We start from the raw sequence: 72,089 nt of genomic DNA, 5'->3' as shown, positions 1-72,089 counted from the left end.
CATTCCTGCACTGCACCGCTTTGTGATGGCCAATGTGGAGCGAGGGCTGGAGCACGCGGTTGGTGAAAGGGTCCACGTCACCATGGACTCCTGGAGCAGCCGCTTCGGGACAGGCCGCTACCTGTCCTTCACTGTCCACTGGTTCAGCTTGGTGGAAGGGGGTGAGGATGGGAGAGCAGCAGCGGGCACAGCAGCAGCAGCAACACAGTGGGTGGTGCCACCCCGCAGGGTCAGGGGAACTGCAGCAGGTTCCTCCGATCCTCTGCCATCCTCCGGCACACCTGGCCAAACCCCCCGCCTCAGCAGCAGCGTGAAGGCCCGCCACTGCCAAGCGCTGCTGCAGTTGGTCAGCCTTGGGAAGACCAAACTGACAGCAACCCCTGTGTTGGCCAAACTCCAGGAGCAGGAGAGGATTTGGCTGACCCCCAGAGGCCTCAGAGTCGGAGAGGTGGTGGCCGACAATGGGGCCAATCTGGTTGCCGCAATTGACAGGGGAAACCTGACCCACATCCCCTGTCTTGCCCACGTGCTGAACCTGGTGGTGCAGAAGTTCTTGCGCACCTACCAGGGGATGGGCGAACTGCTGGAAACGGCAAGGAACATTGTGCGTCACTTCCGGCGCTCGGCTGCAGCCTGTGCGAGCCTGGAAGACGTCCAAAAGGAGCTGGAGCTGCCACGCCATCGGCTGATCCTTGACGTTCCAACTCGCTGGAACTCCACCCTGGCGATGTTGGAGCGTCTGGTTGAACAGAAGCACGCTGTCAACCAGTACCTTGCCCAGGCCACTGTTTCCGCCGCTCAGAGAAGGGACAAGACCAGCAACATCCCGTCCATCGTCCCCGATGATGACTGGAGGCACATGCAGCAGGTGTGCTTAGTGCTGGCTCCCTTTCTGCAGGCCACTAACATGGTGAGCAGGGACCATGCTATGGTCTGCGAGTGGGTGCCCCTGGTTTGTCTGCTGAACAGGGCCCTCGATGCTTTGCTGGAACAGGGAGCGGCAGCCTTGGACCAGCAGGAGCGGCAAGCAGCTGCACAGTCCACCTCTGAGGGGGAGGAGGAGGAGGACTTGGTGGAGGTCCCTGACCTTGCTGCTGATGAGGGGGATCAGCACAGCGCAGCTGAGTTGGTGCGGGGGTGGAGAGAGGATGAGGCGGCAGAGGAGGAGGATGAGGACAGCACTGCCGTCGATGTGCCAGCACACGTGGCCCGCTTCTTCCCAATGGCAGCGCACATGCTGACGTGCCTGCGCAAGGACCCCAGGGTGATCCAGATGAAGCAGAGGGAGGACATCTGGATCAGCATGATGTTGGACCCACGCCTCAAGGGGAAGTTGAGCCAGTTCCTGCCGCCTGCAGGAGGAGATCCAGCGCAACAAATAAGGAGCTTTCAGCAGGCCCTTGTTGAGCGCTTGGAGGAAGCCTTCCCCCAGCCTTCCACCCCCACTGTCCAGCCAGCACAGAGGCAGCAGCAGGTGCCTGCATCCAGCAGCAAGCACCCCACAGACCTGCTGTCTCTCAGCAACGAGCTCTACAGGACTGTAGAGGCTCCGGCAGCAGTGACTAGAGAGGAGGTGCATGCAGCAGCATCCTCCTCCGGTCACAGCCAGCGCCTGACCCGAATGGTGGCTGACTACATGGGGTCCTATAGCGGGCTTGACGGCGATGCCCCTGTTGATCCCATGGAGTATTGGGTCAAGCGCCTGGAGATCTGGAGCGAGCTGGCGCAGTACGCCCTGGAAGTGCTGTCCTGCCCCCCTTCCAGCGTGCTGTCCGAGCGCTGCTTCAGTGCAGCTGGTGGCGTGGTCACCGAGAAACGCTCACGTCTGTCTCACAAGTCTGTGGACAGACTGACGTTTCTCAAGATGAACCAGGCGTGGGTGGAAGGCGAGTTTCTGGCCCCTGTTGTCGGCGAGAGGGGGACATGAACTGGCTGCTGGAAGAACCATCGTTAATGTGCCTTACCACCCTTTACCACCTCCTGGCTCCTGCTCACTAAGCCAGCCTGGTTCACTTTGACTATTACGTCGCCTGCAGCCACACATTTTACATCTACAGTGGGCTGCTGTGTACTGCCCTTCTGCTGTCTGTCTGTCTGTGTTTCCCACTGCCAGGGTACACAGATTTACCTTCTGCTGCCACTCTGCCACCAGCTATTACGTCAAACAATAGCTATATCTGTGTAATTTGCTGTAAAAAAAAAAAGTAAACCATTAAAAAGAAAACATTTTTAATTTTTTTGAGGTGCTCGGGTTGAAAACTGTGTTGTCCCAGTTGTGTATTGGACACGATGTGGGCTGCACGACCGCTGTCTGGGACCTCCTGTTGTGTTTATTTACAGCCCTGGTATCAACGCTAGGTACCAGGGCTATTATGTCACGCTGCCTACCTTCCTGCTGCCACACTCACACTACTCCTCCATTCCTCCTGCTGCTGCCTGTCTGTCTGTGTTTCCCACTGCCAGGGTACACAGATTTTACCTTCTGCTGCCACTCTGACACCAGCTATTACGTCAAACAATAGCTATATCTGTGTAATTTGCTGTAAAAAAAAAAAAAAAAAGTAAACCATTAAAAAAAAAAAAAAGGTTTAATTTTTCTGAGGTGCCCGGGTTGAAAACTGTGTTGTCCCAGTTGTGTATTGGACACGATGTGGGCTGCACGACCGCTGTCTGGGACCTCCTGTTGTATTTATTTAAAGCCCTGGTATCAACGCTAGGTACCAGGGCTATTATGTCACGCTGCCTACCTACCTGCTGCCACACTCACACTACTCCTCCATTCCTCCTGCTGCTGCTGCTGCCTGTCTGTGTTTCCCACTGCCAGGGTACACAGATTTTACCTTCTGCTGCCACTCTGCCACCAGCTATTACGTCAAACAATAGCTATATCTGTGTAATTTGCTGTAAAAAAAAAAAAAAAAAGTAAACCATTAAAAAAAAAACAATTTTTAATTTTTTTGAGGTGCCCGGGTTGAAAACTGTTTTGTCCCAGTTGTGTATTGGACACGATGTGGGCTGCACGACCGCTGTCTGGGACCTCCTGTTGTATTTATTTAAAGCCCTGGTATCAACGCTACGTACCAGGGCTATTATATCACGCTGCCTACCTACCTGCTTGCACACTCACACTACTCCTCCATTCCTCCTGCTGCCTGACTGCCTGTCTGTGTTTCCCACTGCCAAGGGTACACAGATTTTACCTTCTGCTGCCACTCTGCCACCAGCTATTACGTCAAACAATAGCTATATCTGTGTAATTTGCTGTAAAAAAAAAAAAAAAAGTAAACCATTAAAAAAAAAAAAAAGGTTTAATTTTTCTGAGGTGTCCGGGTTGAAAACTGTGTTGTCCCAGTTGTGTATTGGACACGATGTGGGCTGCACGACCGCTGTCTGGGACCTCCTGTTGTGTTTATTTACAGCCCTGGTATCAACGCTAGGTACCAGGGCTATTATGTCACGCTGCCTACCTACCTGCTGCCACACTCACACTACTCCTCCATTCCTCCTGCTGCTGCCTGTCTGTGTTTCCCACTGCCAAGGGTACACAGATTTACCTTCTGCTGCCACTCTGCCACCAGCTATTACGTCCAACAATAGCTACTCTCATTACTCCTCCATTCCTCCTGCTGCTGCTGCTGTCTGTCTGTGTTTCCCACTGCCAGGGTACACAGAATTACCTTCTGCTGCCACTCTGCCACCAGCTATTACGTCAAACAATAGCTATATCTGTGTAATTTGCTGTAAAAAAAAACAAACAGTAAACCATTAAAAAAAAAAAAAAAGGTTTAATTTTTCTGAGGTGCCCGGGTTGAAAACTGTGTTGTCCCAGTTGTGTATTGGACATGATGTGGGCTGCACGACCGCTGTCTGGGACCTCCTGTTGTGTTTATTTACAGCCCCGGTATCAACGCTAGGTACCAGGGCTATTATGTCACGCTGCCTACCTACCTGCTGCCACACTCACACTACTCCTCCATTCCTCCTGCTGCTGCCTGTCTGTGTTTCCCACTGCCAAGGGTACACAGATTTACCTTCTGCTGCCACTCTGCCACCAGCTATTACGTCCAACAATAGCTACTCTCATTACTCCTCCATTTCTCCTGCTGCTGCTGCTGTCGTCTGTCTGTGTTTCCCACTGCCAGGGTACACAGAATTACCTTCTGCTGCCACTCTGCCACCAGCTATTACGTCAAACAATAGCTATATCTGTGTAATTTGCTGTAAAAAAAACAAAACAGTAAACCATTAAAAAAAAAAAGGTTTAATTTTTCTGAGGTGCCCGGGTTGAAAACTGTGTTGTCCCAGTTGTGTATTGGACACGATGTGGGCTGCACGACCGCTGTCTGGGACCTCCTGTTGTATTTATTTAAAGCCCTGGTATCAACGCTAGGTACCAGGGCTATTATGTCACGCTGCCTACCTACCTGCTGCCACACTCACACTACTCCTCCATTCCTCCTGCTGCTGCTGCTGCCTGTCTGTGTTTCCCACTGCCAAGGGTACACAGATTTTACCTTCTGCTGCCTGTCATAAGACGACGGCCTGACCGCATTCAGCAAGCGGAACGCGGAGGTTTGTCCGCGTCCGCATCAGCGGCACCATCCACCACATGGTCGCATGCGGAACGCGGAGAAACATCCGCATCGGCGTTGCGATCCACCTTTCGGTCACAGGCCTCTCGGCGTACTTTACGTCGAGGCTGCGGTCCGGTTCTTCCCTCACAGGCCTCAGGGCCTGCCACACACCAATGCTATCCTCAAACCATTGTGGACCCCGTAGGGGCTGCGAGCGTGTGCAATAAAGCCTTTTATACTCTTAGAAGGAGAGTCAGCTGGTCAGCTGACCTCAGTAAGGTCCTTGAGCTGTGCTGCAAGGTCCTTGAACTGTGTTGTGATTGGCTGATTGGCTGGGCGGGCTGGTTGAGCCCAGCACAGTATAAAAGCAGGCATTCTGTCAGTTGCAAGTTGTCTGCAGTAAGCGTTACTTTGTGATAGCCCTCAGACCTTAGCTAGATCCGAGAGAGACAGTCCTAGCTGGAGCAAGGCTCCTGTCTCTCATCAGTCAGTCTTTGTTGTTTTCCTGATTATTGTATATTTGTATGTAACCTGATCTCTGTTATAGTCAGCCAGTCAGTTGATCTAATAGTCAGCCAGATAGTGATCTGACAGTCAGTACCATCGTGGGCCAAGTGCGGCTTGCCGTAACTAGCCCACAACAGTCAGATTTGTTATTTTCCTGATCTGCGACATATATTGGTTTTGCCAATATATTCGCAAGCACTATTGTTATCTGTGCCATTTTCTGATCTCCCGTTGCCGAACCTCTGCTTGTCTATTTCACTACGAGTTCGGCTTTCTGACTTTGTACCTCCGCCTATCTGATTTCCGTTACTGACCTTGGCTAGATTTCTGACTCTGCTCTCGGTTTCACGATTCGGTACCTCGCAGCCAGTTTGTTACCGAACCGTTTCTGTCTGACTTTGCCCCCTTTAGTGGTTCTCCCACTAAAGGGTTTATTCTGCTGAATCCCTCCTTGCGGAGGTCTCAGTGGTTCCCCAGTATATCATTGCTGCTGGGGAATGCGATTCTAGCGTTACGTCATCTAGTCGCAGAATCGCACACACTGCGTTTCTCTTTTAGAGGTAGCCAGTCCTCTTAAAGATATCAGTGTGGTGGGTTTTCCACTGTCATTATACCCGGTATCCAGAGTTACAAATAAATATCCGCATTATTGGCGATTCCGCAGATCGCCACATAATCGGATATATCAGCATTATTGGTGATACTGCGGATCACCAACAATCTGAATACTCTGAGTGTGCACCAAACACCACACATTGTTACAGTACTGCAGACCACATTTATGAATATGGAAGGTCTGGTGGAACGATTGAATATGCTGTCAGCCACTATTGGAGAACTGTCCAAAACTGTGACCTTACAGCAAGCTCAGATCTCCCAGCTTACAGAGAGAATTAATGCCCTGTCTCCACCAGTGGTTCAACCTTCCCCTCACACAGTCGAGCCCAAGATGCCCCTTCCGGAAAAATTTTCTGGCTCACGGGCCGACTTTAGTAACTTTAGAAATCGCTGTTTAGCATATTTCCAGATGAAACCTGTGTCGTCTGGTTCAGAGGCACAGAGGGTTACTCTGATTAGGACCCTCTTACAGGGAGATTCCCAGACCTGGGCATTTAGCCTTCCAGAAGGTCATACTGCCTTGTCATCGGTGTCTGAATTCTTTAAAGCGATGGCCATTATCTACGATGATCCCGACATCGCCGGCACAGCCGAGCGCAAGCTCAGGGAACTTAAACAAGGTAGTCGCATGGTTGAGGAGTATGCGGCAGAGTTCAGGAAGTGGGCAGTCTCAGTGAGGTGGGATCAATTCACACTATTAGACACGTATATGAATGGGTTATCTGATTCCATCTCTGATGCCATCATAAGCCACCCTGAACCGAAAAGTTTAGATGAGGCCATAACACTGTCCATTAAAATTGATAGACGTATTCGTTATCATAAGAAGGGCAGATCTTTAGCACTCGCCAGGGTGTCCCATGCGGTTAGTCCTCCTGAGGTCTCGGAGGAGGAACCGATGTAATTGGGGCATGGCGATCTGACAGGGTCTGAGAGAGCTAGGAGAATGAAGGAGGGACTATGCCTATACTGTGGGGAGAAGGGTCACCGAGTGCAGAAGTGCAGCAAGAGGGCGGGAAACTTGTCCGCTTAGGGCTTGTTGGAGGTACCGCCCTAAGCGAGCAAACCCTACCTCCATATCACAGTAAGATCTTGCTGCCTTGTTCCCTTCAATGGGAGAATCAAGTTTGTCACACGTCTGCATTCATCGACTCGGGCTCCGCCGCCAATTTCATAGATCGTGATCTAGCTTTGAGGTTCAATATCCCCATTCTCCCCATTCAGAAGCATATCTATGTCACCGCAATCGATGACTCCCTACTGCATGACAAGTCACCTCTTTGTCAAACTCCATTTCTCACCCTCCAGATTGGGGTTCTTCACACAGAAAACATTCAGTTCTTTGTTTTAAAGATTGCCACCTCGTCAGTCATCCTGGGTCTCCCTTGGCTGAGGAAGCATTCTCCCCAGATAAATTGGAGGGAGAGACAACTGTCTGCATGGTCACACTATTGTCAGGAGAATTGTTTAGGGTCTGTATCAGTCTGTTCCTCTGAGGTTCACGTTGAAGGGGTTCCACCTCAGTATTCTGAATTCAGTGACGTGTTTTGTGCCCGGTCTGCGGACAGGTTGCCTCCCCATAGACCCTATGACTGTCCTGTTGAGCTGAGACCAGATACTATGCCCCCTCGGGGACGGTTGTACAATCTTTCTGGTCCCGAGAAGATCGTGATGAAGGATTATATCAGGGAGAACTTGGAGAAGGGCTTTATCCGTCCTTCCAAGTCCTTCCGAGGGAGCGGGGTTCTTCTTTGTTAAGAAGAAAGACGGTGGTCTTCGCCCGTGTATAGATTATAGACAACTTAACAAGATCACCATCAAAAACCGTTACCCTCTCCCACTCATTGACGATCTATTCTCACAGATTACTGATGCCTGTGTTTTTTCCAGGTTGGATCTGAGGGGGGCATATAACCTTATTCGTATCCGAGAAGGCGACGAGTGGAAGACCGCGTTTAATACCCCTGACGGTCACTATGAGTATCTCGTCATGCCCTTCGGGTTATGCAATGCCCCGGCGGTCTTTCAGGAGTTCGTCAATGATATCTTTAGAGATGTATCAGGCAGATTCTTAGTGGTTTATCTTGACGACATTTTAATTTTTTCGAAAGACTTGCAGCAGCATAGGCAACATGTTAGGTTTGTCCTCCAAAAACTACGTGAGAACCAATTATACGCCAAGTTGGAGAAATGTATTTTCGAAGTCAGGGAGGTAGCCTTTCTGGGATACATTATCTCCACATCTGGGTTGGCAATGGATCCTAGTAAGGTCGCAGCAGTCCTGGAATGGCCACAGCCTTCAGGCCTCAAGGCACTGCAGAGGTTTTTGGGATTCGCCAACTATTACAGGAGGTTCATTAAGGGGTACTCTTCGGTGGTGGCCCCTATGACTCAGTTGACAAGAAAGGGGGCTGATGCTAGTAACTGGCCATCTGAAGCAGTTAAGGCCTTTGAGTTGTTGAAAGCAGCCTTCTGTTCCGCTCCCATCTTGCGTCATCCTGACGTCACCCGCCCCTTCATTGTGGAGGTGGATGCGTCCGATGTAGGAGTCGGCGCAGTTTTATCGCAGGCTTTTGGCCCGGATGGTAAGGTCCATCCGTGTGCATACTTCTCAAGGAGGTTTGCGCCCGCGGAGAAAAATTATGATGTGGGGAATCGAGAGCTGTTGGCCATCAAACTGGCACTGGAGGAGTGGCGCCATTGGTTGGAAGGGGCAGAGTTTCCTTTTACAGTGTATACAGATCACAAAAACCTCGAATACATCGAGAAAGCTAAGAGGTTAACGCCCAGACAGGCCAGATGGGCGCTTTTCTTTTCTCGTTTTGATTTTGTGATCACGTACAGGCCAGGTGACAAGAACGTTAAGGCTGATGCCTTGTCTAGGTGCTTTGAGCCTGAGTCTGCCCCATCTGCTACTCCCACTAATATCCTCCCTGAAAAGTACTTTCTGGCAGCTACTGAGATCTCGGAGGATCTTTCCAAGGTGCTTTCGGCATGTCAGGCTAATGTTCCTAAGGGGAAACCCGAGGGTCTCCTGTATGTTCCCATCCGCTTCCGAGGGCAAGTGCTACGTATGTTTCATGAACACAAGAATGTGGGACACCCGGGCATTGCCCGTACTCAGGAACTGTTGAGTAGGGCTGTCTGGTGGCCTTCTTTCATGTCCGACTGTGAGGAGTTTGTCAAGTCCTGTTCTGTCTGTGCCAGGTGCAAATCCTCCAGGAAGGCTCCAGCCGGGTCTCTCCAACCCCTGCCTTCTCCACAGGTTCCATGGTCCCACATCTCCATGGACTTTGTGGGTGAACTGCCTGAATCTGACGGTAAGACCGTCATCTGGGTCGTAACTGACAGGTTCAGTAAGATGGCACATTTTGTTGCTCTGCCCGGGTTGCCGTCTGCTCAGGATTTGGCAGAACTATTTGTGCATAACATCTTTAAGCTTCATGGAATTCCTGTGGATGTGGTTTCAGATCGAGGGGTACAGTTTGTATCTAAATTCTGGAGGTCCTTTTGCAAAGATTTGGGCATCTCTCTGTCTCTTTCGTCTGGCTACCATCCCCAGACCAATGGGCAGACAGAGAGAATCAACCAATCCCTTGAACAATTCTTGAGATGTTACGTGGCGGAGGCGCAACATCTGTGGGTGAAATTCTTGCCATTTGCTGAATTCGCTCACAATAATCTCAGGAACACATCTTCCGGGTATTCTCCATTTCAGGTCGTTTACGGTAGATCACCCAAATTCTCGTCGCTTCCAGTCAGGGAGTCACCTCTTCCGGCTCTCCAGGAGTGGCAAGGAGCCTTCAAGAAAATTTGGGAGAATGTCAGGTACAATCTGAATAAGGCCTTTAAGATCCAGAAAAAGTATGCGGACAAGAGACGTTCCATTGAATGGAACTTTGTTCCGGGGGATTTTGTTTGGGTATCCACCAAACATATCTCTCTCAGACAGCCATCGGCAAAACTGGGTCCCCGGTTTATTGGGCCTTTCCCTGTGGAAAGAAAGATTAATGATGTGACATACAGGGTGAAACTACCTGCCAGTCTGAGATGTGGCAGGACATACCATGTCTCCCTATTGAAACCTGCTGTTAGGGTAGACTCGGCTCCCCCTTCTCCTGTGGTGGTCGATGGGGAACTGGAGTATGAGGTTCAGGATATCCTGGATTCTCGCATTGTACGCAATAAAGTTCAGTATCTGGTACACTGGAAGGGGTATGGACCAGAAGAAAGATTATGGGTTCCCCTTCGAGATCTGCATGCCAAAGAGATAAGAAAGAAGTTTCATGAGTCACATCCCGGGAAACCTGGAGAGGCATGTCCGGAGGCCACGCCTGAAAGGGGGGGTACTGTCATAAGACGGCGGCCTGACCGCATTCAGCAAGCGGAACGCGGAGGTTTGTCCGCGTCCGCATCAGCGGCACCATCCACCACATGGTCGCATGCGGAACGCGGAGAAACATCCGCATCGGCGTTGCGATCCACCGTTCGGTCACAGGCCTCTCGGCGTACTTTACGTCGAGGCTGTGGTCCGGTTCTTCCCTCACAGGCCTCAGGGCCTGCCACACACCAACTCTATCCTCAAACCAGTCTGGACCCCGTAGGGGCTGCGCGCGTGTGCAATAAAGCCTTTTATACTCTTAGAAGGAGAGTCAGCTGACCAGCTGGTCAGCTCACCTCAGTAAGGTCCTTGAGCTGTGCTGCAAGGTCCTTGAACTGTGTTGTGATTGGCTGATTGGCTGGGCGGGCTGGTTGAGCCCAGCACAGTATAAAAGCAGGCATTCTGTCAGTTGCAAGTTGTCTGCAGTAAGTGTTACTTTGTGATAGCCCTCAGACCTTAGCTAGATCCGAGAGAGACAGTCCTAGCTGGAGCAAGGCTCCTGTCTCTCATCAGTCAGTCTTTGTTGTTTTCCTGATTATTGTATATTTGTATGTAACCTGATCTCTGTTATAGTCAGCCAGTCAGTTGATCTAATAGTCAGCCAGATAGTGATCTGACAGTCAGTACCATCGTGGGCCAAGTGCGGCTTGCCGTAACTAGCCCACAACAGTCAGATTTGTTATTTTCCTGATCTGCGACATATATTGGTTTTGCCAATATATTCGCAAGCACTATTGTTATCTGTGCCATTTTCTGATCTCCCGTTGCCGAACCTCTGCTTGTCTATTTCACTACGAGTTCGGCTTTCTGACTTTGTACCTCCGCCTATCTGATTTCCGTTACTGACCTTGGCTAGATTTCTGACTCTGCTCTCTGTTTCACGATTCGGTACCTCGCAGCCAGTTTGTTACCGAACCGTTTCCGTCTGACTTTGCCCCCTTTAGTGGTTCTCCCACTAAAGGGTTTATTCTGCTGAATCCCTCCTTGCGGAGGTCTCAGTGGTTCCCCAGTATATCATTGCTGCTGGGGAATGCGATTCTAGCGTTACGTCATCTAGTCGCAGAATCGCACACACTGCATTTCTCTTTTAGAGGTAGCCAGTCCTCTTAAAGATATCAGTGTGGTGGGTTTTCCACTGTCGTTATACCCGGTATCCAGAGTTACAAATAAATATCCGCATTATTGGCGATTCCGCAGATCGCCACATAATCAGATATATCAGCATTATTGGTGATACTGCGGATCACCAACAATCTGAATACTCTGAGTGTGCACCAAACACCACACATTGTTACACTGCCACTCTGCCACCAGCTATTACATCAAACAATAGCTATATCTGTGTAATTTGCTGTAAAAAAAAAAAAAAAAGTAAACCATTAAAAAAAAAAAAAAAAAAAAAAAAAAAGGTTTAATTTTTCTGAGGTGCCCGGGTTGAAAACTGTGTTGTCCCAGTTGTGTATTGGACACGATGTGGGCTGCACGACCGCTGTCTGGGACCTCCTGTTGTGTTTATTTACAGCCCTGGTATTAACGCTAGATACCAGGGCTATTCTGTCACGCTGCCTACCTACCTGCTGCCACACTCACACTACTCCTCCATTCCTCCTGCTGCTGCTGCTGCCTGTCTGTGTTTCCCACTGCCAAGGGTACACAGATTTACCTTCTGCTGCCACTCTGCCACCAGCTATTACGTCCAACAATAGCTACTCTCATTACTCCTCCATTCCTCCTGCTGCTGCTGCTGTCTGTCTGTGTTTCCCACTGCCAGGGTACACAGAATTACCTTCTGCTGCCACTCTGCCACCAGCTATTACGTCCAACAATAGCTATATCTGTGTAATTTGCTGTAAAAAAAACAAAAAACAGTAAACCATTAAAAAAAAAAAAAGGGTTTAATTTTTCTGAGGTGCCCGGGTTGAAAACTGTGTTGTCCCAGTTGTGTATTGGACACGATGTGGGCTGCACGACCGCTGTCTGGGACCTCCTGTTGTGTTTATTTACAGCCCTGGTATCAACGCTAGGTACCAGGGCTATTATGTCACGCTGCCTACCTACCTGACTGCCTGCTGCCACACACTCATCCTCCTCCTCCTGCTGCTGAATTTACCTCCTGCTCTCTGCGTGTTTCCACTGCCAGGGAGCACATACAATGGCGCTTCCAACATGCGTGCGCCACCAGCTATTTATTACGCTCAAAAATAGCTGCATTTCTTTAAAAAAACAAAAAAAATATATATTCTTTTTATTAATACTTTGTGATATTATTTTTAGAGGTGTCTGGGTTGAAAACGGTGTTGTCCCAGTTGTGTATTGGACATGATGTGGGCTTCACGACCGCTGTCTGGAACCTCATGCTGTGTATTTAGGGCCTGGTACCACCGCTAGGTACCACACAGCCTATTATGTCTCGCTGCCTGCCTCATTGACTGCCTGCTGCCACACAATCATCCTCCTCCTCCTGCTGCTGCTGCTGAATTTACCTCATGCTGTCTGTGTGTTTCCACTGCCAGGGAGCACATACAATGGCGCTTCCAACATGCGTGCACCACCAGCTATTTATTAGGCTCAAAAATAGCTGCATTTCTTTAAAAAAAATATATATAAAAGAGAAATAAGTGAAGAAGAAGAAGACGATATAGAAGAAGAAGAAGATATAGAAAAAGAAGAAGACGAAATAGAAAAATAATAATGAGGAGGAGGAGGAGGAGGAGGAGGGAATTTTGGACACAACTTCTCTTCTCTTTCCACCTTTTTTTTTGAAGGAACATCCCCACATAATCACTTGCTGTTGTTACTTGGAAAAAAAGATGTTTCTTGCATCATTCACCCTCAAAACAAGTGTTGGAAGCTATTTAAGGCCAATTCGAATAGTCAGCTCGAATAATGAGCTCGAATACCGACTCGAATAGTGAGCTCGAAGTCCGAGGTCGAATCGAATAGTAAAAAATATTCGACTCGAATATTCGAATAATTTTCTATTCGAATTTCGACCAAACTCGAATAATAAAAAGGGGTATCCGAGCATCACTGGGCCCGACAACTGGACACTGATGAGAAATGCATGCAGGCTCATGCGGCCGTTTGAGGAGGTGACCAACCTGGTGAGCCGCAGTGAAGGCACCATCAGCGACTTGATTCCCTACGCTTACTTCTTGGAGCGTGCTGTGCGTAGAGTGGCGGATGAAGCTGCGAATGAGCGTGACCAGGAACAGTTACGGCAGGAACAGGTATGGGACCAATTTTTATCAGACCCAGCTGTTTCCTCAACACCTGCGGCAGCACAGAGGGGGGAGGAGGAGGAAGAAGAGAAGTCGTGTGCAGAAGACGAGTCAGACTCAGAGGATGATGAGCAAGGTGTTTCTTTGGGGGAGGAGGAGGAGGGGACGGCGGCAGGAGAACAACCGCAGCAGGCGTTGCAGGGGGCTTGTGCTGCTCAACCTTCCCATGGTATTGTTCGCGGCTGGGGGGAGGAGGTTGACTTACGTGACGTCACTGAGGAAGAGCAAGAGGAGATGGATGGTACATCTGGATCCGACTTTGTGCAGATGTCGTCTTTTATGCTGTCCTGCCTGTTGAGGGACCCCGGTATAAAAAACCTCAAGGGGAATGAGCTGTACTGGGTGGCCACACTACTAGACCCTCGGTACAGGCACAAAGTGGCGGACCTGTTACCAACTCACCTGAAGGTGGAAAGGATGCAGCACATGCAGAACAAGCTGTCAACTATGCTTTACAATGCCTTTAAGGGTGATGTGACAGCACAACACCAGCAAGGTTCCACTGCCACTTATCCTCCTCCCGTGTCCACGCAGTCAAAGACAGGATGCTCCAACGATCTCATGGTGATGTCGGACATGCGGACGTTCTTTAGTCCAACACCTCGCCGTAGCCCTTCCGGATCCACCCTCCACCAACGCCTGGAACGGCAGGTAGCCGACTACCTGGCCTTAAGTGTGGATGTAGACACTGCTGTGAACAGCGATGAGGAACCCTTGAACTACTGGGTGCGCAGGCTTGACCTGTGGCCAGAGCTGTCCCAATTTGCCATCCAACTTCACTCCTGCCCTGCCGCAAGCGTCCTGTCAGAAAGGACCTTCAGCGCAGCTGGAGGCATTGTCAGTGAGAAGAGAAGTCGCCTAAGTCACAAAAGTGTTAAGTACCTCACCTTTATCAAAATGAATGAGGCATGGATCCCGGAGGGCTGCTGCCCGCCCCAAGACTAAGTCAGTCCCCACACACACAGCATCTCTGCCTGCACGCCGTGTGACTGGCTGCTTGGCCTGCCCCAAGAAGACTAAGTCGCTCCCAGTCCCTCCACACAGCATGTCTGCCTGCAGGCCACTTGACTACCTTCTCCGCCACCACCAACAGGGTCCGGGACTCCAGGCGGATTGCTGAATTTTTTAGGCCGCTGCTAGCAGCGGCCGCTGTAATAATTTTTCTGGTGCGTGTACATGACTGCCTAATTTTTCTGGCTGCACTGCGGGCAGCTGCAACAACAAAAGAAAAGGCATGTACATGCGCCCATTCCCCTTCGTGATCATTACCTTGCCGTGGTGAAGGGGCTTGCGTATCACAATGAAGCAATGACCGGCGCCTAGATGAGTGTCTCGGGAGGCACACCAACGATAATAAGGTAGTTGCCTCATTGTGGTCAGACCAAATTTGATCAGCTGGACAGTCACTGTTCTGTCATTCAGCTACATCAGCCAGGCGACCATATGGGCTGTAAAGCCACCAAAACCTGCACTCTCGCCATGGTGCGCACCAGTCCAGCACGGCCGTCACTACACAAACAGCTGTTTGCGGTGCGTTACACGCAGGGCCGGCCCGCCCATGAGGCGGGGTGAAACTTTTGCCTCAGGCGGCACTTCTGGGGGGGTGGCACCCGCCCGTCCATGTGTGTGGGGGGCCGCCCGAGCTGGAGGGGATAGCGGGCAGGAAGGGGGTATTGGGCCTAGCGGCGGGGAGTGACGTCAGTGGAGCGCACGCTGGCCTGGAACGAGGAAGAGGTGAGTAATCCCCGCCCGTTGCCTCTTACGAATAGCTGCAGCCACAGCACGGACCTTTTTAAAGCTGGAGGGGAGCGGAGGACGGGGGACCCAGGCGAGGGAGGGGGGGGGTCCGACCCCCCTCCCCGCCGCTAGGCCCAATACCCCCTTCCTGTCCGCTATCCCCTCCAGCTCAGGCGGCCCCCCACAACAACGGCTTGGGGGGGGGGGGGGGGGGGGCGGCGGCGATTTCACTGAAAATTGCCTCAGGCGGCAAAAAGTCTAGAGCCGGGCCTGGTTACACGGTGAGTTTGGTGTGTCAGTGTGAAGCAGTACCTTAATTACACTACCTGATTGATGTATACACATGCAAGATGTTTTAAAGCACTTTAGGCCTGTCATTTAGCATTCAATGTGATTTCTGCCCTTAAAACGCTGCTTTGCGTCAAATCCAGATTTTTCCCGGGGACTTTTGGCATGTATCCCACTCCTCCACCTGGGGGTCCAGGTGTTAGACCCCTTGAAACATCTTTTCCATTACTTTTGTGGCCAGCATAATTTTTTTTTTTCAAAGTTCGCATCCCCATTGAAGTCTATTGCGGTTCGCGAACTTTTCCGCGAACCGAACCTTACGCGGAAGTTCACGAACCCAGTTCGCGAACCGAAAATCGGAGGTTCGGCCCCACTCTACTCGCAGCCTGACTCCTCCCGCCTTGGAGAGTTCAGGTCTTCGGAAGTAAGCCGTGCAGTACTCCCCACTGCACTGAGGCTCAGTCCTCTTAGTGTTACTGTTACACCAAACACTACACTCTACTCAAGTACAGAGGTTAGCTGGTATATCGGATTATCGGTGATACTGCAGATCACTTATAATCTGGTATACATCTGTATTCCCAGTGATACTGCAGATGAACCGGTAATCAGATCCTCTCTGTGCTCCACCGTTCGTTACAGAGTTGTTATTCTTGTTTTTTTTATTATTATTATTATTTTATTTAAGGGCAAGGTCCATGCCTCATCATTCCTGGCTGCATCCCATCAATATGAGTCCAAACAGGAAATAAAAATTCAAGTATACAGAGTGCAAATTAAATGCTAAATAAGTAAAATTATTTCATAGCACTACTATTATTATAGGTTTTTTATTTACACCTCAGTTCTAAGTTATATTATGTTTATGTTACATTTTTTTCTTTTCAAAGCCATTGTATATTCCATTATGTAAATTATGTTAAACTTAAAGGGGAACTTCAGCCTAAACAAACATACTGTCATCAAGTTACATTAGTTATGTTAATTAGAATAGATAGGTAATATAATCTCTTACCCACCCTGTTTTAAAAGAGCAGGCAAATGTTTGTGATTCATGGGGGCTGCCATCTTTGTCATGGGGGCAGCCATCTTTTTGGTTGAAAGGAGGTGACAAGGAGCAAGAGACACAGTTCCAACTGTCCTGTGTCCTGATAACCCCTCCCAGCTGCACACGCTAGGCTTCAAATGTCAAATTCAAAATGTAAAAAAAAAAATGCACCAAAACAGCAGAACGAGATCAACAACATCAGAAATCCCATCATGCTTTGCACAGCATCAGGGGAAAAAAACCTGGGCAGTTTTCTTCTGTGCAGCTAAAAATGAGGCTTGTATAAGAGAAACAAAGTTCTGATGCTGTGAAACTGTAAAAGAAACACCAAGCCTTTTCAGTGCTGCTGAGTCGATTTTTAGTCCGGAGGTTCACTTTAAAAACATGAGACCCCAATGTCTTCATCAACAGCTATAGGCTACCAATTTGCGCCCCATATACCCTACTTTCTAAATATATTGTTGACACATTTTTATGCCCTTGTATCAATGGATCAAACAGTTATGTTTCTGTCAATACTTGACACATTAATAAATAAAAAACATAGTACACAGTACTATGCGGAAATATCCAAACCTGATTGATCCGCTCTACTGCACAGGCGCGAGTCCTTTTGCGCCTGCACAGTAGAGCGGATACGATTGGACTTGGCTATTTCTGCCTAGCCCGAACGAAGAGACGCTACTGCGCCTGCGCTGGATCCCGGAGAAGTAAATAAATCCTCTCTTGTCAGGCTTGTCGGGGGAGGATTCCCGAGAGGATTCTGGGGAGCCAGCAGTGGATTGCCTGCAGCTGCAGGGGTTGTGGAAGCCTCATTGGGACCCTGAGGTTTACCCCTCCTGAGGTAAGTATCCACCAGAGTGGTTTTTTTTTTGTTAAGTACAGAGTCTCTTTAACCACTTCCCGACCGCCTAACGCACAGAGGCGGCCGGGAAGTGGACCCCACAAGGACCAGCTCATGCCCAAAGGCGGCAGTCCTTGTAGGGGCATGGGCGGAGCGATCACGTCATCCGTGACGCAATCCTCCGCCCGGGATCGATAGCCCGGCATTTTGTCTCCGCTCGCCGGTCACTTAGCAGCGCCGGCGAGCGGAGGAATCCGCAAAAGGCAGCCAATCATGTAGTATAAGGCACTTTGTTAGGTAAACAAAGTGCCTTATACGTGCTTCCTCCTCGCCTCGTGGTCTCATTGTTCCAGAGACCACAAGCGAGGAGGAAGCACTTTGTGAGTATACAGCACACATTGCTTTTTTTTGCCCAGAGTCCCTGATCTCCCACCCCAGCCTTCATACCCCCCCCTGATCACCCCAGCAGACCCCTGCCAGCACCCTTGCATCCCTATAAAACCCCCACCCCCCCACCTGCCACTAACTAGCAACGCTGTCCCTTAGTTTAGGTCCCTAACTGCCTCCTAGTCACCCCTGATCCCCCCCCCTACCTTTAGATCACCCCCAGACCCCATCCCAGACTACCCCCCTGTATACTGTATACATCTGTATACAGCTACCTTACCCCCTGATCCCCCTCTGATCACCTGTCTATCACCTGTCCATCACCCCTCAGCACCCCCACCCATCAGAGCAGACCCTAACTGCCCCGCAGGGGTAACCAATCACCTGCCCAGGCCCCTCGATTGCCCTCATACCCCCCTCCTGATTACATCCCCTGCTCTTTGTTTACATCTGTCCTCCCCAGCAATCACTAACTGATCTTCGATCAGTAACCCCCTGTGTCTGCCTCTCATCAGATCAGGACTCAGTCTGCCCCGTGCGGGCTCCTGATCAACCCCCTCAAATCGCCCTCAGACCCCCCCTAATCACCGTCCAAGTGCATTGTATTTGACTGTGCTGTGATTGTATCGATTGTGCTGCACTTGTATTTGATTGTGCTGCGATTGTATTTGATTGTCCCGTGATTGTTTGATTGCCCCATGATTGTTTGATTGCCTCTGAGACCCCACTTCCCACCAACCCCCACCCCACCCCCCATCACCTTCCGAGTGCATCAAATTTGATTGTGCGGTGATTGGATTCGATTGTGCTGTAATTGTATTTGATTGTCCCGTGATCAGCTTCGATTGTCCCGTGATTGTTTGATTGCTTCTGAGACCCCACTTCCCGCCACACCCAACCCCACCCTCCCCCCATCACCTTCCGAGTGCATCATATTTGATTGTGCTGTGATTGGATTCGATTGTGCTGTAATTGTATTTGATTGTCCCGTGATCGGCTTCGATTGACCGTGATTGTTTGATTGCCTGAGACCCCACTTCCCGCCACACCCAACCCCACCCTCCCCCCCACCACACCCAACCCCTCCCCCCCACCACCTCCAACCACCACCTTCCGAGTGCATCAGATTTGCTTGTGCTGTGATTGGAGTCGATTGTGCTGTAATTGTATTTGATTGTCCCGTGATTGTTTGATTGCCTCTGAGACCCCACTTCCCACCAACCCCAATACCTCTCAAATATTCCCTTTTGCTAGGTAGGTGCTCTTTATTTCTGGGTAGTCTCGGAGGAAAACCCCATAAATTTAGCAATCCACAATGGCAAGAAGGGGGATTTCCGATGAGGAGGTATACAGGTACATGGACCAGTCGGATGAGATCTTTTGGGAAGATTCACCCGACGAATCATCCGGGTCCGAATTTGAACCTGTGGAAAGCAGTGGTTCCCTGAACGAAAGTGATGACGAGGCTTTGGTCCCGGCTAGAGCCAGGCGTACCAGACCCCATGTCGTTAGACCGCAGGTGGCGCAGGATTCGCCTCAAGGGCAGCAGGGTGGTGCTAGCGCTGATGATAGTTTTCTTGGTGAGGCAGGCACCAGCAGTGCAGCATCTCCTGGACTTGGTACCAGTACTTCTGTAGACCCTGGTGAAGTGGTGAGCGCCAGCATGGAAGTTGAAACTGGTACGGTGGCAAGTGCAGTAGTACCTCCGTCGCAGCCACCAAGAAGAAGACGGTCCCGTAGTACCCATAGACTCCCAGAGGTGCTGGCACATCCAGATTGGCAATCCCCTGATTCCGCCGCACCCGTAGTGCCCCCTTTCACCGCCCAGTCTGGAGTCCAGGTGGCGACAGCTCATCTAGGAACGGCCCTAGACTTTTTGCAGCTGTTCATCACCCAGGTTCTCTTGGACTTAATTGTGGTTGAGACCAACCGTAAAGCCACACAATTCATCACCGAGCACCCGGAGAGCATCTATGCCCAGCCTTTCCGGTGGAAACCTGTCCAAGTTTCCGACATTAAAATCTTTTTGGCCCTTATCCTTCACTTGGGACTAATGAAACAGAATATATTGCGGTCGTATTGGTCTACGAACCCAGTACATCATGTTCCCTAGTACCCTGCTGCCATGTCCAGGACACGATTTGAGTCCATCCTGCGCTTCCTGCACTTCAACGACGACGAAACCTGTCATGAAAAGGGCCACCCTGCTTATGACCGGCTCCACAAATTTCGGCCCCTCATAGACCACCTGTCATCAACATTTGCAGATGCTTATATCCCTGAACAGAACATCTGTGTAGACGAGTCCCTCTTACGCTTTACCGGGCGCCTTGGCATCAAACAGTACATCCCAAGCAAGCGCGCCCGGTATGGGGTGAAACTGTATAAGCTCTGTGAAAGGGCCACAGGCTATACATGTCGTTTTAGGGTCTATGAGGGAAAAGACTCAAAATTGGAGCCGGTCGGATGCCCTGACTACCTGGGGAGCAGTGGAAAGGTTGTGTGGGACTTGGTGTCACCCTTGTTCCAGAAGGGGTACCATCTTTATGTGGACAACTATTACACAAGTGTGGCCCTCTATCAGCACTTAAAGTTAGAAGGAATCCGATGCTGTGGCACTGCGCGGCCTAGTCGCCAGGGCTTCCCCCAACGGCTCGTTACCACCAGACTTGAACGGGGGCAGAGGGCCGCCTTGCGTACTGAAGACCTGCTCGCGGTGAAATGGAGGGACAAGAGGGACGTTTACTTTCTGTCCACCATTCACACAGACACGACAGTCCAAATTCAACGGGCAACTGCGGTCATTGAAAAGCCCCTTGTCGTCCACGAATATAATGTCAACATGGGAGGGGTGGACTTCAATGACCAGAGGTTAGCGCCCTATTTAGTTTCCCGGAAAACAAGACGCTGGTATAAGAAAGTGTCTTTTTATCTGATTCAATTGGCAGTATACAACAGCTTTGTTCTCTACAGTAAGGCTGGGAGAACTGGACCTTTCCTTCAATTTCAGGAACAGATCATTCAGGACATCCTGTATCCAGGAGGTGCCAGGGTCCCCCCCCCCCCCCCAGATGCAACTAGCCGACTGCATGGAAGGCATTACGCCTATCAGATTCCAAGTACCCCAGGTCAACGCATCTGAAGAAAACGTTGTCGTGTCTGCAGCAGTGCTAGAAGAAGGACTGACACCGTTTTTTATTGTCCCAAATGTCCTGACCAGCCTGGCTTATGCGTAGGGGAGTGCTTTGAGAGGTACCACGAGCAGGTACACTATTAGAACCTAGGGAACTCCAGACATAGGAGTAGGCACACACTCAGTGGTCTTTCGCACATTGTCCCAGGTGGAGGAGAGGTGAGCTTGAAAACCAAAAAAAGGGTAAGCATAAAAGTTGGAAGAAGGATCGGTTTCCATGCTTGATATTGCTGATCTGTCCTGGGTTGGGATATAAGATGGCATGTTTGAATTTCCCTTGAGTGTGGACACCCCCGGTTTATATGTAATTTACTTTGGGCCTATGATGATGCTTTAATGCCACACAGAGTCATCTCTCTTGGCAGGCATATTGCTGTATCCTACAGGTATGCTGTATACTAAAGTTCTGAGGCCCAGTCACATAAGTTGGTGGCTCACCCTGAGTGCAGGGTGGCACGGGGTGTCTCTCTCCTGAGGTTATCACTGCCATTGATGTGGAGGAAGATCTGCCATTGATGTGGAGCAAGGTATGTTTGCCATTCATTTTTCCTTTCAGCCCAGAGTGCATTACCCGTATACCCAATATAAGGAGTATAGCAGAAACTCCTAATACTGGCCATACATGTAATGATTGCAGAGACCCTAAAATGCCAGGACAGACTTCACAAATGACCCCATTTTGGAAAGAGGACACCCTAAAGTATTATGTGAGGTGCACGGTGAGTTCATAAAAGATTTTAGTTTTTGTCACAAGTTAGCAGAATTTTTTTTTTTTTTTTTATTTATTTTTTAACAAAGTGTCATTTTCCGTTTACTTGTGACAAAAAATAAAATTTTCAATGACTTCACCATTACCCTCATGGAATACCTTGTTGTGTATTCTTTCCAAAATGGGGTCATTTGTGGGGTTTGTTAACTGTCCTGGCAAGTGGGCGGGGTGCTAAATTTTGAGCACCCCTGTAAAACCTAAAGGTACTCATTGGACTCTGGGCCCCTTAGCGCAGTTAGGGTGCAAAAAAGTGCCACACATGTGGTATTGCCGTACTCGGGAGAAGTAGTACAATGTGTTTTGGGATGTATTTTTACACATACCGATGCTGGGTGGGAGAAATACCTCTGTAAATGACAATCTTTTGATTTTTTTACACACAATTGTCCATTTTCCAGAGTTATTTCTCCCACCCAGCATGGGTATGTGTAAAAATACACCCCAAAACACATTGTACTACTTCTCCCGAGTACGGCGATACCACATGTGTGGCACTGTTTTGCACCCTAACTGCGCTAAGGGGCCCAAAGTCCAATGAGTACCTTTAGGATTTCACAGGTCATTTTGAGAAATTTTGTTTCAAGACTACTCTGTCCTCACGGTTTAGGGCCCCTAAAATGCCAGGGCTGTATAGGAACCACACGAATGACCCCATTTTAGAAAGAAGACACCCCAAGGTATTCCGTTAGTAGTACGGTGAGTTCATAGAAGATTTTATTTTTTGTCACAAGTTAGCGGAAATTGATTTTTATTGGTTTTTTTCACAAAGTGTCATTTTCCACTAACTTGTGACAAAAAATAAAATCTTCTATGAACTCACCATACTCCTAACGGAATACCTTGGGGTGTCTTCTTTCTAAAATGGGGTCATTTGTGGGGTTCCTATACTGCCCTGGCATTTTAGGGGCCCTAAACCGTGAGGAGTAGTCTTGAAACCAAATGTCGCAAAATGACCTGTGAAATCCTAAAGGTACTCATTGGACTTTGGGCCCCTTAGCGCAGTTAGGGTGCAAAAAAGTGCCACACATGTGGTATCGCCGTACTCAGGAGAAGTAGTATAATGTGTTTTGGGGTGTATTTTTACACATACCCATGCTGAGTGGGAGAAAGATCTCTGTAAATGGACAATTGTGTGTAAAAAAAAATAAAAAATTGTCATTTACAGAGATATTTCTCCCACCCAGCATGGGTATGTGTAAAAATACACCCCAAAAAACATTATACTACTTCTCCTGAGTACGGCAATACCACATGTGTGGCACTTTTTTTGCAGCCTAACTGCGCTAAGGGGTCCAAAGTCCAATGAGCACCTTTAGGCTTTACAGGGGTGCTTACAATTTAGCACCCCCCAAAATGTCAGGACAGTAAACACACCCCACAAATGACCCCATTTTGGAAAGTAGACACTTCAAGGTATTCAGAGAGGGGCATGGTGAGTCCGTGGCAGATTTCATTTTTTTTTTGTCGCAAGTTAGAAGAAATGGAAACTTTTTTTTTTGTTTTTTTTTGTCACAAAGTGTCATTTTCCGCTTACTTGTGACAAAAAATAATATCTTCTATGAACTCACCATGCCTCTCAGTGAATACTTTGGGATGTCTTCTTTCCAAAATGGGGTCATTTGGGGGGTATTTATACTATCCTGGAATTCTAGCCCCTCATGAAACATGACAGGGGGTCAGAAAAGTCATAGATGCTTGAAAATGGGAAAATTCACTTTTTGCACCATAGTTTGTAAACGCTATAACTTTTACCCAAACCAATAAATATAGGCTGAATGGGTTTTTTTTAATCAAAAACATGTTTGTCCAAATTTTTCGCGCTGCATGTATACAGAAATTTTACTTTATTTGAAAAATGTCAGCACAGAAAGTTAAAAAAATCATTTTTTTGCCAAAATTCATGTCTTTTTTTATGAATATAATAAAAAGTAAAAATCGCAACAGCAATCAAATAGCACCAAAAGAAAGCTTTATTAGTGACAAGAAAGGGAGCCAAAATTCATTTAGGTGGTAGGTTGTATGAGCGAGCAATAAACCGTGAAAGCTGCAGTGGTCTGAATGGAAAAAAAGTGCCTGGTCCTTAAGAAGGTTCAGGGACGCTGTGAAAAAAAAAAAATCCAAATCCACTTACCTGGGGCTTCCTCCAGCCCGTGGCAGCTCCGCAGGCTCCCGGTCTCCTCCGGTGGCGCGCCCGACCTGGCCAGGCCGGCTGCCAGGTCGGGCTCTTCTGCGCTCCAATGTGCGGCTCACTGGTGCGCGCTGACGTCATCGGACGTCCTCCGGGCTGTTCTGCGCAGGCTCAGTAGTTCTGAGCCTGCGCAGTACAGCCCGGAGGACGTCCGATGACGTCAGCGCGCACCAGTGAGCCGCACATTGGAGCGCAGAAGAGCCCGACCTGGCAGCCGGCCTGGCCAGGTCGGGCGCGCCACCGGAGGAGACCGGGAGCCTGCGGAGCCGCGACGAGGGCACCTCCTGCCTGCCACGGGCTGGAGGAAGCCCCAGGTAAGTGGATTTGGATTTTTATTTTTTTCACAGCATCCCTGAACATTCCCTTTAAAGCGAACCTTAAGTCAAGTAAAAAAAATGAGATTTACTCTCCTGGGGCTTCCCTCAGCCCCCAGCAGCCGATCGGTGCCCTCGCAGCTCCGCTCCGATGTCCCAGGACCCGCCGGCGAGCACTTCCGGTTTGGCCGTCACCGGCCGACAGGCATGGGAACGCGAGTGATTGTTCGCGTTCCCAGCCTGTATATCGCCCCCTATGCTGCTATTGCGGCCAGGAGGTCGCAATAGCAGCATAGGGGGCGATATACAGGCTGGGAACGCGAACAATCACTCGCGTTCCCATGCCTGTCGGCCGGTGACGGCGAAACCGGAAGTCGTCGCCGGCGGGTCCTGGGACATCGGAGCGGAGCTGCGAGGGCACCGATCGGCTGCTGGGGGCTGAGGGAAGCACCAGGTGAGTAAATCTCATTTTTTTTACTTGACTTAAGGTTCGCTTTAACCACTTGAGGACCCACCCTTTACCCCCCCTTAAGGACCAGCGCTGTTTTAGCTGATCTGTGCTGGGTGGGCTCTACAGCCCCCAGCACAGATCAGGGTGCAGGCAGAGCGACCAGATCGGCCCCCTTTTTTCCCCACTAGGGGGATGATGTGCTGGGGGGGTCTGATCGCTCCTGCCTGATGGGTGTTGCGGGGGGGGGGCACCTCAAAGCCCCCCTCCGCGGCGAGATTCCCCTCCTCCCTCTCCTCCCTGTCCCCCCTGGTGATCTGGGCTGCACAGGACGCTATCCGTCCTGTGCAGCCAGTGACAGGCTGTCCCCTGTCACATGGCGGCGATCCCCGGCCGCTGATTGGCCGGGGATCGCCGATCTGCCTTACGGCGCTGCTGCGCAGCAGCACCGTACAATGTAAACAAAGCGGATTATTTCCGCTTGTGTTTACATTTAGCCTGCGAGCCGCGATCGGCGGCCCGCAGGCTATTCACGGAGCCCCCCGCCGTGAATTGACAGGAAGCAGCCGCTCGCACGAGCGGCTGCTTCCTGATTAATTAGCCTGCAGCCGGCGACGCAGAACTGTGTCGCTGGTCCTGCAGCTGCCACTTTGCCGACGCGCCGTATGAGTGCGCGGTCGGCAAGTGGTTAAGGGGGTTAAAGCCCACGGTCCTCAAGTGGTTGAAGAACAACTGAAGTGAGAAGGATATGGTGGCTGCCATATTTATTTTCTTTTAAACAATACCACTTGCCTGGCAGCCCTGCTGATCTATTTGGCTGCAGTAGTGTTTGAATAACACCAGAAATAAGCATGCAGCTATTCTTGTGAGATCTGACAATAATGTCAGAAACACCTGGGCCCATATGCAATTCACTTTTTCACCTGAGTTTTCTCCTAGGAGATAATTTTTCATTTTCAATTTAAAATAACTTTCCAGCACTTTTCAACTAAAAATGTACCCAAAAGAAGTTGAAAAGGTACTATCAAAATTATTTTGAGCATTTTTTTGCTTTATGGTGGCTTAAAAGGCATTTTATTGAAAAGTTAAAAAATGTCAACTTGGAGAAAACTAAGGAGGAAAAGTGAATTGCATATGGGCCCTGATCTCCTACATGCTTATTCAGGGTCTATCTATGGCTAAAAGAATTAGGGGCAGAGGATCAGCAGGATAGCCAGACAACTGGTATTTCTTAAAAGGAAAAAAATATGGCAGCCTCCATATCCCTCGGCTCTCATGTAGGTTGTCCTTTAATAGAAGATGTTCTAGCTGAGGGCACATACAGGTTGTTAGCTGCACAATCAATGATTCCCTAACCTTGCAAGCTTCAGAATCCCCTGCAATGATATAGCCCAGGATAGGGTACCAAAACATATCCATAAATGTTTAATAAATTCTGCCCACTAATCTCCAGCCCGGTAGAACCATTATAAATCAGGTGGGGACATGTGATATGATGAGATAGACATGTGTATGTACAGTGCCAAGCACACAGATAACTAGGCTGTCTTCCTTTTTTTCTTTCTCTGCCCGAAAAAGTTAAACATCAGGTATGAAAGTGACAGTTTCTGCCTGCATCAGGAACGAGTCAGATTGGGTCAGATTATAGCATAACCCTCACTGATAAGTAATTACAGCCATAAAATACTTTCCTGTCAGTAAATGGCTTTTGAGAGCAGGAAAGAGATAAACAGGATCAATAATTCATATATTTGAGTTTTGACATAATTCAATGAAGGTATCATTAAGCAGAGACAATGAAAGAGTAAAAACTTAAAACTAGATTTGAATATAAAATAAAATTGTGGAATATCTAAAAAAAAGTCATTTTTAGGAGAATGAGGATAGATACAATTGTTTTTCTCATCAGTTTATTTTAACTTTTTTTTTTAAGTTTATTTTTAAGTATCTTTTAACAGACAGTACCACCAGACCTTGTTTTAGTATTGACTGCGATGACGTCAGAGCGTTCTGTACTGTGCCTGTGTGAGCGGCGCTGTCAATCACCGCCACGTGGGCCGGAATGGACTGCGCAGGCGCAGTAGTTCTGCGCTTGCGCAGTCTGCTCCGGCCCACGTGGTGGTGATTGACAGCACCGCTCACGCAGGCGCAGTACAGAGCGACCTCCAGGTCGCTCTGACGTCATCGAGGACCGGGACAGACCTGTGGCGAACGGCTGCGGGGAGAGCTGCGGCGAGGGACATCCTGGGAGCCTGGAGCTGGAGGAAGCCCCCGGTAAGTACCACTCTTTTTACTATCTTTTGCCTGATGACTCCTTTAACGCCGCGTTTTTGAGCGTTGCGTTTTGTAGCTCCCCGGCGCTTTATCAGGGCCGACCGCGGCGTTTCGCATTTCACTGATAGTCAATGGAAAACGCAAACTACAGCTTTTTTAAAATGTTTTTAAAACATTTCACCGCTGAAAAAAATTCTCAGAATTCAATTAAAAAAAAAACGTTTTCAGAGCTGTAAAACACTAATATGGAAAAGCTATGTATTTGCGTTGAAAAGCATAAAAATGCCTTCAAAAAGCACCAAAACGCTGACAGCAAAAGGCAGCGTTTTAGCTTTTTCTACAGCAGCCTCTAGTGTGAAAGAGCCCTTATGTACAATGTACATAACATGACTGAAGATTATTACAGAAAAGGTAGAATCTGAAATGTACAGCAGGTGGCAGTGATGAGTGCGCATGTCCTGTCTGCACAAGCAAGAAGCGTGCATCAGTAACTAGGAAGTGAGTTGTTGCTTTGCTGATGCGGCCACAGTCTTGTGATCTTGAGATTCAGTTCCTGTTTCCTGCAAGTGACCAAACAATTCAGATTTTCGGACGTAGCCGGTTGCCCTGCTTGAGGTATTGCACGGAGCTTTCTCTTGTATTGGCTTAATTTTATTATTTTAACTATGAATAATTCTAGAAATGCTTCTAGAGTATTTTACACTGTTTGTGTGCTTCAAAACGCATGTTTCTGAATGTGGTGGCAGTATCTATTGTAACACAGTGTGCTTTGCAATGCATGTTCGTGAATGTAGTACCGTATTTATTGTTATGTACACTGATAATTTGCTTCACATCAAGTGTGACTGCATGCTTTTTCCTGGGTGAATAATTTGGTGGTTGCCTTTCTGGTAGATGTAAGAGTAATACGTAGGCTGCCATAGTTGGACTTCCTGAGATGTAGGTGTGTAATTAATGGTGCCTACTTTAGGGCGTCTCCTCAATGCTTTGCTGCTAGTGAGCAGAAAAGGATTTGGCAACTTTCGGCAGCTTATCCCATCATTTGATCGTTGTGACTTGTTTTGACCCCTGCAGGGGTACACAGAAGCGATGCGCTTAGGCGATTCTGTAAGTTACATGTAGCTTCAAGGACTAAACAAGACAATGGGAAACAACAGGCTTGAGCAGTGTTTGCATGAATGACAAGGGCCCTTTTCCACTATGAAATGCGATCGCGATTGCGATCGCGATCGCAATCGCGTTTCAATTTCCACCATGCGATTGCGATTGAGCTACTATACTCATTATAGTCTAGCTCAATCGCATACAAAACGCGGCAGGACGACGATTCTGCTTTGACCAAAATCGCATCGCAATCGGATCGCACTAATGGAAATTGCTGCTGCAGTTTCCATTAGTTAGTTTAATGTACCTTGCGATTTGCGATCAGAAGCAAATCGCAGGCTAGTGGAAAAAATGATGGTGTAGTAGTTTAAAAAGCGTTTTCCATTTATTTACATGTACAGCGCTTGAGTGATGAGCGCCGCAGCTTTTGTTTAACATTGGTAAAACACCCGTATGAACCAGGGAACCTGAGGCGACGGAAATTGTGTTTTTTTGTTTTTTGTACAGTGGCGTAGCAATATGTAGTGTGGAGGTTGTGACTGCACCAGGGCCTTTGGGCTGAAGGGGCCCTCCCTTAACTGCAGTATTATTGCTTTATTGGTCCTGTGTTTTTTATAATCACTTCTATAGATGCTTTTGAGTAGTAATAATCGTTAAACTGTTCCCCATCACCTTCTTGCACCTCTGACACCGTGGTTGTCCTTGGCAGGTTTTGGTGCGCCATATCAATTATTATGTATACAGTGTTTTGGGTGCCCCAATGTAAACCTTGCACCGGGGCCCCAAGCTCCTTAGCTACACCACTGGTATTATACATACCTGGGGTTTCCTTCAGCCCCCTCTGCACAGATCGCTCCCTTGACAGCGGCCAAAGCCTCCTGGATTCTCCCGTAGTAACCCAGGTTTTTTTTTTCTGCCAAGCTGCGTACGACTGCCCCGCAGTCCTCCCGTTGCTGAGAGCATTCTGTGTCTGCACAGTACTACTGCGCAGGTGCTTCCATATTATCAACAGGTGAACTTTAAAGGGTGTCGGTAACCTTAAATACTTACCTCAGGCTTCCCTGGTCTCCCTATGCATTTCCTGCACTGGGACGCTCTGAATAATATTTGCACTTGCACAGTCTTCTTTCCCCCTTGTTCCACTGCTGGGCCCCCCATTGCAGCACCACAGGAGCAGTACGCTGCGAACAACGTGGGCTTGATTGACAGCGGCACTTCATGCAGGCGCAGTAAGGACAACCTTAAGGTCGTCCTCTGCACCGTGTGGGGACCCCGGGCCGGCAGCTGCGAATAGAGCTCTTGCCGTGGGACAGACCGCTGTGAGGGGCTGGAGAAAGTCCCAGGTAAGTAAATCAGATTTGCAATATATTTGCCTGATGATGATTCCTTTAAGCAATACCAGTTGCCTGACTATCCTGCTTATCCTCTGCCTCTAATACTTTTAGCCATAGACCCTGAACAAGCATGCAGCAGATCAGCTTTTCTGACATTGTCAGATCTGACAAGATTAGCTGCATGATTGTTTCAGGTGTTATTCGGACACTACTGCAGCCAAACAGATCAACAGGGCTGCCACGAAATTGGTATTGTTTACAAGGAAATAAATATGGTAGCCCCGATATTCTTCTTACTTCAGTTGTCCTTTAAATTTCAAAGAAGCCTTTGGTTTCATCAGGCGTGAACACATTATGGAGCTGCTCATTTTCAGAAGTACTCAGGGACCCGACCTGAAGACTTAGCTGGTGGGAAATTTGAACGGGGCAAGGCAGGGGAATGAGAGAGGACTGGGAATGCTCTATAGGATCCAGAGCTTTCCCTCTATGGTGAGTAATTTTTTTTTTTTTTCTGCTCGCTATGGCTACAGGTATCCTTTGCGTCTGCAGTAACCCCACAGTGCTCAAAAGCATATTTCCACAGTGACCATCACCAGAAATAAATTGAGAAAGTTCACTTCTCCATCCAAGAATCACATAGATATTTATTAGAAGCTGAATCTACATCACATATACAATGACTTACTTTCAGGGTCCTTTTGACAGGGACTGTTAGTAGTTAAAAGCTTATAGTGTAACCCAGTACACATTTAAAATCCAAAAAAACGATCTCATATAAGTTGCCCAGTCTCTAGTTCCTACCGGTTTCGGCCTTGCGCCGTCATCGGGGAACTGGTGACGGCGCAAGGCCGAAACCGGTAGGAACTGGAGACTGGGCAACTTATATTAGATCGTTTTTTGGATTTTAAATGTGTACTGGGTTACACTATAAGCTTTTAACTACTAAGGGTCCCTGTCAAAAGGACCCTGAAAGTAAGTCATTGTATATGTGATGTAGATTCAGCTTCTAATAAATGTCTATGTGATTCTTGGATGGAGAAGTGAACTTTCTCAATTTATTTCTGGTGATGGTCACTGTGGAAATATGCTTTTGAGCACTGTGGGGTTACTGCAGATGCCGATTTGAGTACCAAGCACTGTGGATTTGTATGCATTTTTCTTGGAACCGATTGTGGATGTGGTTTATCCTGAGCAGCTGGTGGAACATACACGTGAGATAAAGTTGGGATCAGCGCCTGTATATACTACAAAATACAGGTATCCTTTAACATTGGGGTGTGCTTACTTCAGGCACAAGCGTGGATGTGCTGCACCGCTCAATCATGGCTGCGACTGCTCAGTAGCATGGAGTCACTTGTGCACAAAGGGGACCACTGTGGGGGTGTGGCCGCACAGGCGCAGTGTGGTCATGCTCGTGCCCAAAGTGGAGCGTGGCCCCAATGTTCCTACTGACAAGCCCAAGGTACAGGGCCAACTAGTTTACTATATCAGAAATTGTCATACTGTATGTAGTAGTGTATATTAATTCAGTCAATAATTGTGAGTCATTTTTTCTATTTTCCATGGCATTTTATTAAAAATGCTAACTTAAAACGTTACAGTATGCAGGAAACAGGTCTCACCAGTTAATGCAGGTACTGATAGTGTGCTTCTCTGCCCACGTGTGCGCAGCCTGGATGAGGCAGTTCTGTAGCGTTTCATCCATGCACAAGCCAGTACTGTACATACATAGCAAATACCTTCTCTTGCCTGCTGCAGGCACCATGAGTGACCTCCTTTCACCCTGAATACTCACTCTAGTGCCGACTTCACCTGCATACCCCGTGAAGTTACGTGATAAGGAGAACCTGGCACTGGTGGGAGCAGTTAGGGTGAGAGGATGTGGCTGGATAGTGTACTGGTTAAGGGCTCTGCCTCTGACACAGGAAACCTGGGTTCAGATCTCAGCTTCCTGTTCCAGTAAACCAGCACCTATTCAGTAAGGAGTCCTTGGGCTAGACTCCCTAACACTGCCACTGCCTACTGACCGGCAGCTCAAGCGCTTTAAATGTTAAATAAATGTTATTTGCCTTGTCTTATCACTGGAGGCACCCGGAACAATGCTGCTGCTTATACTTTGCACTGCACTGGACTCGGGGAGTGCAAGAGGGGAGTGGGGACAGAATGAGGCACCAAGTGTGCAGGGGAACAGGTGGCACAGATGGGAGGTACAGGCGACAGAGATGACACAATGTTTCAACTTCTGGATAGATTCAGGTTAAGAATGAATCTACAGTCCCTGTCTCGTTCATTAACCATGGACTACCTGTTTTCAGTAAATGTTAATAAAACTGCTGTGTGCAGAGAGCGCATGGCAGTTTTATCTGTACTACCAATGATGAGGAAGCATGTGGGTCCTAGGCCTTTGTGTGTTTAAACAAAAAAAAATGCAGTTGATTATGTGTAGAGGGAATAAGCCCTCAGTTTGTGGGTGGAATCCTATTTCCCAGATGGTTTGGGGCTTGCTTCAGTTCCTCAAGAAAAGCTGATTTGCTCTACATTAACAGGACCGGTATGTGTCAACCACAACCTTTAAAATCGGATCCGAGGTGAAAAACTAACGCAAGCAACTTGTCTATATATCTTATCTAAAATTTAGATGGTTTACACAGCAACTCTAGCTGCAAACAGCTTCAACATCATATGATTATTTTTTCCTGTGATCAAATAAGAGCAGCCATATTCTGCTTGTCATTATTACACAGCCAAGCTGCTCTGTATCTCCCCCCTCTCAGCCTGTGAAAACTCCTCTCCCCTCTCCTCCCTCTCCGCCCCCTTTCCTCTGAAATCTCAGATGCTCCTAGTTGGTAACGCTGCCTCCTCTTCCTTCGGGAAAGGCCTAAGCGCTGGAGGAGCTGTGGACATAGCTTGTTTAGTTTATAAGGAATTAGGAATTAAGGCCGGGTTTCCACTGCTGCGAATCCGGGCCGATTCCCCGCCCACGAATTCGGATGGATTTCAGCAGCCTATAGAAGTCTATGAAAGCCATCCGAATTAGTGGCCGAGGAAAAATCTGAAGCCCTGCAGCATAATTTCGTGCGTAGCTGTCCGAATCCCATAGCCGCGCATAGCACGGCTAGAGGGATTCGGCTGCGAGAGGCAGCAGCTGTGCCGGCATGGCGTCCTACAAGACGCATGTCGACGTACAAATGGAAACCTATCCTAAAACAAAAAAAAACAAACATATATATATGTGTATATGTATTGTAAAGTTGGGGTTCGCAGCCAGCACGCAGTACACAGTTTGTATAAAAACAAAGTCCGTTTATTTAACCAGCAGGGAATTAAACAGCTTGACATCAGCAGTAAAAGGAAAATAACAGGAAGCTTACTTCAGCTTTGGTAAAGGTAAAGTCCAGTTTGTTCAGATACAGCAAGTCTCCAACAGGACCAAACCACACATAATTCACAGTCCATTGTGTGGCCTGGCCTTCAGCAAGCTTTCAGCAATCTTATTTGCAATACTCTAGAGACAAGAGTTTCAGTAGCCAGCATGCTACTCCTCCAAACACCTTCCCTGACTGCCTGTCAGAGCAGCCCTTATGAATCTCATTACCTGAGCTGAACAGCCCAGAGGAAAAACAGGTGTGGCCCGAGGTGGGATGGGAAGGCCCGCCCATCCTTCCCTCCCATCCCAGGAGTCCGGCCCTGAAAAGAAAAAAAACACACAGGCAGCAATTGCTTGCTGCCTAAAAACCCAGGCTCCTTTCCACGGACCACACGTGCTTAAAGGGACCAGAGTCCAAACAGCGGGGAAACATATCTCCCGTGCATCACCCAGCCTTGATGACCTCTACATATCCCCCCCCTCTGCCTCAACCCCGAGGAGGAGGTGGAGGCACTTTGACCCACCATGCAATGAACTCGGGAAAGAGCATCAGCGTTCTGATGCTCTTTTCCAGGCCTGTGTTCCACCAAAAAGTTGAACTCCTGGAGAGAGAGAAACCACCGGGACACTCTGGCATTCGTACCCCTATTCTGTTTCATCCAATACAGAGGTGCATGGTCGGAAATGAGCCTGAACTTCCTGCCCAGCAAATAGTAGCGCAGGGAGTCCAGAGCCCATTTTATGGCCAGGCATTCTCTCTCCACAACCGCATAGTTTTTCTCAGCCGCTGTCAGCTTCCTACTGAGAAAAACTACTGGATGTTCCTCACCATCAATCACCTGGGAGAGCACCGCCCCCAATCCCACATCTGAGGCATCTGTCTGCACCACAAACTCTCGGGTGAAATCTGGGGCTACCAGGACAGGATTTTGGCACAATGCCAACTTTAACTCCATAAACGCTTTGTCGGTTTCCCCAGTCCATTGGATCATTACTGACTTACGGCCCTTCGTCAAATCAGTCAAGGGGGCTGCCAGGGTGGAAAAATTGGGGATGAAGCGTCTTTAGTACCCCACTATGCCTAAGAAAGCACGAACCTGCTTCTTACTGACGGGGCCATTCCTGGATTGCCTCAACCTTGTTCACTTGGGGTTTCACCAACCCCTTTCCGACAATGTACCCCAAGTACTTCGCCTCTTCCATACCTAGGGCACATTTCTCGGGGTTCACTGTGAAACCCCCTTTTCTCAACGCATCCAGGACTGCTTGTACCTTCGGCAAGTGGGACTCCCAGTCTGAGCTGAAAATGACAATGTCATCCAAATAGACTGACGCATATCTCTGATGGGGACGCAGCAACCTGTCCATGACTCTCTGGAAGGTGGCGGGGGCAGTCTGCAACCCAAAAGGCATCCGCTTGTATTGGAAATGCCCGTCGGGTGTGGAAAATGCAGTTTTTTCCCGAGCTTCCTTGGCCAAGGGTATTTGCCAATACCCCTTGGTCAGATCTAATGTGGAAATGTAACGAGCAGGGCCTAACCTTTCAATCAGCTCGTCTACCCGGGGCATCGGATATCCATCAAACTTGGACACATCGTTCAATTTCCGGAAATCATTGCAGAACCGCCAAGTTCCGTTGGGCTTCGGTACCAACACTATTGGGCTCGACCAATCACTCTGTGATTCCTCAATGATATCCAGCTCTAACATCCGTTTTACCTCTTCCGACACGGCCTTCCTGCGGGCCTCCGGAATTCGATAGGGCTTGATAAAAACTTTTGTCCTGGGCTCAGTTATAATGTTATGCTCGATCAAATGGGTGAGACCCGGCAAATCTGAAAATATCCCCCTGTTTCTCTGGAGAAACTCCTTCACCTGTTGAACCTGCGGCTTAGACAGGGTGGGAGCTATTTTCACACTCTCGATGCTGACCTGGGGCACCACACTCACACCCACCATAACCGGATCGGTCTCTCTCTCTTTCCAGAGCTTCAACAAATTCACATGATATAGTTGAAACGGTTTCCGTTTCCCAGGCTGATGTACCTTATAGTTCACATCTCCTATTTTTTCGATAATTTCGAATGGTCCTTGCCACCTAGCCAAAAATTTACTTTCCACGGTGGGAATTAACACCGCCACTCTGTCTCCTATCTGGAACTGCCTGACCTTTGCTGAACGGTTATATACGCGTCTCTGCGCTTCTTGGGCTGCCATTAGGTGTTCCTTGACCAGGGGCATTACCTTAGCAATGCGTTCTTGCATCTGGGAAATATGTTCCACCACGCTTATATGGGGACTGGACTCACTTTCCCAGGTCTCTTTTACCAGGTCAAGTAACCCCCTAGGTCTGCGCCCATACACCAATTCAAATGGGGAAAAACCGGTGGAGACCTGGGGTACCTCCCGGACAGCAAACATTACAGCAGGTATCAAACAATCCCAATCCTTTCCGTCTTTTTGTACTACTCCTTTTTAACATCATTTTCAGAGTTTTGTTAAACCGCTCAACCAGTCCATCTGTCTGGGGATGGTAGACAGAAGTTCTCATCTGTTGGATTTTGAACAATTTACATAAATCAGCCATAACTTTAGACATGAAAGGAGTCCCCTGGTCCGTAAGGATTTCCCTGGGAAAACCCGTCCGAGTAAACATATTGAATAACTCACGGGCGATGGCTTTGGACGTTGGTTTCCTCAAAGGTAATGCCTCAGGGTAACGGGTGGCATAATCGAGCACTACCATGATATATTGGTGCCCCCTTGCAGATTTTACCAAGGGTCCTACGATATCCATAGCAATGCGCTCGAATGGAACCTCTATTATTGGCAAGGGCACCAAAGGGTTTCGAAAACGGGACATTGGCGCGGTTAACTGACAGGTTGGGCAGGAAGCGCAAAAGTTCTTTACATCGGCCTTTAAACCCGGCCAATAAAACCTGTCAGCAATCCGCGCCTCCGTTTTCTCAGCCCCCAGGTGGCCTCCCAATGCTTCGTTGTGCGCCAAATCTAGTACCATCCTCCGAAAAGTTTGAGGAACCAGCAGCTGTTCTACCACCTCGTCTCTTACTTTTGAGACTCGATACAGTAGATCTCCATGTACTGAAAAATGGGGAAATCTCTCATCAGCCCCAGGCTCCTGGGACACTCCATTCATTACGGTTACCTGCTCTCTAGCGTGGGACAGCGTTGGATCTCGCATCTGTGCAGTAATAAATGTCCCTTTTGATACATCCAGATCGGGGAGCATAGATTGGGGAGAAGATTCCTCATCATCCTCGCCCAACATAATTTGTAATGGGGAATCTTCCCCCCCCCTCAGAAACCTGCTCAGGGTCCCGAACTGGATGTTCGAACATCCTTTTATCAACTTGCGCCAATACATTATCATTTTTAAATAACATATTTTCTTTCAAACCTTGACCATCAATCTCTATTGGAGAGGGAGTAGGGGCTAAAACATCTCTAACAGAAGTCCCTCTTACCCTCTCCAAAAGTTCCCAAAACAGTGGAAAGTCTCTTCCCAAAATCACTTTACACATTAGGTTCCTCACCACTCCAACGGCATGAGTGATTGTCCCACAGTCAGTCGCCATTAGTACGGGAACCACCGGATAAGTCTTTGTGTCTCCATGGATGCATACCACCTTCAGTGGCTTTAGTCCAGAAATAATTTTCGTTTTAATTAGATCAGCGTGCACCATGGTCACCATACTGCCTGAGTCCAGTAAGGCTTTCGTAGGTACCTGGTTCACACTGATAGTGCAAACAAAGTTTTCCTGGCACCCCGCCAGGCACACATCATGAGCAAAATATGAAACCCTCCGCAGTACATCACACTGCATGGGCTCCTCCTGTAGTGGACACTGGGCTCTGGTATGGCCCCACGCAGAACATCGCCAACACTGGATAGCACCTCCCCTCCTAAGTGCAGCAACAACAGGTGGCAGCCCCTGAGTGGCTCCTGGGGGCCCTTCCCTGTTACTGGAGGTGTTGGTTCCAGGGTTCCATGCAGCACCCTTTCCAAAGGAAGAGAACCTAGCCACACGGGATGAGGTGGGGCCCGCCTGACCCTTTGGGGATAGCAGATCCTCCACGGCAGTGTATCTCTCTACCATCTCCACTAGGCCTGAACGATTTATCGTTTTTGTATCGAAATCGCGATCACGGAAATGGCGATTCCGTGATCGTCAAAGCGGCGGTTTTTACGATATTCTGCTGACCTGCGCAGTAGTAGCAGTTCAGCTGTGTCTTTCTCCCGCTGTGCGCAGCAGCAGCTCCGTGTACACATAGCGACGGCTCATTATCTCTCTTCTTCCGCCCAGTGCCTCCTCCTTCTCCTCCTGTCATCAGCTGACCCAGCGGCAGGCTCTTCTCTCTTTCCCTCTTCCTACCCGCATCATCAGCTGGGCGGGCGGCAGACTCCGCCCACAGGTTCTCGCTCGCTTTACTTCTGTTTTAGCTCATTTATAGGTGTCAAAAAGGCTATATATGTAAACCAGGCTATTGTCTGTCTGACATTTCCTTCGCATAACAAAGCAGCTCGGTAGGTGGCTGGAAGCAGAAAAGGAATTCCCTCCCTCCTCCCCCCTTCCAAAGCCATCACTGCCGAAGTACAGGAGAGAGCACATGGATCTACACACCATGGGGGAGATTCAGTAGGCAAGACTGAAGTGCGTGATGGTGTGTGTGGATAAGTATGTGTGTGCATATCAGTGTGTGATGCAGGGTGTGTGTGTTTCAGTGAGTGCTGGATGTGTGTGTTTCAGTGAGTGCTGGAAAAGTGTGTCTGTGTGTGTATATGTATATCAGTGTGTTGTGTACTGCAGGATGTGTGTGTATCAGTGAGTTCTGCGAGAGAGAGAGCGAGTGAGCGTGCTGCAGGATGTGTGTATCAAAAAGTGCTCTGATGGAGTGGAGATGGAGAATTAAGTGTGTGCGAGTGTATCAGCGCAACCCCCCACATGACTTATCTTTACCCTACCTACCCCAAGCCTAACATTAACTGTCCCCACCTACTCTGTGACATGTCATCACTCATATCCCCCCTATAATAATAAGTGCCACATGGGAAACAAGGGATAGAAGACATGATAATCTCCCTGCCAGCCCTCATTAGCTCTCGACTTCGTCTACTTTTTAAATTTTGGCCCCCCGTCTCTCTAGTACATCATCAGCTGGGCGGGCAGAAGATATTATAGAAGTTGTGGTAATACTGTTCAATACCTTATTACGCAATACTTCTAGCGTATGACAGTCGAGAGTTTTTGACATTATAATCATATACAGTGATTGTGTGACTATGAGGTTCAAACTAAAACTACTTATTGACCAAGTGCAAAGTTTTCTCCATGTTTATACTGTCACTGTTGGTCAAGAGTTTGGCCAGTTTATGAAGTCTTTAGGCTTGGGATTCATCACGGCTCTGCCCCAGCTCCTTGGCACAGAGGAAGTCTGTATGAGGCACATGCTTAAGCTTGATTTGAAGAAAATCGTGAATCGAATCGAAATCGCAATTTCTGACAGAAATCGTGCGATTCAATCTTTTCCTAAAATCGTTCAGGCCTAATCTCCACCAGCTGCTCCGCTGTTTTGGGGTCCCCATGACTGACCCACCGTTGTAGGTTCACTGGTAGGGCACGCAGAAACCGATCCAACACAAATCGCTCCACCATCTGGGGACCGGTGAGGACCTCTGGTTGTAGCCATTTTGTCGCCAGTTGAACTAAGTCATGCATCTGGGACCTGGCTGGCCGATCCAACAGGTATTTCCAACTGTACACCCGCTGGGCCCGAACCGCTGTTGTTACACCTAGCCGGGCCAGGATCTCCGCCTTTAACCGATCATAGTCCAGAGCGTCTGCAGGGGTGAGGTCGTAGTAGGCCTTTTGGGGTTCTCCTGTCAGGAACGGTGCAAGGAGTCCAGCCCATCTGTCTCTCGACCATCCTTCGCGCTCTGCAGTCCTCTCAAAGGTCTTAAGAAAGGCTTCCACATCATCGGTGGGCGTCAACTTCTGCAGAAAGTGACTGGCTCTTACGATCGCTTGGTTGCTAGGGGCAACTCCGGCTGCCTCTCGCCCTTGGGCCATCTGCCGCACCGCCTCAAGTAGCATTTTAGCTTGTGCTTCTGAGGCCTCTCGTAGGGCTTCTGTGGCTTGCTGTTGAGCCGCAGCTTGCGCCTCTGCGGCCCGCTGTTGAGTCGCTGCTTGTGCCTCTGCGGTCTCCCGTAGGGCTTCTATAGCTTGCTGATGTGCCGCAGCTTGTGCCTCTGTGGCTTACTGTTGGGTCACCATGCTTGCCTGCTGGACCACCATACTCTGCTGCAGCTGTAAAGTTGCCAAGGCCAACTGCTTCACCACTTCCTCCATGATGCACACAAGAAGACTGGCCCTTTAAATGTCACTTTTTAAACAGAACTTTTTTTTTTTTTCTTCTCTGCAGTGCTGCGCTGCCCGCATCCGAGCACCAGTTGTAAAGTTGGGGTTCGCAGCCAGCACGCAGTACACAGTTTGTATAAAAACAAAGTCCGTTTATTTAACCAGCAGGGAATTAAACAGCTTGACATCAGCAGTAAAAGGAAAATAACAGGAAGCTTACTTCAGCTTTGGTAAAGGTAAAGTCCAGTTTGTTCAGATACAGCAAGTCTCCAACAGGACCAAACCACACATAATTCACAGTCCATTGTGTGGCCTGGCCTTCAGCAAGCTTTCAGCAATCTTATTTGCAATACTCTAGAGACAAGAGTTTCAGTAGCCAGCATGCTACTCCTCCAAACACCTTCCCTGACTGCCTGTCAGAGCAGCCCTTATGAATCTCATTACCTGAGCTGAACAGCCCAGAGGAAAAACAGGTGTGGCCCGAGGTGGGATGGGAAGGCCCGCCCATCCTTCCCTTCCATCCCAGGAGTCCAGCCCTGAAAAGAAAAAAAACACACAGGCAGCAATTGCTTGCTGCCTAAAAACCCGGGCTCCTTTCCACGGACCACACGTGCTTAAAGGGACCAGAGTCCAAACAGCGGGGAAACATATCTCCCGTCCATCACCCAGCCTTGATGACCTCTACAGTATGTATTTGGCTTGAGAAATACCCTATAATGTATATGTTAGGGACACAATTATGAAATGTGTAAAAGTTTATCTTGGATCCACTTTAAAATATCACATTTCCAAATTCCATATGTTTTTGTAAATGCACGTTTATTTAGGTATGTACAAACAGGAGGCACAGTTTGGTTTCTGGTTCCCTTTTGCTGCCATCCCATAATGCCTAACAATACAGGAGATCCTGCTCAAGCATGTGACAGTGGTTTGTTTAGGTTTTTTTTTTAGCAAGTCCATTCTTTATTTTGGTCACTGCAAATAGTCCTTATCTATACAAACCTGTTAATCAGGTTTTTTTTTTTCTTTTTTTTTTTTTTTAAAGCTATTGTGAAAAGTAGATGGAACTTCCAGTCAAATATGCTTGTCACAGCAGGATGGAATTGCAGAAGGATTTAGGCTTCTTTCCCACTAAGACGTTGCATTAGATGCCACGTTAAAGTGACTCTGTAACAAAAATTACGTTTTTTCTACCATCCTACAAGTTCCTAAACCTATTCGAATCTGTTCTGGCTCACTGCAGCACTTTGTACTATCATGGTCTCTGTAATAAATCAATGTATCTTTCCCCTGTCAGACTTGTCGGCCTGTGTCTGGAAGGCTGCCAACTCTTCCGTGCTGGTCTGTTCCTCTATGCACACTCCAGTGTGTGTTTTATTTACATAAGCCAGCAGCTTCTCTGCTATCTTATCAGTGATAGAAGAGAGCTGGATAAAAACCCTCCTCTGTTAGGCTGTGAAAGTAGCTGGCTGACACATACTGAGTAATTACAAACACAGGCACATGCAGAGCTGTCTGCAGGAAGCCTGTAATGTTCAGTGCATGAGTGAAGAAGGGGACAGAAGGTAAACACACAAATGACCTTTTGAGATTCAAAAGGAAAGCTGTATACAGCCTGCTTGTGTATGGATGTATTTTCTATGTGTGGACATATTGTACATCAATCTACTTCCTGTTTTGGTGGCCATTTTGTTTGTTTATAAACAAACTTTTTAAAACTGTTTTTGACTACTTTTAATGCGGCGGGGAGCGGCGAAATTGTGACAGAGGGTAATAGGAGATGTCCCCTAACACACTGGTATGTTTACTTTTGTGCGATTTTAACAATACAGATTCTCTTTAAGGTCGCATAACGTGCCCCTAACGCAACGCATAGCGGGGTTGAAGCTGGACATCACATAGCATGTGCAAACAGTCTAACGCGGCTTAGCTGCGTATAACGCACAGCATGCAGCACTTTTTTTTTGCCTGCAGCGTTACAATGTAACGCAACGTGGGCACTGTGAACAGCCCATTGATTTTTCATTGCTGTGCGGTGGGCTGCGTTACAGGCTGCACTAACATGCGCCTGTAACGTCTTACTGTGAAAGCAGTCTGAAGGTGCATACACACGCACGACAGCAGCCAATGACAGGTCCGTCGGCACCTCCCACTGGGCGGGTTTTCAGCAGACTGTAATGCGTGTGTACGCACTGTCGGCGGACTGATAAGGCTGTTTCTGAACGATCCGCCGGACGTACGCACTACAGTCTGCTGAAAACCCGCTCAGCGGGAGGTGCCGACGGACCCGTCGTTGGCTTCTGTCGTGCGTGTGTACGCACCTTTACTGTAACAATGTTGTGTTTTTGCTTGTTACAGTAGTGATTGTGCTAGTATTATTTTTACCTTTCCAGGAAACTGCAAAGTGCCTAAATACAGTAGCAGTCCCTCTTTCTCTGTCCATTTGGCTGTAGGGTTTTGATGGGTCAGTTTCGTATCCACTCTTACTACATTTCCATGCTGTTGTAATATGTGCAATAATGAGGTTTGACGGTTTCTTGCTGAAATAAGCAAGGCCTTACCTGAACAAGACATCAGCTGCATGGCAGCATGTGAAGCTCCAAAACCTGTATGTATTCAGCAATAATGTTGTAACCTAATGTTGCCATGTGTATGAATGCACCTCCAAAAAGATTTGCAGTAGGCTGGAAGCAGATAGTTGTCCCGAAAGTATCATCCATTTGCTTTAATCTGCCAGGCAAGGTGTTCTCTCCTTCTTTCTGTGTCACTTGCATCTGTCAGGCTGACCTCTTTTCTCCCTGAACCACTTGTCACATGACTGCAGAATGTCTGTAACTGTTTGTTAATCAGTATTAACATGATGACCTTTCCCTCCCTTTCAATTTTTTTAATACATAGATGAAGAGTATGATGCTACTACAGCTAAGGGATTGAAAAACCTTGTAAAACGATATGAGACATTCTTACATAAAAGAGGTGATAATGGGGATAAATAATAAGAAGATGCAGTGACCCATATGCAAATTACTTTTTCCTTTTGAGTTTTCTCCTAGAAGATAATTATCTTCCTTTAAAATACCTTTTCACGACTTTGCATTTAAAAAAAGTTTCAAAAAATTGGCAAATAGTAATAGCAAAATTATTTTGAGTATTTACTTGCTTGCTGATTGTTTTAAATGGCATTTTTTGACAGGATGTGAAAATATCACCTAGGAGAAACCACAGGAGAAAAAGTTAATTGCATATGGGCCAGTGCGTCTAAGATAAATATACATGAATCCTAAATTGATTAAATGAAAATGGCTGTTACTTTCAGAATGACCCTCGTGTACATATATCCTATCTGATAGAACCGCAGATCTGCGTCTACCTGCATCCATATGTGCCAAAAGCCTTACTGAGCAGACGTAGGACTGTGGGCGTGCGCATGACCCTCAACGGGAGGGCAGGCATGTGTGCATGCAGCACTGTGCACATAGACAGATAGATTTATCTCAGGGACATGTTGTCTACAGAAGTGGAGTCAAACTGTAAAATTGTCCTCTGACCAGTGAGCAGCTAACAAGGCATAAATAGGTCACAACTTCCTGAAAATGTTACTTCTTGCTGTACAGATACAATTATTATTATTATTATTATTTTTTTTTGTTCTTCATGTAGAGAAGAGTTGGAGAAGATGCGGCCCTTGTGTCTGGGCATTGTTCTTGGCCTGTTTGCCCTCTGCCTGTCTTTGGACAATGGTTTAGTCAGGACACCTCCAATGGGCTGGATGACATGGGAACGCTACAGGTGCAACATTGACTGTAAGGTTGACCCAGAAAACTGCGTCAGGTAATTATGACGATGTCTAAACTGATTGGCTCTGCTTATAATTTCTCAAATCACAATTCTCCATTTACATTTGCTAAATGTATTCACACAAGTTCTTTCATTATATTACAACACAGAACATTTATATCGCGCTTTCCTCTAGGCTGATTAGAAATATTCTGAGCTGTCTGTACAAAACTTTGTACATCACAGCTAGACTTGGCACAAATACTTAAAAATATATATATTTTTTTTGCCTAGGGTCTAGTGTTAATGTAACAGGGTTAAACAATCCTTTCATGATGAATATACAGTATAATGTATTTAATCCTTTATAGTATCTCCATAAATCAAATGATTAACAACTGCAATTTAGGAATGATATGATACAGTGCTCTCCCTCACAAAATGTTTGCCTGGATGGAATGAGAAAGTAGTCGGAAGGGGGAGTCTGGCATTGTGTCACTGACAGAGATTGGGTATCCGCACTCTTAGGGTGCAAACCTACATCAAATTTTGATTGGCCAGTTTTACCACCTCTGTGTAGTATGAGGGCCAACAGATCTTAAATACTATGAATAGATTGTATAGGTAGGCTTTCATACTAAATGGAGGTGGTAAAATTGGGCAGTCATTGGCCACTCAAATTTGGATGTGTGTATGTACCCTTGGAGGCCTCAGTGAAATGCCTCTCACAACTGCTTGCTGCTGCCAGGTCTGCTTGCTGCTGCCAGGTAACTGCTTGCTGAGGGCTCTTTCACATTAGGGCAGATTTTGTGCGTTTCAACGCAAAGGGTAAAGTTTGCGTTACCCAAGGTGAAATGAAAGTCCATAGACTTTCATTTTAGCTTTCACATATAACGCAGCCTTTTTGTGCGTTGCGTTACACTGCACCCAGGCGCAGTTTTTCGGCCGACGCTAGCTTTATGCGTTACAATGTTAGTCAATGTAAAACGCACACTATGCGCGTTTTTAATCCGTTAACGCAGGCAATCAGTCCCAGAATGCAACAGAGGAACAATGTAGAAAGTTGAAAACTAAAAGAAAAAAAAAATTACCTGCGTTTTCCTATGTCCTGTAACGCATTGAAAACGGATTAAAAACGCACACTCACTGCAGTGCAACACATTAAAACGCATCCAACAAAACGTATGCTTTGAGCCGTTCTCCGACGCAAGCTCTGATGTGAAAGAGCCCTTAACAGTTCAACTGTCCGTGTAAAAGAGGCCTTAAAGGAGCACTATCGCGAAAATCTTAAAAAAAAATTAAAATAACATAAACACTTACAAATAAGAAATACATTTCTTCCAGAGTAAAATATGACATAAAAGTATTTTCTCTTATGTTGCTGTCACTTACAGTAGGGACTATAAATCTGACAGAACCAATGGGTTTTGGGCTAGCCCAGCTCTTTATGGGGGATTTTCAGGATTTTCTTTATTTTCAAAAGCACTTAGTGAATGGCAGTTGTTCTGCCCAACTGCCAAGAAATGTGCAAACAAGTAGGGGGTAGTCAGCATCTTTTTATATAAATCCTTTTCAGGGATTGTCTCTTTAGTAATAATAAAGACCACGCAGAGAATTCCCCATGAAGAGATGGACTAGTCCAAAATTGTTCTTTCAGATTTCTACTGCTTACTGTAAGTGACAGCAAAATAGGAGAAAAGTAATTTATGGCTCATTATACTCTGCAAGAGACATACTTATTATTTGTATGTGTTTACAGGTATTTAAAATTTTACAATTTTCGCGATAGTGGTCCTTTAACGGGTCCATACACTGCTCAATTTCAGCGATCGATAAATCAATTCTATGGAATCGATTGGAAATCAGTTCTATCGAATCAGACGATCGCTTGTGGGCGATTTGGATTGATTTCGATGGATTTGATCTATCTGACTGGATGGAAAATCTTGGTCAATCTGCTGCTGGCAGCAGATCGATAGCGCATAGAGTTGCATTGGCTCTAATGGTCCAATAATGCATTTAGATCAATTTCCAATAGATATTATTCTGAAATCTATTGCAAATCTGCTCCTAGTGTGTGGCACACATCAGTTTCCTGTCAGATTCGACTTGTCGGGCATCTGACAAATCTATCTGATGGTTGATTCTGCTGCAAATCTACAAGTGTATGGCCACCTTTACACTGATGGGATGGCATTCCAGCTGGTACAGACTGCAGTCTTTTGTTCTGATCAGTCAGCTCTTCTGAAGCCAGCTTTCCCACCTGTAACTAGGTAGTGTTGATTGGAGACATGCTAAGTGCTGTATTCATGTAGAGGTTTGCAGTTCATGTGCAACATCTGTATAGAGTGGTTTGGAATTTGTCAGCAGCCAATGTGCACTGAGAGAAAGGGGAGAGGCTTCTCAGTAGAGATAGTCAATGAGATGTTAATTTTTTTTTCCAGATTAAAATCATATGGTAATTGTATGGGAATGTTTGCAGCTTAATTATATTATACCAGTCAAAGTCCTCAGCTACTGCATACAATTGCATAACATTAACATACAATTCTCATTGAAGAGCTGTACTCAGCAGTGAGGGCTCAAACCCAGTAGAATACTTTTCTAAGCGCTAGTGATTTGAAAAAGCTCTTGCTAATGTAATGCTATGGGGGATTTTTATAAAATCACATTGCTCAAGTGGGATTACAGCCATAACATTACATAGCTTTTCAAATCACAAAGCGCTCAGAAAAGTGCTTCTAGTGGGTTCCAGGCCTAATGGTGCTTTGTTACTGTGTCCTGATTTGAACTGTAGTGCTCACCCTAACTTGCCTAACCTCACCTTGTTCCCATGTTTAATAGCAGATTATAGTAAGCAATGCATCTTTTTATTAAGTTTTAAGGTGGCCATACACTGGCCCGATTCGCGGCCGTATCGACAGCAGATTCGATCCTGGGATCGAATCTGCTGCCAATCGTTCGCGGTAAACGCACCCGCCGGTCCGATTTCCTCCCGCTAGCGGCGGCCGATCCGATCAGGTATACATTACCTGACGCTGGCTCCCGGGCATCTTCTCCGCGCTGCACCGCTCTGTTCCTGCTCCATCCCGGTGCTTCCTGTGTCACTGCAGTGACCAGGAAGTTCAAATAGAGGGCGCTCTATTTGAACTTCCTGGTCACGGAGTGACACAGGAAGTGCCGGGATGGAGCCGGAACAGAGCCGTGCAGTGCGGAGAAGATGCCCGGGAGCCAGCATCAGGTAATGTATACGGGGAGGGGGGACAGGCGGCAGGAGTAGCTCAACAGATTGTGATCGGTTTCAGGCTGAAATCGATTCACAATCTGTTTGCAGTAAAGGCAGCCATACGATCCCTCTCTGATCAGATAGGGATCTGTCAGCTGGTCGATCTAATGGCAAATCGACCAGTGTATGGCCACCTTTAAACTATAAAGCAGACTTCTAGGTTAATTGTAAACACTCAATGAGGAAAAAGATGTCTATACTCGCTTCTGTCATAGCAAGTCCTCCTTTGTCTCGCACCAAATAATGTCCTGGAACAGCTGAATGCTGATTGATATACCCAGTTACATAACTGAAATATATAGATGTTGTTTGTTATTTAGACTAGGTGTTTATTTATTACTGTATTATTGTTTGTTTTTTCTAGTGAATATTTGATCAAACGTATAGCAGATGCTATGGCCAGCGATGGATGGCGTGAACTTGGTTATGTTTACGTAAGCATTGATGACTGTTGGTCACTCAAGAAGAGAGATTCCAGTGGACGGCTGCAGGCTGATTCTGATAGATTTCCTAGTGGGATTAAAGCTCTTGCTGACTATGTAAGTATCTCACATACAGTAAGTGAGCACTTTAGGGTTCCATTAACAGTGTCGTAATCTCTTAACCGATACCGAAGCAGGCAGGTGTCAAATGAGGAGTAAGTCAGTAGTCAAGTTGTACCTGTGCTCACATCCGACTTGCCAGGGTTTAGTAGAACCCTGTTTGTGATACAAGCCAGTGCTGCAGAGATAGTATGGCTGTGCACTATACAGACTTAAGGTTGGTACACACATCAGATAAAAGTCTTTGGAAAATGAAAGATCACAGACCAATTTCACCCCCTTACATGTAGTATGAAAGCCATACCTGCACAGTCTATTCTATGGAGCTGAACTCCCCATCAGACAGAAATCTTTGCAAGATGCTGCACACAAAGATGTTGTACACATTCAAAAGATCATGATCTGCAAAAGAACAGTTCCTGCAAAAGATCCATTCCTGCAAAATGCATTCAAAGTCTATGATATCTGCAAATCTCATACACACCTTGTTTAACAGACATTCATCTGCAGATCATACAATTATCTGTCGATCTGAAGATCCATCCTAGTGGATCTGATCTGCAGATAATTGTCCGTTAAACAAGGTGTGTACGAGATCTGCAGATATCATAGACTATGAATGCCTTTTGCAGGAACTGATCTTTTGCAGATACTGATCTGTTGCATATGTGTACAGCATCTTTGTGTACAGCATCTTGCAAAGATTTTTATCTGATGAGGAGTTCAGCTCCATAGAATATACGGTGTAGAGTATGCCCTCATACTACATGGAAGGAGGTAAAATTGGTCTGTGATCTTTGATTTTCCAAAGACTTTTATCTGACGTGTGTAACCTACCTTTACTACCAGTTACAGAAGTTGTAGGTATGGGACTGTTAAGGCTCATACACACATCAGACCATAGTCTTTGAAAATGAAAGATCACAGACCAATTTCACCCCCTTACATGTAGTATGAAAGCCATACCTGCACAGTCTATTCTATGGAGCTGAACTCCCCATCAGACAGAAATCTTTGCAAGATGCTGCACACAAAGATGCTGTAGACATTCAAAAGATCAGTATCTGCAAAAGATCTGTTCCTGCAAAAGATCCGTTCCTGCAAAATGCATTCATAGTCTATGATATCTGCAGATCATCATACACACCTTGTTTAACAGACATTCATCTGCAGATCAGATCCACCAGGATGGATTTTCAGATCTGCAGATGATTGTCTGATCTGAAGATGAATGTCAAAAAACAAGGTGTGTATGATGATCTGCAGATCTCATAGACTATGAATGCAATTTGCAGGAACGGATCTTTGGCAGGAACAGATCTTTTGCAGATACTGATCTTTTGTGTCTGTACAGCATCTGTGTGTGCAGCATCTTGCAAAGATTTTTTTTCTGATGGGGAGTTCAGCTCCATAGAAAAGACTGTGAAGGTATGGCTCTCATACTACATGAAGGGTGGTAAGATTGGTCTGTGATCTTTCATTTTCCAAAGACTATAGTCTGATGTGTGTATGAGCCTTTAGTTTCTATTTTAAGATAATAAAAGAACTATATTACTAAAGTAAAATCTTGTTAAGTAAACTCAGTCCCGAGGTCCCAAACATGCACCTGTATGGATATGCAATCTATGCATGAATTTTGATCAAGGAAATTACTTGGCTAAGTCTGTTGGAGTTTATTTCAAATGGATCAGTTTGTTACATTTGTGCATCAGTTTTTCATCCATGTGTTTCGTTCCACGCTCGGTGTACCTGTCTGCATTCGCTTTGTCCGCTGCATTTGGATTTATCACAGACTACCCAAATTTGTGTTCTGTCCATCGGAACGGAATGGATCCATTCTGAGTGGACTGGTGTTAATGGATCCTATTGCTTTGCATCAAATCTGTTTGGATCAGTTTCACTAAATGGAACTTTTTTTGTGCCAATGCGAATTGAGCCTAAAGGGATTCTACTGTATTTTTATTTCTGTTTTATGGAACTGTTTATTACTGACAGGACCTATCTGATTTTCTGATTTGATTTATTATCAAAGTGATCTGAAAATCAATGGGACCTGTTGGAAATAATCAGCTCGACGCGTCTAGCTGATAGGAAATTTCATGGTGTGCACCAGCTGGTGTATTATTGCCTGCTTTCAGATGAGTCCTCCCCTCACTGGGAAAGTAATGCACAGCAGCAGACCTTTTCCCCTTCGATGATAGGTTTGTCCCCATACTGGAGTGAAATTTAAGTTTTGAAAGTGTGCAAGGAAAATGCTGTCTAAAATACCTGATACCGTCTTGCAGCTAATTAGCTACTTAGCTCATAGCTGTCAGGTCAGAAAACAAAAGCGAGATGGGTTTGCCACTATTTTTGTTGTTTTAATGCAGAGTGTCGATACCGTATAGTTGTTTATTCACCAGCAAATCATTTAATGACTAATTGGTATGTTAATGTATAAATTGCAGGTTCATGCCAGAGGTCTAAAGTTGGGAATTTATGCTGACATGGGTAATTATACTTGTGGAGGCTATCCAGGAACCACTCTAGACACTATCCAGATTGATGCTGACACCTTTGCATCATGGGGAGTTGACATGTTAAAATTTGATGGCTGCTACTCCAACTCTTCTGAAAAAGCCATAGGTATGTTTTTTTGTTTTTGTTTTTTATTTACAGCAAAATAATGGTCAACTTTTTTTTTCCGTTTTTAACACCTAAAATTATTTTGTGCTGTTTTCATTCTAGGATACCCCAAAATGAGTCAGGCTCTGAATGCAACTGGGAGGCATATCTTGTATACCTGTGGTTGGCCTGCATATGAAGGAGGTCTCCCTCCTAAGGTAAATATGTGGTATTGAGGCCTGGTGCACACCAAAAACCTGCTAGCAGATCCGCAAAATGCTAGCAGATTTTGAAATGCTTTTTCTTTTTCTGTAGCGTTTCAGCTAGCATTTTGCGGTTTTGTGAAGCGTTTTGGTGTAGTAGATTTCATGTATTGTTACAGTAAAAGCTGTTACTGAACAGCTACTGTAACAAAAAACGCCTGCAAAACCGCTCTGAACTGGCGTTTTTCAGAGCGGTTTGCGTTTTTCCTATACTTAACATTGAGGCAGAAACGCATCCACAATCCAAAAAATGCCTCACCCCGGGAGGATTCGTTTCTGCAAAACGCCTCCCGCTCTGGTGTGCACCACCCCATTGAGATACATTGACCAAGCGGATCCACAGCCGCAAGCGGATCTGAAAACGCTGAAAAAGCCGCTCGGTGTGCACCAGCCCTGAATGCAGGAAATAAGTACTAGTCTTGCTAGCTTGCTGTTAGATAATCACACCATATACTGACTATACTGATTTAGGCTGTGTTGCAACTTGCTTCCGGATCATGTTTTGCCAGCGGGAGCTAACAGTATAACGTCTGCTCTGATAGTCTGCAGTGATCCGGCTGGAACCCGGGGCAGATGTGCTTCCCCATAGGCTATATGGGAGAACACATTTGCCTATCCCCGGATTATCGCGGTCTGCACAGAGGTGCTGTACGCTTACTGCAAGGGATCCCACAGATCTATTGCAGCGTGACAGCTGTGAGCTGCTCCTATGTATAACATATGAGCTGTTCACTCTCCACTTATCAGTTAGTGTAGAACGGCCCAAGAAAGTCTGTTCTCCTCTCTAGTGGGAGCAAAGCCTCAGGGACACGCTGGAATTTTTGTCTAGTAGGTTGAATATTTCCAGAAATCAAAGCAGGTAGATTCTCTTCTCCAAGCTCCAGATTGTCCTAGATATGGCAGTCTACTTGGCATGAAACTCATTAATTCATTTTTTTATGTAAAGTCCATCTCCAGGCATAGAGCTAAAAATACCATCTAGTAGCTCAGTAAACGGATTGCTTGTTTGTTTTAGCTTCTTTACCTTGTTTATGTGAATTGAGTTTCTGCAGCAAAAACTGTTTTAGAAGTTTATTTACAGGATCAACCGCATCTGTGGGCAGCAGACTATTATGCTGCCTTGTACCCAAAAACAAAAAAGTATGCATTTACTGCATTAACCATAGTAATATTCCAATCACACAGGTGAACTACACTTTGCTTGGTGAAATCTGTAATTCGTGGAGAAACTATGGTGACGTTCAGGACTCTTGGGACAGCGTGCTGAGCATCATAGAGTGGTATGCAAACAATCAGGAAGTACTCCAGCCTGCTGCAGGGCCAGGAAGGTGGAACGATCCTGACATGGTGAGCACAAACATTTGTCTGATTTTCTATGCAATCTAATTACCAGCATTCAGTGGGGGAAAAAAGTTTATTTGCGGTATGAAAAAGCAGTAGAACCTTCTCAGTTTTAATTCTCTATTACCACATCTGGAAGAACTTTGCCCATTTCATGTCCCTTCCTGACCAGGATCGTAGCTGCAATAAAGTGTGTGTTTGTGTAACCACTAGGGTTTGTATTAAAGCAGGTTCTCATCCTTTAAAAATAATATAACGGAGGAAAATAAAACCCAAAACTTTTTCCCTGGATTTGGCAGTTTAAAAATATTTTCTTGTTACAGTGACATGGTAAAAGGTCATCTATAGTGCGTTTAATTCTTGGATATTTTTGAACATTTGTTTTATGTATGTATTTTACAATTTCTGTGATGGTTGTCCTTTAAATGCAGGCGAAACAGACAGGTTTTGCCATTTTTGATTTTTTTTAAATATGTTTACTTATTTTACTGTTCGAGAAGCAGTGGTTTGCTTTTGATTTTATTACTAATTCAGCTTTCATGCATCGAAACATCTCATGCATGTCTCAGACTTAATTATGTTTATATTGTTTTGTAGCTCATAACTGGAGACTTTGGACTGAGTTATGAACAATCTAAATCACAGCTAGCCATTTGGGCTATTCTGGCAGCCCCACTGGTTATGTCTAATGACCTGAACACCATCTCTCCACAAGCCAAGGACCTTTTACAAAACCGCCTTCTGATCTACATTGACCAGGACTCTCTTGGAAAACAGGGAAGGAGAGTGGCAACGGTATGGGTTTTAATGATTAACTGCATCTTTACTTAAAACTTAAGACCACAAATGGCAATCCATGTTTTCTCACACTAACAATAGTAGGTACATCTTCATAACAGCAATATGTTACTTGTTCTATCTGACCTGTGTGTACATACAGTGGGATGCAAAAGTTTGGGCAACCTTGGTAATTGTTATGATTTTCCTGTATAAATCGTTGGTGGTTATGATAAAAAATGTCAGTTAAATATATCATATAGGAGACACACACAGTGATATTTGAGAAGTGAAATGAAGTTTATTGGATTTACAGAAAGTGTGCAGTAATTGTTCAGATAAAATTAGGCAGGTGCATAAATTTGGGCACTGTTGTCATTTTATTGATTCCAAAACCTATAGAACTAATTATTGGAACTCAAATTGGTTTAGTAAGCTTAGTTACACCTGACCTACATACACAGGTGAATCCAATTATGAGAGAGTATTTAAGGGGGTCATTTGTAAGTTTTCCTCCTCTTTTAATTTTCTCTGAAGAGTAGCAACATGGGGGTCTCAAAACCACTCTCAAATGACCTGAAGACAAAGATTGTTCACCATCATGGTTTAGGGGAAGGCTACAGAAAGGTGCCTTAGAGATTTCAACTGTCTGTTTCCACAGTTAGGAACATATCGAGGAAATGGAAGACCACAGGTTTAGTTCAAGTTAAAGCTCAAAGTGGCAGAAAAACAAAAAAACAAAAAACTGAAGCAACGAATGGTGAGAACAGTCAGTCAACCCATACCAACACTAAAGACCTACAACATCTTGCTGCAGATGGTGTGTCACTGTGCATCGTTCAACCATTTGGCGCACTTTACACAAGGAGATGCTGTATGCAAGAGGGATGCAGAGGAAGCCTTTTCTCTGCCCACAGCACAAACCGAGTTGCTAAAGCACATTTGGACAAGCCAGCTTTATTTTGGAATAAGGTGCTGTGGACTGATGAAACTAAAATTGAGTTATTTGGGCGTTATGCATGGTGGAAAAACAACACAGCATTCCAAGAAAAACACCTGCTACCTACAGTAAAATATGGTGGTGGTTCCATCATGCTGTGGAGCTGTGTGGCCAGTGCAGGGACTGGGGATTTTGTCAAAGTTAAGGGACGCATGGATTCCACTCAGTATCAGCAGATTCTGGAGACCAATGTCTAGGAATCGGTGACCAAGCTGAAGCTGTGCCAGGGCTGGATCCTTCAACAAGACAACAACCCTAAACACTGCTCAAGATCCACTAAGGCATTCATGCAGAGGAACAAGTACAACATTCTGCAATGGCTATCTCAGTCTCCAGACCTGAATATAATTGAAAATCTGTGGTGTGAGTTAGAGAGCTGTCCATGCTTGGAAGCCATCAAACCTGAATGAACTAGAGATGTTTTGCAAAGGGGAATGGTCCAAAATACCTTCAAGCAGAATCCAGACTCTCATTGGAACCTACAGGAAACATTTAGAGGCTGTAATTTCTGCAAAAGGAGGATCTACTAAATATTGATTTCATTTTTTTTGTGGTGCCCAAATTTATGCACCTGCCTAATTTTGTTTAAACAATTTTCACTTACGCTTTCTGTAAATCCAATAAACTTAATTTCACTTCTCAAATATTAGTGTGCGTGTCTCCTATACGATATATTTAACTGACATTTTTTATCGTAACAACCAATGATTTATACAGGAAAATCATGACGATTAACAAGGTTGCCCAAACTTTCGCATCCCACTGTACATTGGAACTGTTCATTAATGCAGTAAAAGAGTGCTGCAGAATGCTACAGGAAGTGTAGAGGATGGGTTCGCTATCATTTTGAGCCAGACTGACCCCCCAAACAGGAATATTCGGAATGTGGTCCGCGGAATGCAGCCTGGGCCGCGCAACGTTTGCCCAGGACTGGCCTAGCTACACTCTCGCGTTGCTCTAAAAGCCTGGTGGCCATGTGTATTGCAGAAATGCATAGCACCTACATTGCATCACTAATCCCGTTCAAGTACATTGGATGGGACACTGATGCGCAGCATATAACTGCCCTTCAGGCTGCACCCTCTATGGACTCTAATGTGCATATCACACACTGAGACACTTTTCTGAAATGAGTTTTGTGACAGTGTCCCAGGCCCTTACAGACTTATTTCAGCAATTTGTTTTCATGTTGAATGTGCTGGGAGGGCATGTCCTGGGCAACTTGCCAGGTATTTGAAGTCTTCCCCACCTATAGAAGGTCTTCTCAACAATGGAGTGATTGCTGTCCAGCTGTTGAGCAATTGTTTGGCATAAACGTCAGCAAAGAACAAAGCAAACTAAAGGTAGCCACACGCCTGACGATTATGGGCAGATTCTCTAATCAAATCTGATTTGAGATAAATTTGTCTCTTGGTTGAAGCTGCCCATAAACTACAGGCCGACTTCAGCATGAAATCTTCTGGAAATTGGCCGAGCCTGCCGTGTCTGCACCGCCGTTGCCCCCCAATGTGTAAATCTGAACACCCCCCCCGCAGGATGTGCATTTATACATTACCTTTCTGGTAGCAGCCTCCTTGTGGTGACAGTTCATCTTGCCGGGCAGCTGCATACATGCTAGTGACACACTGACGTCAGACGCTATGCGCCGCTAGCGTGCATGCGGAACCCGGCGAGATGGATGGACACCGCGTGGAGGCTGACACCAGACAGGTAATGTATAAATGCACACACAGGGCACATTTATAAATTTTGCCAGCAGCAGCAAGGGTTTCGCTGTTCCATTGCTCGTTCCGAAATCAGCCGCCGTACCGCATCACACCCGACCAACCAACTTTAGCCTGACATCTTGCAGCATGCACGATCGACCATGCAACCAATTTCCGTCCCGAAATTGGTCGCTTTATTGAACGGGCATGCACTTGACAGCACCGATTTTCAGCCAATTCGATTATAATAATCCAATTGGATGGTTGATCGGCCGCCAAGTCATCTGATGTATGGCCACCTTAAATGTTAGAGATTTAAATAAGACAAGTTGCTCCAAGATAATCTCTAACTAATCATTTGCATCTGCTCTGGTGTAGCCCCATTCACAATCGGCCTAGTGATCGCAATTTGGCATTGCTATCTTTTGCAGTTTTTCTGCGATTGTGTTTTGCGATTCTCATTTCAGTGAATGAGAATCACAATGCAGTCGCTGGGAAAATGCTGCATGCAGCTCAATTACAATCGGCAGAAATGGCAATCGCGCCACAATCGTCGCTGTGTGTGAATGCCATAGGATTACTTGTGCAGCAGCGCTTTGCTAATCACCGGTGATCAGCACAGCGTAAAACGCTTGCTAAAAGCGCCCGAGTGAGAATGGGGCCCAATTCAACTTTTGGGTATTTGAGGTAGTGAAAAATGTAGGTTTGTAAAAATTTGCTTTTATCTACAAATTTGGGATGGATTATGTGTCAAATGTAAACAAAACCAAAAAAATGAGATGATTGGCAGACTGCATAAACCTGCTCTGCTGTTCCTAAACACTTCCAGAATTTTAAAAGAAAGAAGAGGGGCACCAAGAGCCCCAATAGTGTAATTCGTCTTGGGGACAACAGAATAAATGAGAAGTTAAAATTATACTTACAAACCAGGGTTACCAATAGGCAACCACTGTATAGGCAGGTGGGGAGAACAATCCTGACCCCACTCAGGAATAAAAAGTCGCTCTCTGTAGACAGGAAAATAGGGTAACAACCCTCCACCCAGGGTGGACTCAATGTAGTGTACAAGATACAGAGGCGCCAAAAGAATAAAAGGTAATTAAATGAACTTAAAAAACCAACTGGTTAAACAGAGGAGGCAGCGGTGGTCTTACCCCCTCCAAACAGACACAGGCAAGGACTGCGATTCAGTCAACAATTTATTCGGAACTCTAAAAAACAATGCAACGCGTTTCACGGGCCATACATCCCGCTTCCTCAGGCAAAATACAGTAGGAGTCACAGATTTGCCTGAGGAAGCGGGATGTATGGCCCGTGAAACGCGTTGCATTGTTTTTTGGGGTTCCGAATAAATTGTTGACTGAATCGCAGTCCTTGCCTGTGTCTGTTTGGAGGGGGTAAGACCACCGCTGCCTCCTCTGTTTAACCAGTTGGTTTTTTAAGAATTTTAAAAGAGGAGGTGATACTATACAGTAGTAAACTTACCCCTGTAAAAAAAAAATTGTTGCTGGCATTAAAGTCAAAAGGATCATGTATTTTTTTTTTTTTTTTTTTTAATACAGTAGAATCTCGTTCTAGTAAACTCTGATATAGTAAACCTCTGCCTATAGTAAACTCAGTTCCCCAATCCCAGGTATACAGTGGCTTGCAAAAGTATTCGGCCCCCTTGAAGTTTTCCACATTATGTCACATTACTGCCACAAACATGAATCCATTTTATTGGAATTCCACATGAAAGACCAATACAAAGTGGTGTACACATGAGAAGTGGAACGAAATTCATATGATTCCAAACATTTTCTACAAATAAATAGCTGCAAAGAGGGGTGTGCATAATTATTCGGCCCCCTGAGTCAATACTTTGTAGAACCTCCTTTTGCTGCAATTACAGCTGCCAGTTTTTTAGGGTATGTCTCTACAAGCTTTGCACATCTAGAGACTGAAATCCTTGCCCATTCTTCTTTGCAAAACAGCTCCAGCTCAGTCATATTAGATGGACAGCGTTTGTGAACAGCGGTTTTCAGATCTTGCCACAGATTCTCGATTGGATTTAGATCTGGACTTTGATTGGGCCATTCTAACACATGAATATGTTTTGTTTTAAACCATTCCATTGTTGCCCTGGATTTATGTTTAGGGTCGTTCTCTTGCTGGAAGGTGAACCTCCACCCTGGTCTCAAGTCTTTTGCAGACTCCAAGAGGTTTTCTTCCAAGATTGCCCTGTATATGGCTTCATCCATCTTCCTATCAACTCTGACCAGCTTCCCTGTCCCTGCTGAAGACAAACACCCCCAGAGCATGATGCTGTCACCACCATATTTGACAGTGGGGATGGTGTGTTCAGAGAGATGTGCAGTGTTCATTTTCCATCACACATAGCGTTTTGCATTTTGGCCAAAAGGTTCCATTTTGGTCTCCTCTGACCAGAGCACCTTCTTCAACATGTTTGCTATGTCCCCCACATGGCTTGTGGCAAACTTCAAACGGGACTTCTTATGCTTTTCTGTTAACAGTGGCTTTCTTCTTGCCACTCTTCCATAAAGGCCAACTTTGTGCAGTGCACGACTAATAGTTGTCCTATGGACAGATTCCCCCACCTGAGCTGTAGATCTCTGTAGCACGTCCTGAGTCACCATGGGCCTCTTGACTGCATTTCTGATCAGCGCTCTCCTTGTTCGGCCTGTAAATTTAGGTGGACGGCCTTGTCTTGGCCGCGAACCGCTTAATCAGTCTTTACTTACCAGGGGCTTCTCCCAGCCCCTAAAAGTCATTTGGGTCCCTCAACGCAGCTCCTGTCCTCTACTAGGTCCTGCTGATCGCCTGTAAGGATTGCCGATTTATCAGCAGGTCGGTGCTTCTGTGCATGCGCGTCCACATCCCCGGGAATGTACTGTGCCTGATGATATGGGCGCGTACGCACTCAGATGCGCAGAAGCACCAACCCACCAATGGGCCGTCAATCCTTATTGGCGGCCAGCGCGAAACAGAGGAGGACTGCGATGAGGGACTCAAATGACTTGTAGGGGCTGGAAGAAGCCCCAAGTAAGTAAAGATAGATAAAGCTGTTTTCTTTGGGAATCCTTTTAAAGTCACTCTGCAGTGAGGGGGGTATGGAGGATGCTATATTTATTATCTTTTAAATGCAATAACTTGGCTGTCCTGTGATTTTAAGTGCCCTTTACCACTTGGGCGGTGCAGTGTTTTTACTGCACTCCACCGCAGGGCTTTGAACGGCTATGGGGTTTTTCATACTGACGTGGTGCGGCACAATACAACGGAAGTTTTACACGTCAGCATGCGCGGAAGCTATTTCAGCAATACACTTCCACGCAGGTGATCGCGCCGGCCACAGGACGTGAACATCACTTCCTGCTTGGCCAGCTGCCAGAAGGGTTTACCGCGTACTAATGCAGTAATACCCAAAGGCCTGTTTTTACTGCCACTAATCCCCAGTGTGAAACCGGGCTAATACTTTCGGAAACTGATGCAAATTAGTATATAGGTGAGGTGTTCTAACTAAAGTCTGACCAGACAAGACACATAAGGTATGAATCGGGCATTAGTGAAGCTGAAAAGATCAGAGCGGCCAGGCAATTGGCATGATTTGTAAGACAATAAATATAGTGGCTTCCCTATCCCTCTCACTACAGGTTCACTTTCACTATTTCAAACACCATTAGAGCCATTACAAGCTATTTATTTACATGAGGAATTTTGCTGCATGACAGAGTTTTTCAACAACCCCAAAAAGCGCCATGCTAATGAAAGTCAATACAGAAGAGCCCACACGAGCGATTGCAATTAGGAAAATCATAATTGTCGGTCCGGCTGTATTTTTGGAATGATTGTGCTCCAATTCAATAGATAGGAATGCTGCAAAAAAAAAAAAGCCAATCGCTCTACAAATCCCCAGCACTAAAATAAAATTGTTTCTAAAAGCCCCTGAAATTGCTGTACAAAATGCTAGCAAGAACATTAAGCAATTGCAATTACGATTAGTGATCTGTAGTGGGCGCCTGGCCTTACAATTTAAGCCTTAACATAGTTTTATGACTGCTGGTGCTGATTACATTGAACAGCTTTGGTAATAGTATACCACTGCATTTCATTATTCCAATCTTCACATTATAGACTTTTAGTCTCCTCTAACCTATGGCAGCACCTGTATATCAGTAATCTGTATATTAAATATAAGTACATTCAGTGTCTGTTCTGGTCAGGAATGTTTTTTTGCATACATGTAACTGCTGTTATTTGTACTTTCTAGCTGTATAATAATTGTTCATCTATCTGCAGGTTAGTTTTCTGGAGGTGTGGATGAGGGAGTTGTCGAATGAACAGTATGCTCTGGCTGTATTGAATAAAGGAACTGATGGAACCCCAAAGCGCTTTCTTATGAGCCTTTCCCAACTTAATATTACACAATGCTCACTCGGCTACAAGCTCTATGATGTGTTTGAGAAGGAGTACTTGGGAAATGTTCAGTCGGATACACTCATTGAGATGAAAATTAACCCAACTGGAGTCGTCATGTTATTTGTTCGTCCAGCATCTGTTCAGTTGCACCCTATATTACACAAGCATGATAAATATCTACAGGATCATCTATGAACCAATCTACAGCCATGACATAAACCACCTGATTTATAATGGTTCTGCCGTGCTGGAGATTAGTGGGCAGAATTGATTAAACATTGTTTATGCTTTGGTGCCCTATCCTGGGCTAGGGATTCTGAAGCTTGAAAGGTTGGGGAGTTATTGATTGTGCAGCTAACAAACCTGTATGTGCCCTCAGCTACACAATTTTCTATTAAAGGATAACTGTATCAAGAGGGATATGGAGGCTTCCACATGTATTTCCTTTTAAACAATACCAGTTGCCTGGAAGCCCTGCTGATCTATTTGGCCGCAGTAGTGTCTGAATCGCACCAGAAACGAGCATGCATCTAATCTTGTGAGATCTGACGACAATGTAGGAAACGCCTGATCTACTGCATGCTTGTTTTGGGTCGATGGCAAAAAAGTATTGAAGGCAGAGGATCGTCCCCTATCCTGTGGCTGAATGATGCTTCTTTCCACCCAAATCCCTGAGGCAGAAATCCACGACTTTCTTGGTTGTGGATTTTGCAGCCCGGGGAGGCAGAGCTTTCCGCTGTAGCTCTGGCTTTGGTTGTGTAAATCTGCGCACGGATCGCCGCCCCTCCCCCGCCCCTCTCTGTGAAGGATGACTGAGAGGGGCGAGGAGAGGCGGCGATCAGCGACGATTGACACAGCAGAGCTAAGCGGAAAGCTCTGCCTCTAACAGGAAGCGATCCCCGGATTTGCCTCAGGGATTTGGGGGGCAAAGAAGCATCATTCATCCATGGGATAGCGTTTCAGCTAGCGCCATACTACTCTATAGGAATTGTAAGTAAAAATAGATATTTTTAAAGCTTCAGACTCTCTTTAAAAGGAAATAAATATGGCATCCTCCATATCCCTCTGGTTACAGTTGCCCTTTAAATCCAAGAGAGAGGAATGTGGCACGCAGATGTAATTGCACAACTTCTAATTCACTACTAGTGTTTACAAAACCCTCTTTGAATTGATGCAAAACAATTGAATTTGCTGTTAGAATATTTCTGCACTGCTGTAACTGGTGTTTCCAAAATATAGTTCCTATGGACCAAAGTAAGTATGAATTTTCAGGGCACACAAAGGTCAGGGAAGATTATCTTTAGTGGGCATTAGTGTGAAGCTTTCAGGGGGTTGGGGTGAGGCTAGGAAATATATTTTGGCTTAGGCTTAGGTAAAGTTAAACCATGTTTTTAATGAATAGTGTTGCAAAAGTTAAGGGTGTGGGGGTTGGGTTATTGGGTTAGACATGAGTGAAAGTTAGTCCAACATGCTGGTCTTATGTAGCCCAGGAGAGGGTCACAAACATTTGGAATACAAAGCAGATGTTTAATAAATTCAGGTTAGGTGTCAGATCATTTACAGTATGTTCTCCAATGGTCTCCTGCCCTGAACTAAATTGGTAGTAAAATTGTATTTTTTTTTTTTTCAAAGCATACCAGTTCTCAAATGGTGTGGAGAAACAATTGGCCGGGTTTGCAGAAATCGTGGCCGGGAGCGTACTGCACATGTGACGTCATACGCATGCGCAGTGTGCTCATAGGCGTGCGTTGTAGAACACCCAGCTAGCGCCTGCACAGTAAGTCCCGACCAGGCCGACTGGAAGAAGATCCCGGGGGCCTTTTAGGTGAACTATGGGGGGCAGAGAGGAGAACGGGGGAGCGGTGGGCATAAGGACAGGTGGTAGTACCGTATATGCCTGCTCCCCCGTTTCTCCAAACCATTTGAGCTCTGGTATCCTTTAAGTTGTAATTAACAGAAATGTACAACAGAATGGAACTATATTGGCCTTTTCTGATTCCTCTAATAACTTCTACATCAATTAAGTACAGTTTGATTTAAAAAATCAAAAAGCTGGTTGACTGTTGAGAATGAAAAATAATCTATATAAAAAACGGCACAAATTGCAATATTATTACAAAATCATGTACTACATAATCAATCATGCCAAAGAAATGATTCTGCACCTGTACAGTTTTTTTTGTTTTTGTTTTGTTTTAAAGATGAAAGCAATCTATTGTGTGTTTCCGTTTTCTAAGTTTTAATAAAGTAAATTTAAGAAACCCAAACTAGGGTGCCAAGGTTTTAAGTTATATAAAGCTTGTGTTCATAAATGGGAAATTCTATTACATTCCAATGGTGTTTGCACCATTCATGTTGTCGAGCATAATCAAGCTCGATACTGCAGGCTGCATTGTAGGAATTGAGGAATGTATAGACACCATGCTCTATTGTAGAGCAACATGTACCATTGCTATAGGGAGAGGGGGAGGGACAATGATGAGGGCACATGATGGTACTGCTTCTGGCAGATAGGGTGAGGAGACTGATGCTTGGGGGGCCAATGCTCTTTAACCTCTTCTTGATGCAGGCAATAGAAATATATGCCCTGTTTGAAACCTAATTCTTGCCAGGGCATAGATCTAAATCTCCCTGCCCCGCACGCTATCTCCACTCTATCTACTGACAGCTGAGCTCCGTGAGCTGGTCAGGAGCCAATGAATCGCAGTGATCACAGCGTTAGAAGTGAAAAAAGTGCTCTAGTCCTAAAGGGGCCCGAGCCTGCACATCCTGAAAAGGTCAAAGTTCCAATGTGCCCAATCATTAAACACACTCAGGGAACACTTGTATAAATGCTAGTGAAGAAATGGACCGTTCTAAGGGGCAAAATCCATTTTTGGGATGGGAGGAAACGGAGCGGAAGCAGCTGGATGGAAACGGAGTGGCAATGGAGTGAAAATGGATCAGATCCGTTTTCATGGTTCTGTTTGCCACTTACTTGCAAGTGAGGACCGGGCCTACCTACAGAGTGAGCTGCTCCTGCTCACTCACGTATTGCTGTGGTAGGTAGAGAGTATCTGTACAGTGCTGGTATGTGATCTCTGACAGCTATTGCTGACAATTATTGAGACTGTTGCCTGCTGACAGCATTTTTGGCCAGTACTAAATTGCTTCTAAACTTTTTTTTTTTTTTTTTTTATTATATAGCTACTACAAATAGTTTGAAGTGAAAATTTTCTTACGAGTATCTGAAGTTCTGGTAAAGAACTTGAATTTGCTGCTTTATGCATATTTGGTGTTGCAGTTCTTCAGGCTGTGTTGATGGACGTGCAGGTCCTGATTATGTTCATAGTGCAATCATGAAGGACCCCACTAAACTGATATCAAACTTCCACACTGCCTTCCTAGGTTAGCTTCATATGGCTATCAGTAACGATTAAATGTGAATGTCTGTATGGTTAGATGATAAAAGAACTGAAAATGGGATTTATTGTTGGGTTTAACTGCCATTTCTTGTTTGGATCTTTACTGTTGTACATGCTTAAAGAGAACCTGTACTGAGTAAAAATATTTAAAATAAACACATGAGGTAACTTGAAATGAACATTACATAGTTACCTTGCCATCAGTTCCTCTCAGAAGCTCACCATTTTCTTCTGATAATAATCCCTTCCAGTTCTGACAATATTTTGTCAGATCTGAAATATATAAGTTGCTGTCAGTAAAATATCAGTTGCTGTCAGTTATAGCTGAGAGGAAAACTGATGTGTCAGGTAATGTCCATGTTTCCCTATGGCTCAAGTGGGCGATGTTACAGTTTAACTGTGTGCTGACCAGAAAGCTGTTATGGGTAGTGGCCATTTTCAAAATGGAGGACGGAAAATTCCCTTGATCACAGTGAACAAACATAACGCGGGACAGGAGAAAGACACTGAGGAGTACACCACATGGAAGGTAAATATGACTTGTGTATGCTTATTTTGTCTTTTAATTTCCAGTTCAGGTTTTCTTTAAAGGATACCTGAGGTGACATGATGAGATAGACACAGTACAGTGCCTAGCACACAAATAACTATGCTGTGTTCCTTTTTTTCTTTCTCTGCCTGAAACCGTTAAACATCAGGAATGTAAGCGACAGTTTAAGGACCGGGTCAGACTACAGTGTGACCCTCACTGTAATTACAACTATAAAACACTTTCCTAGCAGAAAATGGCTTCTGAGAGCAGGAAAGAGATAAAAAGGGTCAATAGTTCATAGATTTTAGCTCTGGCATACTTGAATGTGTCATTGAGCAAAACAATAAAACAGTAAAAACTTAAAAAGTAGATTTAAATATAAAATAAAACTGTGGAATATCTTCAAAAGTAATTGTTAGGAGGAAAAAGATAGATACAATTGTTTATTTCATTTGTTTATTTTCACCTCTGGTGTCCTTTTTTAACGGGACCCTGAGCACTTGTTCAAAATGCAAAAGTGACTTACCTGGGGCTTCCTTCAGCCCACTGTGGGCCACAAGGTCCCCCAGTGGCTCCTCTCTCGGTCCCGGCTGGCGATATTGAATCGCGCATGCGCAGTACTCTCGCGCCGGCCAGCTTGATGACTCGTAGCCAGCCGGCGTGATGTCGCAAAGTGACAAAGCGGGAAGCAGGCCTGATGACTTCAAGCCAAAGTCGTTCCATAAAGGAGCCGCCAGCCGGGAGAGGAGCCCTGAGGACGCTGGGGGACCTTGCGGCCAACGGTGGGCTGGAGAAAGCCTCAGGTAAGTCACTATTTCATTTTTAACGAGTGCTCAAGGTCCCTTTAAGTGCAGTGTGATATTTGCAATGACCTAAAACTAGACCATCACTCCTGCTTTTTACTAAAAGCGCTGCTGGGCACTTGTTCAGTTTTTGAAAAAGGCCTGTTTTTGGAATGTATACTTGCAAATGACTATTTTTTTCATACTGTCTTTTATATAGCCAACAGGTTATGCTTCAGATTATATATTTTTTGTAAATTCTGTGTTTAATAAATTTGTAAAGATAAGTATATGATTTCTATGTGACTGTCTCCTTTTTATTGTATATTGATAGCAAGTTTATGCTTTTTGCACCCCACGTCAGGCAGGGAGAACAAAGATGGACCGCATGAATTCCAAGGAAAAGTGGGTGCTTTACCATCAGTGGTTGGCAACAACCAAGACACAGTTCTACTACGGTCAGCCCAGCAAAGCGTGTTTCCTTTTTTTTCCAATACCAGTTGCCTGCATTCCTGCTTATTTATTTGGCTGCAGTAGTGTCTGCATCACACACCTGAAACAAGCATGTAGTTAACCCTGCCAGATTTTTGTTAGAAACCTATGATATGCATGCTTGTTCAGGGTCTATGGCTAAAAGTACTAGCGGCAGAGAGTCAGCAGGCAGCTGGTATTGTTTAAAAGGAAATAAATACCCCCACCCACCATTATGGGGGAAAATGCCAAGGAACCCCTGCACAGTACTCCAGGAACCCTGGGGTTCCAGGAAACCCTGGTTGAGAGCCTGCCTTACACTAAACAATACCCACCCCTGACGCTCAGCTATATAGTTGAACGCCCATTGCTCATACCTACCCCTCTGCGGCTGTTGCTACTAAACCCCTGGTGCACATACCCGAAGCACCACACTAACCGGAGTCACTGCTGATAGCCAGAGTTTGCTTTTCCAATAGCTGAACTCTGGCTGCAGTCCCCATCGCTATCTGCTAGCCAGAGTTAGGCTAAACAATAGCTGAGCTCCAGCTGTGGTCTCCTCCACAGTTCCTGCTGCTAGCTGGAGTTCGGATATGGAATAGTCGAACTACAGCACCCAAATTACACTGTGTGCTGTCTTGGCTGCAATATATATTGTGGCCTGTGGCGGGGCCCATGGTCCCAGGCATGCCTTAAGTTGCACCCAATTTAGCATGTTCAAAACCTGTTCATCTTTGCTTCGCTCACCCTGCAGAATGTGAACCACAACAATGTGCATTGATCTTCTGCTATTAACTGTGACCAAAATAACTGGTTTCACCTTGTTTCCATTTCTTTCAAAATATGAAATAAAAAAAAATGTACACACAGACATCATACAGTGGTAAGAATGCAATGAGTTCTCACATACTGTATACTTTATACATTATAACAAAAACTCGTAGCTAGAGTCTCAAAACCTGGGACCGTATCTAGTGCTATAAAGCAATGCTGGGTACACACGATTCAATTTCCCGTCTGATCGAAGGGTAATCTGACAGGAAGTTGTATGGCGTGTACATTTTTCAACTGCTCCCGATTGATAAAGGGATTGAGAGTGCTTACCAGTATGCCACCATGCTGATTATGCTAATTATTACTTTAAGTCCCTAAAAATAAAACCATACATTAATAATATACCTATAGCCTATTCATTTTACAGAACCATATACTGTAATGTATCATACTGGCAGCTGTTTTAAGCTAGGTTATGAACAATTTCTTGATATGTACTCCTGGTGAATACTGCCCTGCACTCAGTGGTGTAGCAATAGGGGTTGCAGAGGCTGCGACTGCATCGGGCCAAAGGGGCCCCATAGGGCTCTCCTTCAACAGCAGAATTAGCTCTTTATTGATCCTGTGCTTGTAAAAATCACTTCTATAGATGCTTTGAATGGTAGTAATTATTAATAAACTGTTCCCCTTTTTGCACCTCTGACACTGTAATTGTCCTCAGGTTTTGGTGCGCTGTATCAAGGGTTGTTATAAGAGTGCTTGGGGAGGGGCCCAGTGTGGGGCCCATAGCTCCTTAGCTACGCTACTGCCTGCACTGATCTGTAGCGCTCTTCCCATTTCATTGCAAACTGACAGCCAGTACCTGGATATCTCAACAAGCATTTTTAAGAGCAGCCTGTCTGCTGCGGAAAATGAGGATAAGAATGTTATATGTCACAATTCATTCCGATCAGTAGCTGATACCCCCTTTCCATCAATAAATATTTACCTTTCCTCAAATAGATCATTGGGGGATCTGTGTGGCTCATATTGTGGTGGAGCCCTTCCCAGAGTGTGATGTGATGTCCTGACAGTTTGTTGTCTATGAACCTCGTTGCATTGTGGGAAACAACACCTTTTTTTCAACTGCCAGGCAAGCAATATCTCCCTCTGTGCATATAACTCTCAGTCAGGGCTGGAACCCACAAGGGCAATTTTCAGAGCATTTTTGGAGCGTTTGAAAACACTAGCATTTTATAAAAACGCTCAGCTACTGTTAATGGATGGGGCAACTTCAACTAGAGCGATTGCGATTCAGAAAATCGCAAGCGCAGGACATGCAGCATTTTGGGAGCGTTAGCGCTTCAATGTTAAAGTATATCATCGCTGGCGTAATCGCTCTGCAAAACCTGCACGGAGCGATTTTGCTAGCGTTTTCAAGTTACTGCACATTGTAACAAAATTAATTGAAAGGACCAATCAGACTTTAAACCGCCAATCGCTCCACAACCACTAGCAAATTGGTACACTTTTTAAAATCTCTCATTAAACGCTCGTTAAACCGCTTACAAACTGCTCATACAAAATGCTAGCGCTTGCGATTGCGTTTTGCAGTGGATTCCAGGCCTCACAAACATTTCGTACAGATCACTTGTCAGAACTAAAGATGTCACCACCAGTGATGAATTTCAGAATGTAAATCGGAGAGAAGAAAGAAAATTTTTTACAATGGGCAAACACTGACTAAATCTAGAAATGAATATTGTAAACAATAAGCGTCTCTATTTATTATGTCATTTTCACTACAGTTCCTCTTTAACACAGTTTTTGAAAATTAGAGCAGAGGAGAGGGCACATGTCACACGAAGGCCCCTTTTACACTTAAGCAGTTGCTCTCAGTTAAAACGGAAATAAAACTGAATTTCAAAGTAAGTCCCATGTTTTCCTATGGCACCTTTCACACTTAACGCGTTTTAACTGAAATCTTCCCAATGCACTATGGAAATGCAGGCTCCCATGCAGACAGGCTCCCAATGCTATGGAAAAAACGCATACTAACGCACACTAATGCATACCAACTGATTAAGTGTAAAAGGGCCCGGAGAATCTGAGCAGGGAAGGTTTTTACTCACATGGAGGATTAAGCAGGATTGCTGTTGAGGATATTCTAAAACACACATTTTAATGTTTTGTAGTTTTTTTTTTCTTGGGTTATTTTTAGCATTATTTATCCTTTACAGTAAGGGCTCTTTCACATTAGGGCAGACTTTGTGCGTTAACGCAAACGGCAGCCGTTTTCGTTAACCAAGGTAAGATGACAGTCCATAGACTTTCATTTTACCTTTCACACTCGACGCTGCGTTGCAGTTTCGACGCACCCGGGTACAGTTTTTCCTCCAACGCACCCGCGGGCCGGCATTTTCTGTCGGGTTTAATTACCAGCTACCGCCGCTGATTGCGTCGCACCGCAGATACCCGACGACACGCCGCAGGCAGACAACGCGTGCAGGAAAACAGCTCCTGTTCGCGTTGTCTGATGTGAAAGAGCCCTAATGCACTGCAACATTTATTGCTACAATGATGACGACTTGCGTAGTAAACTGTTGTTCAAGCTCTCCATTCTGTTGTCTGCCAGTACCACACAGACTGCTTTTTAAAACTCAGCTGCTCCATAATTACTATAATGTACTGTTCTCTCCGTCTTTCCTCTCCGCTCACGCTTTCCATCCACATATGGTAAACCTTTTCCAACTGATGGGCGGGTTTTGCCACAGCAGAGAATATTTACTTGTTCCACATTAGCTGGGTGGGAGTTTGCCAGCGTAACACTGACCGGTGCACTGCAGTTGAGGGCCTGCAAGGCCTAGACACTTGTAGGTCGTGCCCTTGCTTTGTGGTAATCATCAACAGTGACATTCTGAATATTCTCGCTGAAGGCTTTCCACAATCAGAACAAACAACCTATATTAAACTAATACCCAAAAAAAGAAAAGACCCTCTATCACCAAACTCCTACAGACCAATATCCCTAATCAAGCAAGATATGAAGATTCTAACCAAATTTATGGCCACTAGATTATCTCACATTATTCCCAAAATAATACACCCTAACCAGGTGGGTTTCATAAACGGGCGCTCTGCGGTTGCTAATATCAGGAAGGTCCTTGCTGTCTTGGAACATGTGAAGGCCTATTCTCATACCTTTAAACATGCAGCCTTACTAACATTAGATGCTGAAAAAGCATTTGATGCTGTTCATTGGGACTGGATGGACTTGACACTTTGTAAGATGGAATTTTTGAAGTCTTTCCTCAATCTGATACGACAAATGTACTCCACACCATTAGCATGGATACATATGCCAGGATTCCTTTTGGATTCTTTCCAAATTCATAGGGGCACCTGTCAAGGTTGCCCACTTTCACCCTTACTGTTTGATATATCTCTAGAGCCCCTAGCTCAATTACTAACGCAAATCAACCCAGGCATTGGCATAGGAGACAGACGCGTATCCCAGGCACTATTTGCCGATGATATACTGCTATTTCTAAAGGACTCTGTTAAGGGGCCCATACACCTAACGATTTTCCCGCCGATATACAGCCGTTTCGATCACAGTGATCGAAACGGCTGTGAAATCGCCGCGCACACCGCTGACAGACCGATCAATTTCCGTCCGAAATCGATCGTTCCTGACGACTCCCGTCGACCCATCCGTGCGCAAGATTTTCCTCGGTCGCCGGCGGGTCGGGAGTGCGAAGTTAGCGGCGTTCGAATACCCGACGACCGACGCAATACAGCGGTATACTTTACCTGCTCCGGCCGGCGCGAGTCCCCTGGTCTCTGCTGTCTTCTTCTCCGCTCCGGGCCGTTCCTGCTACACAGAACTTCCTGTCCCGGCGGGAAGTTTAAACAGTAGAGCACCCTCTACTGTTTAAACTTCCCCTGGACAGGAAGTTCAGTAGCCGGAGCGGAGAAGAAGACAGCAGAGACCAGGGGACTAGCGGCGGCCGGTAATGTATGCAGCGGGCAGGCAGGCGGCGGAAGCACCACCACAGATTGTGATCGGTTTCAGGCTGAAATCGATTCACAATCTGTTTGCAGTAAAGGTGGCCATACGATCCCTCTCTGATCAGATTCGATCAGAGAGGGATCTATCTGTTGGTTGAATCTGATGGCAAATCGACCAGTGTATGGCCACCTTAACACAAGTCCCAGAAATACTCCAATTGATACAAGAAGTACGAGCAGCATCTGGATTCAAAATAAACACTTAAAGAGGAACTCCAACCAAGAATTGAACTTTATCCCAATCAGTAGCTGATACCCCCTTTTACATGAGAAATACAATGATTTTCACAAACAGACCATCAGGGGGCGCTGTGTGACTAATTTTGTGATGAAACCCCTCCCACAAGAGGCTCTGAATACCGCGGTACTCTGGGCAAACTGCCACAATGTAACAATGTTCACAGACAGGAAATGGCTGTTTAAAGCTGTCTGTAACAGCCAGAGCAGCTAGAAACAGCTACATAACTTGCCCACAGTAACAATGTCACCATGTAATACATGTCAGAATGTGAATCTGGGAGAGGAAAGATTTTACAATGAGCAAACACTGACTAAATCTTTTATACATAATTATTGTAAAAATGAAGCACTTTTTTTTATTAAATTATTTTCACTGGAGTTCCTCTTTAAAGCGAACTTATGCCATTAGCACACAATGGAGTGGCCACCTTCAGCAATACCCTTGGCGCACATATAACCAAGGGACCTATCCTATATCTGGGTATCCAGATTCTTCCTGATCCACACTCACTATATAATTTAAATATTACCCCTCTGATTAAAAAAGTGATTCAGCAAATTAACCACTTGAGGACAACCGTCTTTCTACCCCTTAAAGAGAATCTGTATTGTTAAAATCGCACAAAAGTAAACATACCAGTGCGTTAGGGGACATCTCCTATTACCCTCTGTCACAATTTCGCCGCTCCTCGCCGCATTAAAAGTGGTTAAAAACAGTTTTAAAAAGTTTGTTTATAAACAAACAAAATGGCCACCAAAACAGGAAGTAGGTTGATGTACAGTATGTCCACACATAGAAAATACATCCATACACAAGCAGGCTGTATACAGCCATCCTTTTGAATCTCAAGAGATCATTTGTGTGTTTCTTTCCCCCTGCAGCTATCTTCCACTGAAGTGTCAGGCTATTTCTTCCTGCAGAGTGCAGACAGCTGTGCCTGTATGTAATTCCTCAGTATGTGAAAGCCCAGCCAGCTCAGAGGAGGATTTATCCAGCTTGTAAAAGATAATAGAACAGAGAGAAGCTGCACTAATCTAAATATCACACAGGCAGTGTGCATAGAGGGGCCTGGAAGGGGGAGTTCATAGCAGAACCACAACTCTGAAGAACTTGGCAGCCTTCCAGACACAGGCCTGACAAGTCTGACAAGAGAGCGATAAGTTGATTTATTACAGAGATGGTTATAGTAGAACGTGCTGCAGTAAGCCAGAACACATTAGAATAGCTTTTGGAACTTGTAGGATGATAAAAAACAGGATGCAATTTTTGTTACGGAGTCTCTTTAACCACCCTGGCGTTCTGATTAAATCGCCAGGGTGGCTGCGGGAGGGTTTTTTTTAAATAAAAAAAAAACTATTTCATGCAGCCAACTGAAAGTTGGCTGCATGAAAGCCCACTAGAGGGCGCTCCGGAGGCGATCTTCCGATCGCCTCCGGCGGCAAGAGATAACACGGAAGGCCGCAATGAGCGGCCCTCCGTGTTTCGCTTCCCTCGTCGCCATGGCGACGAGCGGAGTGACGTCATGGACGTCAGCCGACGTCCTGACGTCAGCCGCCTCCGATCCAGCCCTTAGCGCTAGCCGGAACTGTTTGTTCCGGCTACGCTGGGCTCGGGCGGCTGGGGGGACCCTCTTTCACCGCTGCACGCGGCGGATCGCCGCGCTGCAGCGGCGATCAGGCAGCACACGCGGCTGGCAAAGTGCCGGCTGCGTGTGCTGCTTTTTATTTGGTTGAAATCGGCCCAGCAGGGCCTGAGCGGCAGCCTCTGGCGGTGTTGGACGAGCTGAGCTCGTCCAGACCGCTCAGCAGGTTAAGGACCAGGGCCTTTTTTTTCCATTCAGACTACTGCAGATTTAACAGATTATTGCTCGGTCATGCAACCTACTATCTAAATGAATTTTACCTCCTTTTCTTGTCACTAATACAGCTTTCTTTTGGTGTTATTTGATTGCTGCTGCGATTTTTAGTTTTTATTATATTCATCAAAAAAGACATGAATTTTGTAAAAAAAAAAATGATTTTTTTTAACTTTCTTTGATAAAATTTGTCAAAGTAAAATTTCTGTATACATTTTTGTCCAAATTTATTGTGCTACATGTTTTTGATTAAAAAAAACCCATTCAGTGTATATTTATTGGTTTGGGTAAAAGTTATAGCGTTTACAAACTATGGTGCAAAAAGTGAATGTTCCCATTTTGAAGAATCTCCGACTTTTCTGAGCACCTGTCATGTTTCATGAGGTGCTAAAATTCCAGGATAGTATAAATACCCCCCAAATACCCCATTTTGGAAAGAAGACATCCCAAAGTATTCACTAAGAGGCATGGTGAGTTCATAGAAGATTTTATTTTTTGTCACAAGTCACAAGCGGAAAATGACTTTGTGACAAAAAAAAAAAAGTTTCCATTTCTGCTAACTTGTGACAAAAAAAAAAAATGAAATCTGCCACGGACTCACCATGCCCCTCTCTGAATACCTTGAAGTGTCTACTTTCCAAAATGGGGTCATTTGTGGGGTGTGTTTACTGTCCTGGCATTTTAGGTGGTTGCTAAATTGTAAGCACCCCTGCAAAGCCTAAAGCTGCTCATTGGACTTTGGGCCCCTTAGCGCAGTTAGGCTGCAAAAAAGTGCCACACGTGGTATTGCCATACTCAGGAGAAGTAGTATAATGGGTTTTGGGGTGTATTTTTACACATACCCATACTGGGTAGGAGAAATATCTCTGTAAATGACAATTTTTTTGATTTTTTTTTTTTTTTTTTTTTTTTTTTTACACACAATTGTCCATTTACAGAGAGATTTCTCCCACCCAGCATGGGTATGTGTAAAAATACACCCCAAAACACATTATACTACTTCTCCTGAGTACAGCGATACCACATGTGTGGCACTTTTTTGCACCCTAACTGCGCTAAGGGGCCCAAAGTCCAATGAGTACCTTTAGGATTTCACAGGTCGTTTTGAGACTACACCTCACGGTTTAGGGCCCCTAAAATGCCAGGGCAGTAGGAACCCCACGAGTGACCCCATTTTAGAAGATTTTATTTTTTGTCACAAGTTAGTGGAAATTGACATTTTGTGAAAAAAACCC

At 45.9% G+C, this 72,089-nt stretch overlaps 1 protein-coding gene across 2 annotated transcripts; it reads left to right on the top strand.

Annotated features, from left to right (window-relative positions):
• The first annotated feature begins 27,357 nt into the window (after nt 1-27,357).
• NAGA (alpha-N-acetylgalactosaminidase) lies at nt 27,358-63,749 on the top strand. 2 transcript variants are annotated; one of them, XM_068244735.1, is made up of 8 exons: nt 27,358-27,466; nt 42,694-42,864; nt 46,461-46,635; nt 49,086-49,263; nt 49,366-49,460; nt 50,691-50,852; nt 51,444-51,641; nt 58,626-63,749. In XM_068244735.1, exons 1-8 carry the CDS (start codon nt 27,369-27,371, stop codon nt 58,938-58,940), a joined length of 1,392 nt encoding a protein of 463 aa, XP_068100836.1. In that variant the 5' UTR covers nt 27,358-27,368; the 3' UTR covers nt 58,941-63,749. The 2 variants fall into 2 exon arrangements, with proteins under 2 accessions (XP_068100836.1, XP_068100837.1); XM_068244736.1 differs by lacking the exon at nt 27,358-27,466 and adding an exon at nt 29,758-29,778.
• The last annotated feature ends 8,340 nt before the right edge of the window (nt 63,750-72,089 follow it).

This window comes from Hyperolius riggenbachi, chromosome 7 (assembly GCF_040937935.1).
Source record: "Hyperolius riggenbachi isolate aHypRig1 chromosome 7, aHypRig1.pri, whole genome shotgun sequence".
In the NCBI taxonomy this organism is placed as follows: domain Eukaryota; kingdom Metazoa; phylum Chordata; class Amphibia; order Anura; family Hyperoliidae; genus Hyperolius; species Hyperolius riggenbachi.
The sequence above is the reverse complement of the archived record's forward strand: the minus strand, read 5'-3'. Positions and strand labels throughout refer to the sequence as shown.

Coding starts and splice junctions, on each gene's coding strand:
- NAGA (XM_068244735.1), top strand. CDS start 27,369: ATGCGGCCACAGTCTTGTGATCTTGAGATTCAGTTCCTGTTTCCTGCA. Junction 27,467..42,693: donor AGCCGGTTGCCCTGCTTGAG/GTATTGCACGGA, acceptor TTCTTCATGTAG/AGAAGAGTTGGAGAAGATGC. Junction 46,636..49,085: donor TTAAAGCTCTTGCTGACTAT/GTAAGTATCTCA, acceptor TATAAATTGCAG/GTTCATGCCAGAGGTCTAAA.